Source organism: Aegilops tauschii, chromosome 3, assembly GCF_002575655.3.
Source record: "Aegilops tauschii subsp. strangulata cultivar AL8/78 chromosome 3, Aet v6.0, whole genome shotgun sequence".
In the NCBI taxonomy this organism is placed as follows: domain Eukaryota; kingdom Viridiplantae; phylum Streptophyta; class Magnoliopsida; order Poales; family Poaceae; genus Aegilops; species Aegilops tauschii.
In genome coordinates, this window is record NC_053037.3 from 16,310,714 (window position 1) to 16,377,477 (window position 66,764).

General features: G+C 43.8%; 4 protein-coding genes and 1 pseudogene across 4 annotated transcripts in view; 3 read left to right on the forward strand and 2 right to left on the reverse strand.

Moving 5' to 3' along the window:
• The first annotated feature begins 18,215 nt into the window (after window positions 1-18,215).
• On the forward strand, window positions 18,216-26,863 carry LOC109768062 (UPF0481 protein At3g47200-like; annotated as a pseudogene).
• An 18,760-nt stretch (window positions 26,864-45,623) lies between these two features.
• On the reverse strand, window positions 45,624-48,676 carry LOC141042614 (ATP-dependent DNA helicase PIF1-like). Its single transcript, XM_073511462.1, has 3 exons — window positions 48,440-48,676; window positions 47,708-47,980; window positions 45,624-47,564 (listed from the first exon to the last, which is right to left on the reverse strand). The coding sequence occupies exons 1-3, from the start codon at window positions 48,674-48,676 to the stop codon at window positions 45,624-45,626; spliced, it is 2,451 nt and encodes an 816-aa protein (XP_073367563.1).
• Window positions 48,677-48,799: 123 nt separating this feature from the next.
• On the reverse strand, window positions 48,800-53,404 carry LOC123497524 (uncharacterized). Its single transcript, XM_045234103.2, has 6 exons — window positions 53,274-53,404; window positions 52,468-53,204; window positions 50,268-52,348; window positions 50,078-50,170; window positions 49,058-49,978; window positions 48,800-48,972 (listed from the first exon to the last, which is right to left on the reverse strand). Exons 3-6 carry the CDS (start codon window positions 50,500-50,502, stop codon window positions 48,800-48,802), a joined length of 1,422 nt encoding a protein of 473 aa, XP_045090038.2. The 5' UTR covers window positions 50,503-52,348; window positions 52,468-53,204; window positions 53,274-53,404.
• A 1,114-nt stretch (window positions 53,405-54,518) lies between these two features.
• On the forward strand, window positions 54,519-55,578 carry LOC109768086 (ribonuclease TUDOR 2-like). The gene is made up of 3 exons (XM_020326820.4): window positions 54,519-54,725; window positions 55,154-55,228; window positions 55,351-55,578. The coding sequence occupies exons 1-3, from the start codon at window positions 54,534-54,536 to the stop codon at window positions 55,561-55,563; spliced, it is 480 nt and encodes a 159-aa protein (XP_020182409.4). The 5' UTR covers window positions 54,519-54,533; the 3' UTR covers window positions 55,564-55,578.
• An 8,381-nt stretch (window positions 55,579-63,959) lies between these two features.
• LOC109768104 (receptor like protein 24-like) overlaps window positions 63,960-66,764 on the forward strand; it is a 4,106-nt gene continuing 1,301 nt past the window's right edge. The window contains exons 1-3 of the mRNA XM_073511463.1: window positions 63,960-64,659; window positions 66,201-66,444; window positions 66,643-66,764. The exon at window positions 66,643-66,764 is cut by the window's right edge and continues 1,301 nt beyond it. Coding sequence (XP_073367564.1) covers window positions 63,960-64,659; window positions 66,201-66,444; window positions 66,643-66,764 — 1,066 coding nt within the window. The remainder of the gene's footprint in view (window positions 64,660-66,200; window positions 66,445-66,642) is intronic.

Sequence of the window (66,764 nt, forward strand, 5' to 3'; positions counted from 1 at the left end):
TGGGATGTCAACAAGATTTTGCAAGGATACGTGGGTTAGGAGAGACACCCCTGGCCGTACAATATCCCACCCTTTATAACATTGTGCAACGTAAGGAGGATTATGTAGGCACAGTTTTCCAAACGATTCCCTTGAATATTCAGTTCAGACATGCGTTAGTTGGTGAGCGATGGAATGCCTGGATGCACTTGGTTCGGAGATTGATAGATGTTCAACTCTCCGACCAGCCGGACTCGACGCAATGGAAATTAGCTAAAAATGGGTTTTTTTACAGTGAAATCTTTGTATATAGATTTGATTAATTCTGGCCCAGTCTCAAGATCGTTGCATATTTGGAACATTAAAGTTCCCTAGCGTATAATTTTTTTATGTGGTTTGTCCACAAGCAAGCAATATTCATCAAGAACAACTTAATCAAGAGGCGATGGGTAGGTAGTTCACGTTATTGTTTTTGTGAGCATGATGAAACAATACAACATTTATTCCTTGAATGCCCACTCGCCAAATTGCTTTGGAAAACGATTCATATAGCCTTCAACATTCATCCTCCAGTTGACATTGAGTCGTTGTTTGGAACGTGGTTAGCTAGGATTGAACATACTACTGCGGCTCGTATTCGGATTGGAATATGTGCGCTTATGTGGGCTATATGAAACTGTAGGAATGATTTGATTTTTAACAGACAACACACTTTAACTTTCTTGCCGGTCATCTTCAGAGCTACCGCACGGATCCGTACATGGTCCTTACTCACTCCTATGGACTCCAGGGAGCCTTTGGTTACTGGGTGCAACCAGTGAGGGATGGTAGCACGGGCTATATTCAACCGGTTCGGATGGCGGTCGCATAACAGGATAGGAGTCTAGGAAGCTTATCCTTCATATTGCCATATCGGTGGTGATTGTCAGCATGTATTTCTCTTTATTCATTTGCTTTGCTCCGCTTGCAAGCTGTAATACTTTTATTACTTTGTGATACTAAGATGGCTGCATGCATCATCATAATGCAGAGGCCGGGGGCACGCCTCCGTTCCAAAAAAAATAGTAGTAACATTTTGTTTATACTAATTAGAGGCTATTTCGAATCACGATGCTAACTCGTTAATTTAGAGAAGCCTTGATGATTCGTACGCGGCCATACGCGGCCATTTGGCTCCCTAAACAGTAATTTTTTTAAAAGAATCTGAATCAGATTCTTTTTTAACATGTGTGATGCGCGAATGCGTGATGCATGTGAGTAGCTCTCAGAAAAAAAAACATGCATGTGAGAAAGTTTTAAAAAATGCATTGTTTGGAGCTCATTTTGTTTCTTTTGCCACGAGCTTCTCGAATGTCATTTACCCACGAAATTTGGCATGCGCCTGGCGCACTCAAAATCTTGCATAGAAAAATTCAGAATTTTTTAAATATATTTGCTATTCTTTTACTATTCAGTGAGAGCAGATGAGCCCGGGATGAGAGATGAATTGTCAAAAAAATCCATGAGCACTAGCACCCAAGACATATTTTTATAGAAGGAGCCCATCCGGGTGAGATTGCAGAAATTCGCTCCCGACGAGAGTCGAACCCCGGTCTACAAGGAAGCGCCACTGTGTCCTTGCCACCAGGCTACTGTCTAGTGTCGCGACCATGATTCTTACTACTCATCACGAGACCTCCACCTCCGTACATTTATTTCTATAAACTTCGTCAAACTTTATAGAGTTTGGCATTAAAATCTAAGATGCACTGCAGTTTGAGGAGAAGGGAATACAATTCGTCAATAGAGATTACATATAACTTTTATAGGGAGAGAATAACTTTTTTTTTGAGTAACTAGGGAGAGAACAAGTTGAGCACCTGCACTTACTCTTGACAGCATGACTAACTGCAAACAAATTGGGTTGTTTTTGTTTTCTTTGGAAATCTTTTTTTCAAGAAACTTCCAATCTATTCATCTTCAATCATGGCAGTATAAAGAACAACAGAGATAATAAAAATTACTACCATGTCTGTGGACCACCTAGCGACGACTACAAGCATTGGAGCGAGCCGAAGCCGCGCGCCCGTCATCGCCCCTCTCTCACCGGAGCCAGACAAACCCTATTGTAGTAGTCAGCCGGAAAGTCGCCGTGCTAAGGCCCCATAGGACCAGCGCACTAGAGTAGCAACCATCGTCGATGAAGAAAGTCGTAAATCAGAAGGATCAAACCTGTAAACACCTAAACGAAGACGAACGAAGACCGAATCCAAATAGATCCACCGAAGACCAGCACCGACCGAATCCTGCAAGATCCTACGGAGAAAAATCTCCACGCGCCCTCCGACGATACTAGACGCACCATCTGGACGGGGATAGAACGTGGGAGACATTATTCCTACCAAGGGACATCGCCAACGCCACACAGCCCCAACCAAGACGTTGACTCTAACAAAAACGAGAACGGGGTCCATCCTGTTAGCAGGGGGGCGAGATCCTCCACGCCTCCATGCCCTAGATGCCATCGGAGATCGGACAGACCGACGGCAGCGCCGATGGGAGAAGAAGAGATCTGATCTTTGTGGAGGAGGAAAGAGATCTGATCTTTGTTAATCAACATAATAATCCTATAGTTTATTATGGTAGTTAATGTCGACCCTTTACTCTTATAATGTGCACAACAATGTCGTGATGTCACATTCGGGAAAAGAAAATGCTATGTGTCATAGCTTCAAAAAGTTGTTATTTCTGCAAAACAACCTGTGGTTGGATAATTAGTAGAGGATAGTGGCATCGCCAGTCCTGGTGCTCGCATTTTCCTGGGTTTTTCTTTTTGCATGGTTTTTCGGCGATGCACGTTCAGTGAGAGGAGACATCCCGTCGACTACGAGCGCCTTTCTGTGAATTCATAAATCTCAAGATGATATGTCAACTCGGTCTTTCTGAGATGCTCATAGGTGTAGAGTGTGCCTGGTGCATTCATAGAGATGAGCACTTATGTCTGTACCGTGTTAAAAAAATTGTTATTTCTCCTTCAGATCATCACACAAGTGAAACTAGTTTAATTTTTTCTAGGCAGAAAACTAGGGTAAATCTTGTTTGCCGCTATAAGCGTCAAATAGAGGGCAATTGGTACGAGGGGCACACCCCCAGCGAACAGATTTCGGTAGTGGGCTGGCCCATCATGTAGCAGGGGTATGGTTGAACTCCCCGCCTGATCTTGTGAAGATTCTAGAATGTTCTGCATATGTTTTTTCTTTTTCTTTTCTATGTATGTCTTCCTGTTCTTTCTGTCTTATGTTCTTTTTTCCTTTTTTTTATTTTCTGTTTACTCTTTTATTTTTATTTTAAAATTATTCAATTTTTTATAAAAATTGCAACATTTTTTGAAAGTCGTGAACATTTTTAATCAGCAATTTATTTTAAATCAATGAACACTTTTATGTTCACTAACATTTTTTGAATTCATGAATTTTAAATCATGAGTATTTTTTAAAATCCATGAACATTTTTGACTTCACTAAGGCAACATAGCAGTAGAAGCCAAACCTGGTCGGAAAACAAATGAGCGCCAGATTGACCGATGAGCGAGCAGACTAGACCGACCGACCACATGGGCTTTATTGGTTGGTCCATGCTCCTGGGAAACTTAGCATGCAATTTCAAAAAAATTCATACGCTCACGCAAGATCTATCTAGAAGATGCATAGCAACAAAAGGGGGAGAGTGTGTCCACATACCCTCGTAGATCGAAAGCGGAAGCCACTACTAGAGAAAAGCCTAGCAATAGCGCGGGTTTTTGGCCTACCAGTAGCGTGGGTGGCAGCGCTACCAGTAAGGCGCTACAACTAAATGTTAGCAGTAGCGTGGGTTTACCTGCGCTACTGCTATATCCAATTAGTTGTAGCGCTTCCTGGAAAGGGCGCTACTGGTAATTACTAGTAGCGCTTCTTGCAGCCCGTGCTAGTACTATTATTCCGTATTATATTTCTTTTTTAATTCTTGTTGTATTCATACACCTTTATACAAGTTTTCATACAACAGCAATTTAGAGATTGTTTTTACATCATGATGAGTTATTACATCACTGGGTAAAAGAACCGTGGACTAGTTTCAAGTGTATGTTCATCCACCTCCACGGTTCTTTCACCCAATGATATAATAAATATCATCATCATCATATCATTAACAACTTATCATCATAATACATCATTATCATATAACACCTCCTCATGATCATCATTTTCATCAATGAGACATCATATAGGAAGTTGGTCACTAGTCATAATCACAACTCCTCCTCATCATCATCAACTCTAACACATTGTACCGCATAATAACACATTGTACCTAGGACCTACTTCTCTCTCATAGGACCTACTACCTTCTCTTAGGTAAAATAGCATAAAACAAGATAGGCCCTGACTCTCCATTATGGAGAATGAAGATTATTCCGTCACCAATTCTTGCCTTTCGCACAATGTTGCTTCCAAGTAGCTCCCTAGGGATTGACCATACATTTTTTTCAATCTTTGATTGTCATGTCTTCATCGGTTTTAGAAATCCGATATGGACATGAGTGATTCGTAGGATGACCTGGCCGTACGTTCAAAACATCAAGGCGACCTTTCTGAAACATCAGATGAGGCACACAATCCTTCGGAATTTTCTGTTGAAAAACATAGTAATAACTTCATAGTTAGCAATGTAGTTCAGTTTTAGAAGAATTTATGCAAAAGATGCATGGATGTCGTAATAGTAAAAAATCTTGCCATGGCATCTCCATGGATGTTACCGTAGTTCAACACGTGCACTAGTGGCACGTATTGACCATGATGTGGAGGAGTTTGATAAAAGATATTATAATTCTCAAGATCATTAATAAATGAGATCAGATGATTTTTCTCCTGATAAGTTAATTCTGAGCCATCGGTGTAGTAGGTTCTGTCTACCATCTTCCGCACATTCTTTGAAGAATGAAAATAAGCTGTCAATGGAAATAAGTTGTCAACTATTTGAAATAAACAATATAAATTACTTAATAACTATGTGAGAAACTCACATAGCGGTAGAATTGGAAGCGTATCAACAAGGATCCAAATGTCCATATTGTCTTGGGCGATGTCAGGCTCACCAAGATCCATGGTGACAAGCATACCCTCATGAAAATCATACATCTTGCAAAGTGCTTCTCAATTCGGGCAACCAAAATGGGTTACGCTCTCAGAATTGTACATATTTACTTCAAAATTCATACCATGATGGGTCCTTAGGTGAATTTTCTTTGTTTACATACTTTCATGATTTTCAAAATCCATCCTCTCCAAGACATAGCGTCTTGCATGGCATGGGATAAGCTAGTCGAATTATAAAAGATGAAAATTACACGTTGAAATAGTTGAAGTCATGCTTAATTATGAAAAAAACACTTGTCGTCGTTGCGTACCGTTTCAACATCGAAGGTCTCCTGGAGCTTAATGCCGAAGCGCCAATCTTCGTCCAGGTGAGGCCTGTCGCACAGACCTCGGTCGTCGTTGCACCAGTCGCGCTCCCCCGGGAGACTTTCGTCGTCCGATGACGACATTTCCTATGTTCATAATTCAAAGATTAAACTTATACAATTAAATATGTACTACAAAAACTAAATTAGATCATTATTATTCATCACAGGTTGACTATCGGTCTGCCGAGTCTTTTCTTGAAAACTCTCAGCTCACATGGTGTATATATTCAACCGTCAGTGATGGTCGCTCCTCCCTTCGTCCCCGAGTGCATTACACAAAAATGTCTAGCACACGGGAACGAAGGAGAAGCGACCCCACGACAACAGTCTGGATTCTTCGTCCTCTCATATATGGTGGAAACTCTCCCTCACTGATTCCTCTTTGACATTTGCGACCGTCAGTGATGGTCGTTACTCCTCCTTCCCCTAGTGCATAACAAAGGTATAGCACAAGGAGAAGAAGGAGAAATGACCCCCACGACAACAGTCGCGATTTTCGTCCTCTCTCATATATGGTGGACACACTCCCTCGCTGATTTTTCGACCGTCGATGATGGTCGTTATTCCTCCTTCCCCTAGTGCATAAGAACGGTCTAGCACAAGGAGAAGAAGGAAAAACGACCCCCACAAGAACAGTCGGGATTCTTCTTCTCTCATATATGGTGCAGACTTTCTCCCTCACTCATTTGTTGACTGTCATGTATGGAGCCTCGACAGACTTAAAGTCAACCCGAAATGTCGTTTAATTATCTTTCTAGAAAATCCAGGCCACTCGATATTTCCTATGTATTCTAGCACAAGTCATGCCAAAATTCACGGAAAAATCCGGCATGACCTTTGCTAAAAAAGGACATATCGAGCGCCTGAAATTTGCCGGAATGGAAATTAATCAACACTCCGGCAAAACATAGGCCACTCGGAGGTGTAACCTGCAAACATGACCGGCCACTTGGGCAAGCACATATCCTATCTGAGCAACACAAGATATACATGTTTATATCTACATCATATGAGCATTCAAACTTAATGGTCATTGCATTTCAATGGTTGAAAATATGAACTAGTTCTATTAATTCAACTAAACACTTACTATAAATAAAAATAAACTAGTTCTTACTAAAAATCAACTAGTTCTATTAATTCAACTAGTTCTTACTAAAAATAAACTAGTTCAACTATTTCTATTAATTTTCTTACTAATTCTATTAAACACTTACTAAAAAATAGTAAAAAAACTATATTGAATTTTTTCTCTAAACTAAACACTACTGCCCTAATTAACGTCTAGTTAAACCCTACTGCCCTAGTTCTTAAGCATCTACAAGTACTAAGTAATTAGATGGACCATAGCTAGGTACTTAAGCACCCATTGATGAACCCTAGGAATTTATCCTAAAAACTAATTAAGCATCTACGACTGCTACCTTTTGAGCATGCGTTGGTTTTTCCTTGAAAAGAAAAGGGTGATGTAGCAAAGTAGCGTAAGTATTTCCCTCTGTTTTTGAGAACCAAAGTATCAATCCAGTAGTAGACTACACGCAAATCCCTCGTACCTGCACAAACAATCAAGAACCTTGCAACCAACGCGATAAAGGGGTTGTCAATCCCTTCACGGCCACTTGCAAAAGTGAGATCTGATAAAGATAATAAGATAAATATTTTTGGTATTTTTGTTGTATAGATTGGAAAATAAAGATTGCAAAATAAACGGCGGCAGAAATAGCTAGTTGACGGGAGATTAATATGATGGAAAATAGACCCGGGGGCCATAGGTTTCACTAGTGGCTTCTCTCAAGATAGCATGATTTACAGCGGGTGAACAAATTACTGTCGAGCAATTGATAGAAAAGCGCATAGTTATGAGACTATCTAGGCATGATCATGTATATAGGCATCACGTCCGCGACAAGTACAGCGAAACGATTCTGCATCTACTACTATTACTCCACACATCGACCGCTATCCAGCATGCATCTAGAGTATTAAGTTCATAAGAACAGAGTAACGTATTAGGCAAGATGACATGATGTAGAGGGATAAAATCAAGCAATATGATATAAACCCCATCTTTTTATCCTTCATGGCAACAATACAATACGTGCCTTGCTACCCCTGTTGTCACTGGGAAAGGACACCGTAAGATTGAACCCAAAGCTAAACACTTCTCCCATTGCAAGAAAGATCAATCTAGTAGGCCAAACCAAACTGATAATTCGAAGAGACTTGCAAAGATATTTAAATCATGCATAAAAGAATTCAGAGAAGAATCAAATATTGTTCATAGATAATCTTGATCATAAACCCACAATTCATCGGATCTCGACAAACACACCGCAAAAAGAATTACATCGAATAGATCTCCAAGAGAATCGAGGAGAACATTGTATTGAGATCCAAAGAGAGAGAAGAAGCCATCTAGATAATAATTATGGACCCGAAGGTCTGAGGAAAACTACTCACACATCATCGGAGAGGCTATGGTGTTGATGTAGAAACCCTCCGTGATCGATTCCCCCTCTGGCGGAGCGCCGGAAAAGGCCCCAAGATGGAATCTCACAGGTACAGAAGGTTCCGGCGGTGGAAATAGGGTTTCGTGGTGCTCCTAGATGTTTTCGGGGTATAAGAGTATATATAGGCGAAAGAAGTAGGTCGGTGAAGGCGCGAGGGGCCCACGAGGGTGGGGAGCGCGCCTCCCTGCCTCGTGGCTGCCTCGTTGCTTCCTTGACGTCCACTCCAAGTCTCCTGGATTGCGTTTGTTCCAAAAACGATCCTCCCGAAGGTTTCATTCCGTTTGGATTCCGTTTGATATTCCTTTTCTGTGAAACACTGAAATAGGCAAAAAAACAGCAATTTGCACTGGGCCGTCGGTTAATAGGTTTGTCCCAAAAATAATATAAAAGTGCCTATTAAAGCCCATTAAACATCCAAAACAGATAATATAATAGCATGAAACAATCAAAAATTATAGATACGTTGGAGACGTATCAACGACTACTGCCCTAAAAACTAATTAAGCATCTACAACTACTGTCCTATATAACTACTTAAGCATCTACAAATAGTAACTAATTTGATGAACCCTAACTAATTAGATGAACCCTAAAATTTGATGAACCCTAGGAACCCTAGCTAGGCAGAGGTAGGGGAGGAGGAGGAGGAGGTGTAGGCTTGCTCACCTCGGACGCTGACGGAGTTAGGGAGCGGCCGAGGGAGGGGCACGCGGCGTCGAGGTCGGGATCCGGGTCAGGGCTCGGGCGCGCGACGGAGTGCGGCGATGTAGGGCGACGACGGCGGCGGACACCGAGGGCAGCAGAGGGCGTGCAGAGGGCGACAGGACAGCGCGCGGCGGCCGACGGTGATGTAGGGCGACGACGGCGGCGACAGCAGATCGAGGGGGGATTTGGGGGAAGTGGCCGTGGGGAAGAAGAACCGCGCGGTTAAGTCAAAAATAGCAGTAGCGCTAGCCCGGAAAAGCGCTACTACTACATTAGCTATAGCTAACTTAGCTATAATGCGGTACTGCTAAGTTAGCTATAGCGCTTGTCCTGTAAGCACGCTGTTGCTATGCCTTTCTCTTTTATTTTTATTTTTCATTTACTTTTCTTCAAATTTTCTTTTCCTTTCCCCTTATTCTATTTCTTTCATTTTCATTTACTTTTCTATATGTTTATCATTTTATTTTATTTCATTAGCAGTAGCGCTTTCCGCGTAAAACACGCTGCTACAACCATCTTAGCAGCAGCGCACTTTGCATAATCACGCTACTACTATTCGTAGCCTATCTAGAACAGTATGGGAATTGTAGTAGTAGCGCTTCTTTCCCGAGATGCGCTACTGCTATAAACTTAGCTGCATCGCGTTTGTTTGCCCTGCGCTAGTGGTAAATAGTAATAGCGCTTCTTTTTGACCCGCGCTACTGGTAAGTTTCTGTGTATAAGGTTTTCCTTAGTAGTGAGCATTTGACAACGCGTTTGATGTAGTCAAACTTCTCTCGTTCCGACCAATCAAGCACCGAACGTACATCACCTCCGAGTTCTGCACAAGTTCAGCTTGATGACGTCCCTCGAACTCTTGATCCAGCAAAGTGTCGAGGTAGAGTTCCGTTAGCACGACGGCATGGTGACGGTGATGGTGAAGTGATCCGCACAGAGTTTCGCCTAAGCACTATGTGAATATGACCGGAGGCGTAAACTGTGGAGGGGGCGCTGCACACGGCTAACAGATGTTGTGTGTTCTAGCCGCCTCCCCCCCCTCATATATATAGGTGGGAGGGAGAGGGGGCAGCCAAGGGGCGCCCAAGTAGGAGGAATCCTACTTGGGGCCCTAATCCTATTCGCCGCCCCCCTACCATAATTCCCGGAGGGGAAGGAAGGAGGAAGGAGGAGGGAAGGAAGGGGAGGCCGAATCCCTCCCCCTTCCTTTCTCTCCTCCCCTCTTTTCTTCCCCCCTTATTTCGTCCTACATGGGGCGCACCAGCCCCCTAGGGGCTGGTCTGTCCCCTTCTTGGCCCATTAGGCCCATGTAGTTGCCGGGGGGGATGACCGGAACCCCTTCCGCTGACCCGATATGTACCCGGAACACTTCCGGTGTCCAAATACCATTGTCCTATATATTAATCTTTACCTTTCGACCATTTTGAGACTCCTCGTCATGTCCTTGATCTCATCCGGGACTCCGAACAACATTCAGTCACCAAATCACATAACTCATATAATACAAAATCGTCATCGAACGTTAAGCGTGCGGACCCTACGGGTTCGAGAACTATGTAGACATGACCGAGACACCTCTCCGGTCAATAACCAAAAACGGAACCTGGATGCTCATATTGGTTCCCAGATATTCTACGAAGATCTTTATCGGTCGTACCGTAATGACAACATACGTTATTCCCTTTGTCATTGGTATGTTACTTGTCCGAGATTCGATCGTCGGTATCTTCATACCTAGTTCAATCTCGTTACTGGCAAGTCTCTTTACTCGTTCCGTAATACATCATCTGCAACTAACTCATTAGTCACATTGCTTGCAAGGCTTATCATGATGTGTATTACCGAGAGGGCCCAGAGATACCTCTCCGATATGCGTATTGTCAGATCCTACATTTACTATAGTAGGTAAAAATTGCTTGGTATGTTTATGCATAGTCCGATTGGGTTGTTATGGGAGAGAATTCCACATTACCCCTTTGAACTTGTCCTGGAGTTCAGATTACAGCCGTGAACTTTAGATTGGTTCAAATTACAACCCCAAACTCCGAAAACCGTTCAAAATACAAACTATCCATGAGTTAACTGACTTTGACTCAGTTTTATATGCCATATCATTGGTTTTGTCTGACCATTGTACCAAGTCAGCCTGCTCAGTCAGTCCCTTCAGAAGCCCAACCCACACATCACATGTGCATTGCATGCATATCGCATATGCTCATATCGTACCTGCGACAACGCATAGTACCACTCGTGAGGTCACTATAGGGGAACGTGTTATGCAAACCCAGGATGACTCTGGAGGTACAAGTAAGGATGATCTCATCAAACAATCACATTTGAAGAAGAGTAGATCAATGGTGCATCTTGTCAATTCCCACAACTAGGTTGTACATCCTGGCCGTGAGAACTTTCTCCGAGATGATCTGATGATCTAGTGTTGAAGAAGACGACACCTCCAAAATATTCAATCCACGCGCACCAATCTAGCAGGATCACGGTACTCCATGGAACCAACACGAAAAACTGCGGGTAGAAAACTAGATGAAGAACAACCTAATGAGGGGCATGATCTAGATCAGATCTGGATCAGGAAAAAGGGGCAGCAACACACTGGGAGAGGGGTCTTCTGTGCCCCCGTACCAATCTGAGGTTTTGAGAAAAAAGATTGAATACAAGAGATGAACTAGGGTTTGAGATGAAATGGTGCTGGTGAAGATGTTGATGAAGATTGGTCCTCCCATGATGCCTCCCCTCAGCAGTGGTGCACGTGCCCCCAGGGTGACCTTGCTCTCAAGTAGTGGGAGGCATGCTCCCGTCCGCCCACTGGGTTGCCTTACCCCCCCCCCCCCCCCAAGCAAGGGGGCACATCCCTACAGGGGCCTTCCAGAATGTCCTTGAAGGTTCGGAAGCTTCCATCTCCTTCCTACACATCGGGGCACTCACAGGTATCACCCGGACACTCCTAAGACCTCCCACAACACTTCCAGGAACATCCAAAACACTCCTGGAACCCTTTCTCTCATTCTCCATTCTCTCATGTTTCTCATGTTCTTACTAGTCGTTAAGTTTGTGACATTTTACGTTCGGTAATAAAGCAAACATATCCGAAACACCTTCTGGTCAATAACTACCAGCGGGATCTACACACCCATAATAGTTCCAACATATCATTGATGATCCTTACCGAGCAAACCTTTTGTTGTCGCATACAATTCCCTTTGCCTCGCGATACATTACAAAAACCCAAGGCAAGTCTTTTATGGTATCCTCGTGATCAACACATTGACCACTATGCCTAGTTATCCCCGTTACCAGTTTATACTCTTCTTGTTTTCATATTTTGGTATCCCCGTGACTAACACCTTAGTCACAATACATGGCAGGCGATGCGGAACACCGTAATGCTGAGTGGGCCCATAGTATATCGCTCCATCCAGTCTTAACATCTCTACACTTTGCCATAATTATGAACTTTACATATCAAAGCTAAATACTTAAGGTGATATCAATAGTCAAAGTTTTACATTTTTGCCTCATTGTATACCCAAACTGTCATTTATGACATGGATGGAGTTAGGTCCCTTAGAGAAACATGGACGAAGTCAGGGCATCTCCAACACCGACTCCCAAAACGGACACAAAATCCGTCCATCGACACGTCCAGACGCGTTCGAATACAGTGATACGGGAGCTGGTCATCGAATCATACCCGCATACATTTCAAATGGGAGTTAAACAAATCGGATGTCTGTTAGGAAAAGTCAATACATTTAAATTGGACTAAATTCATTACATTTTTGACATATTTCAACTAAACATAAGCGGACAAGACTTTCTAAACCTAATCTAAATGATCGCTGACTGGGGCGGAGTCAGTGTCCCAAGTTTTATCTTCCCCATGCCCGGCAAGCTCACGGCCGGCCGTGAGGCCTGGAAAGTGAAGCTCCAGTGGGAGCTAAAGACTAGGAGTGGCCTTCCTAGGACCCAAGCCACGGTGGCTTCACATGTGCTACTCTTCCTCGCCCGAGTCCGCCTTGTTGATGGTTTAGCCTCGTGGTCGTTGCGGCCGGGCACGGATGACACGGGGGGGGCACGTCTTAGCGGAGATGGCGTCGTCCGCATTTGCCTTTGCCTCCTCTTCCTCCGCCTCTGCAACGAACTTCTCGAACAGTGCGCGGCACTCCGCCTCGATGATGGGTAGCCGCCATTGCTCGTGGCGGATGTTGCGAGCGCTGGTAGGACAAAGGCAACACTCGTTGCTCATCCAAGAAGCCTGGAATGTTGTCAATCTCCTGTTCGACGGTGATCAATTACCCCGCAAGCCGATGCTCTTCAAGGAGCCGGAGGTTGTACCTTTTATCCTCATGCGCCTATCGAAACACCGCCTTGCGCTCTTCCGCCATCATGTCGGTGAAGTGTGTCTGCACCTCATCCAAGGGGATGTCGGCATGAACGGCCGAGGGTGCTGGCGTCGGCTCATCATCGGTCGCCTTGGTCATCGTCTCATCGGCATCGGTGCCCTCTGGATAGCTCGCTGGCAACCCAACATGTATCCGGCTGGCTCGGCAAGCCTGCCAGTCGTCCACAATGCCGGACAACTCCTTCTTCTGTTTGTGGAGAGGCTAACCGACAGTGCTTTGGAGCTCGACGCCATGGCTGGCGAAGTGCACGGAGGAGATCAGGAGTGGATGGGATGCGGTGTGAATTGTGCCGGGCCTGGCCACGTAAAAATAGCGGGTGCCGGGCAGGCCAAGCAACAGGTTGTGTGTATGCAGGCTGCTAGAGTGGGTTTCTTGGCACCCACACTTGTTTAATGTCGGTAGGCGGACAGATGGGCAGGCGGTTTTAACGTGGATAGAACCGTCCAGTCGCTCGCTCAGGCATTGAACACGCGCGAACACCGGTATGCGGCGAGGTTGGCGCTCTCTGACGGTGCGTCGCTTCAATACCGGCTCCAACGAGAGGTCGTGTCCGCTCCAGGCCGGCATGAATGCGGCGCTGACATTCTCGAGCAGTGCCGACCGGCATGAATACTTGGCAACTGCCTCGTGCGGGAAAGGGTGCAAGCGAGGGAGAGAGTGTTGGATGGGACCGAGGTGTCGGACGCGTGCGTGACAGATCCGGACGCTGACGAAGTCCTCTGGTTTGGTTTTGGTTTGCGGGAAAACGGACGTCTGGACCAGTCCGCGGACGGATGGATATCATGTTGGATGACATATTGTGTCCGGACTGTTTAGTCTGAAGGGATGCGGGCGGTTTAGGCGTCAGCGTTGGAGATGGCCTCAAGGAGTGGAGATAAGCTTTGTACATCGTCCATTGCTGAACAAAACTAATGCAATCCACCTCACTCCATGGGGGTTTCATGCTGTTAAAACTTGGAGGAGCGCCACCTTGCTGGCATTATGCTCCACATGGAGACGTGGAGCCCCGTGAGACACGAGGTCCGAACAACTTGCTGCAGCGCAACAATGTCAACGCGAACAGACAGATGATTGTCCAACCCCTCAACCCTCCCCCCTAAACAATATCAACCGCCAGATGCCCTGATGTGATAAGTTAATCTATAGAGTGACGCAGAGGGATGAGTTTAAGAAAGCCGCTACGGCGTGCCACATGAATCGCGCGACGCTGATGGGTATTTACACATGGCTGTGCGCACGGGTCGCGCGAGAAGATTGGTAGGAACTGGTCTAGTAGAACGTTCCTTCTCTAGAATGCCTTGAGTTTAAATGCACGGTTCCATCACCACATGTTGTTGGCAAAGGGCAAGAGTTTTTTTTTTACGACGATAACTGTCACACGTGTGGGCGTTAAGGGGTCTGCCCACACATTTTGTCTGGTGTCTAAGAGGACCAGCCCACACGCCTACGTGTGGGCAAAACAATTAGCGCCCACACGTCTTTTTTCCCTTGCGGTCCCTCTCACACGCCTATGTGTGGGCAAAATGCATAACGCCCACACGACCTATCTCAGCCACCTACCTCATGGTCCCGCGCGTCCAGCGTGACAGTCACTACGTGTCCCCGCAGTTGCCATGGTCCGGACCCTCTTCAATGTCCGTTTAACTGCAGTTGCCATGTCGCTGAACTACAGTTGCCATGTCGGACAACTACAGTTGCCATGGTTGCTCAACTGCAGTTACCATCTTAGGTCAAGTGTCAGATGCCATTTTAGACAACTGCAGCTGTTGCCATGTATGGTCTGGTTTACTATAGTTGCCATGATTTGAAAACTTTAAAGGTTGCAACCTACTAACACTAAGCAGTTGTCATGTATGGTCTGGTTTACTACAGTTGCCATGATTTGAAACCCTTAGGAGTTGCCACCTACTAACACTAGGCAGTTGCCGTGTAGCGCTACAAAGAGCCATGGCAAAACAACATGTTGAGGTAAAAAGAGAGAGTTGTCATCTGCTTACAAGCACACCAGGGCAGTTGCCGTGTACCCTGCAAAGCATATGGCAACTGACATGTTCGGATAAAAAAAAAGAGTTGCCATCTGCTTACAAGCACACTAGGGCAGTTGCCATGTACACTGCAAAACGCATGGCAACTGGCAGCTTGGGTGTGGGAGAGGAGACGGGCGTGTGGGCGAGATGGCAAATGCCCACACACCAGTCCTTATGCGTGAGTGAAAACTGGTGTGTGGCTGAACTGCTAAACGCCCACACACCGACCCCTCCGTGTGGTGAAACGGACGTGTGGGCGACCTGGTGAATGCCCACATACCAGCCCAGTCCTACGTGGCACCACAAACATGCCAAGATTCATGCACCCGCAAACGAACGCGGATCCACGCGTGTGGGCGAGATGCAAACGACCACACATGTGGGCGTTAGTGTTTCCGTTTTATTCTTCCAAGGTCGTGCCAGTCGGATTGGTCTAAAATAACACTTCATTATGGGTGCACACATGGCAGGAAAACGGGCTGATGTTTCTTGGGAAGGGAATCATCTTGGATAATCCCTTTCATGCAAGGATAAGGCACGGACAGGCTGGCCTACACATGAAAAAGGAAGTTGGATCGAGAAAGTGCGAGGAAGATGGCAACGCGAGTCACTGAATGAACACGTGAAAACCAGTTCCGAGGTCTTAACCTAGCTCCCCCTCCCCCTCCCCGCTCCCATTAGGGTTTCCGGCCCCCCGCCGCCGCCGCCGCCCTCCCCCGCTCCCGCCGCCCCCGGCCGCCGGCGGGCGCGCCCCGGCTCCCCCTCCCCCTCCCCTCCTCCCTCGTACCCCCGTGTCGCCTCCCCGAGCGAGGCGACCGGGGGCTCCCCTTCCCTCCCCCTCCCAGCGGTCCCCCTCCTCTAATCCCCTCCCGCCGCCGCCGGCGTAGGCCTCGGGCCTGGCTCGTGTGATGCCGGCGGCGGCGGCCCCGTTCTTTTCCTCCCCGCACGGCGCTGTGGCTCGGGCGATGGCGTCGGCGGTGGTGCACCCAGGCCGGCGTCGGATCCGGTGGCGGCTTGTCTTCGCAGGCGGCGCAGCTCCGGGTGGCGAGGTGGCGGTGGCGTGGCTGCTTGGCTGCGGGGCGGCGCGATGGCTGGCGGCGGAGCCCCTCCGGCCCAGATCTAGGCCCTTTTGGGCCCCATCTGGGTCTGGGTGGGCCTGGCGTGTGCTATTCGGCGTCATCTCCGGCGGACGGAGGTGTGGCTTGGGCTAGGGGTGGCGGAGACGGTGGCGCATGTACTGCAGCGCAGCGACGGGAGCTTTACGAGCCCACTTCGGGCTCGGCCGGGCAGGGGTGCCTGGTTTGCTCCTGAGCTACGTCCGGTCGGTCACCGCCGAGGGTGGTGGAGGTTGTCCCCTCCCACGTGGCCGCTGACTCTGCTGCTCCTCGTTTCCGGTTGGTTCCTCTCGATCCTGCCGGTCTCGCTTCGCTTGTCACGGTGAGACGGCGTTGGTGACTGCGAGTTCGTGGTGGCGCATATTGGCAGACGGCAAGTATGGTGGAGCGCGATGGATCGTCTGGGGTCGTGGTTGGTTGGGGGTTGGGAGAAATCCTTGTCGGCTTGTTCGGCACCGACGCGGTGACGCCTGTGGGCGCCGCCGTGCCTTCCTGAAGGGCGTCGGATATCCCCCTTCCCTCCCACGGCCCTTCGCGTACCGGGGGAAACCCTAGGCCATGTCCGGTAGCAGCGTCGTTGTCGTCGTGTTCCTTCTTGAAGGTGTTGCTTGGTATGCGGCGTTTCGTGGTGCTAGGAGCGTGGTGGAATTCTCCGGCGGGCGCAGCGGCTGCGAGTCATCTTCGTTTTCGTTGATCCGCCGTTGTCGGCATTTTCTTCCTTTTGTATTTTCTCTTTCTTTTCTTTTGGGCGTGCCTGTGCTGCTTCCGCCCCAGCACCTATCGTTGGTTGTATCGATGTTGTTGCTTTGTAATACAAAGCGGGGGGAAACCCTTTTTCGGTAAAACCAGTTCCGACATTATCAGAAATATCCAATGTGTCCATAGTCCGAGGAGCAGCATCTATTAGTTGTGTTTTCTCTTATGGGCATAATCGAATCAAATACTTTTGGGGTAATTTCAAAAGTTGTTTGCTTGTAATTAAGTGATTACAATTGCGTATATTGTTTGCCCATATGGCTAGTATAGGGCATCTCTAGCTCATCCCCGAAAATTTAGTTTCCTGTCCTTTAGTTCTCCATTTTTTGGGGGGAATTAAACTTTTCACCATCTAGCTCATCCCCAAAACTGAATTCCCAAAATAATTTTTTTGCACATAAATTCATTTCAAACACTAGTTTAAACTAGTTCATTGCATAAGTAAACAACGGTACCGCATTAACATCAAACATATCATCATTAAACAGTACATTACCACTATATCGATTTTAAACGAGGAAAATAAAAAATACACACTTGATAAATGGCTCTACTACTCTTCGGACGAGATGTTGATCACAACCTCATCGGAGGGGCCGTCCTCGTAGTCATTAGTGTGGGGCGAATCCACGGCAGTGAGGTGAACCCACCGGTCTCCTTCTCCTCCTCCTCCTCCTCAGTGGCTTCACCTTCGAGGTCCTCAAACATCTCTGCATGCTCGACGTTGAGGCGCATGATCTCATGGTGCTCACGCTCAATCATGCGTGCATTCTCCAACAAAGCGAAAATCATGTGATTCTCGGCGACAATCTCCAGGGTCGCGACGAGCACGGCCACAACATCGACATCACTGTGCTCGTCCCGACCCCCCCCCCCCCCCCCCCCCCCCCCCCAGTGCTCCTGCTACTCGGCAACGTAGCACTGATCCTCCGCCTCCTCGACGAGCACATGACGGTGCTGCTCCTCCGCCTCGCCAATCGAGAGGAGGCGTATGTCGTCACCCCCCACTGCGGCGTCGGCCAACTTGAACACGCCGGCGGGCCAACTGCCATCCCATCCTCATCCGAGCTCATGGCTTCTCCTCTTAATTGTTGAGCTCGAAGGAAGAGCAGCCAAATGTGCCCATGCGCCGAGCCTCGGCAGTGTGCATGTCCACCGTGATTGGGGCGCGCCGCTTCGATGTGAGTTGCGTGTGCCAAGTCACGCGACGACACGTCATGGAAATGGCCAACAGCAATGGGGCTACAGGGGCTGCAGTGGTGCTCGAGGCGATGACGACAGTGGCGGTGCTCCAGATGAAGTTGTCGTTGTTTCTCGGGGCGGCGGCAGTGGTGGTCAAGGCGACGAGGGGGATGGTGGTGCTCCATGGGAGGTGTCATTGTTTCTCCAGGTGGCGGTAGGCGACGAAGGAAGGGCTCAAGGCAGCGAGTGGCGACGGAGGAGCGACGATGGGGGCGGGACGAATCGGTGCCGGCAGCAGTGGCAGTTCTCCTCGTCACGGCGAAGAGCTCGAGCTTGGCGACAAGCGCGGGGTGAATTAGGCAGGCGGTGGCGCCGCCGGCTGGAATGGAGGCGGCTGGGTGGGCTAGGGTTTGGGGGCGGCCGGACCGGGTTTTATAGCCAGAGACAGGCCCATCAAATTGGTATGGCTAGAGATCAAACTTTTGGGGGATGAAAGAGAGGATGTGCTAGTTAGGCGTCAATTGCCCAAAACTGAAAAGTTTGCCCCATATTTAGTTTTTGGGGATGGGTTAGAGATGCCCTTTGTTTGAGAATGTCTCATATCTAATCTTCTTTTTGAGAGGAAAACCTCTTGGTCCCCGCCTGAAGTTGATAGCATAGACTCTGCTTTTTCTCGAAAAGATTTCGAGCTTTGGTTGTGTAAGAGGGCATCACAGGCGTTTGAGGCTGATTTCAGCCGGATGGACACGAAGATTCATAGGTTCCCAGATGGCATGAAGAATCTTGGTGGGCGGTACATCGTCCCGATGGTCGTGGCCATGGGCCCTTACCACTGCAATTTAAGGCAGCTCCAGGCGATGGAGGAGGTGAAGCGGGTGGCTGCATACCAATTCGTCTCGAGTTCTAGCGGCTCATTCGAGGAGATTTGTGCGGCGATCCTCCCCGTCGCAGTCCTTGCCCGCAGTCTCTACGACTTTGTGGTAGCAGGTGACACTGATGACCTTGTGTGTATGCTGCTACATGATGGTTGCTTCTTGCTGCAGTATATGTTGATGTATACAGCCCGCAACGAGCTGTCCTCGTCATTGCTGTGTTATTTCGACTCCAACCAAGTTTGCATCAGCAATGACATAATGCTTCTCGAGAACCAGATCCCATGGGCGGTGATTGAAACTCTCAGAAGCTTCAAGGAGGTGCCCGTGGAGGAGTTCGTTGCAAAGATGGGACGCACACTCAAGTCCGCAAGGAAAAGGAGAGAGAAGAGTTTGACCTGGGAGATGGATACAAGCCGCCACACCTCCTTGGCCTCCTCCGGTTCTACAAGACGCGACACACACTCCAAGTCCCCCCAAAAAAAGAGCAAAAACTACTTGCGTTGGGAAGCAGCAGCGCGAGTGAAGTGCCAACTTCAGATCAAGATGGACAAATCTCAATGTCGAAAAATATTTCTGCCATTGAGCTTGCAGAAATCGGTATCAAGCTGATGGCCAGCAAAACAACAAAGCTTGTGGACATGGGCATGGAGAAAAGGCCACTCTCCGGTAACATCTTCCTGGCGCCGCTGCTGCTAGATGACATCAGGTCATGCTGGCTCGTCAACATGGCGGCTTTGGAGGTATGTCTAGCCGCAGGTGTTAGGGACGATGAAAAACCAGTCGTCTGCTCTTACCTGGCCCTCCTTGCAATGCTCATGGATCGCGAGGAGGACGTGCCACTAGTGCAGAACCGGGCTTTAGCGCCGGTTCGTAAGGGCTTTTAGTGCCGGTTCTGCAACCGGCACTAAAGAGTGGAGACTAAAGGCCCCCCCTCCCTTTACTACCGGTTCGGCACGAACCGGCGCTAAAGTGCCATCACGTGGCACGAGCCAGGCCCGGGTGCTGGTAGACCATTAGTACCGGTTGGTAGTACAAAATGTTGGGGGGTTGGTTTAATTTTTATTTTTTCATTAATTTTGTGTTTTTTATTTAATTTTTTTATTTGCTGGTATTTTACGATACTACATATTGTACACGTTATGCATATATATATAAATAGATTTTCTCGTAGAATCGATTATATATATATATAATCGAATGTCTCACAACCACCATTAATTATTCACACATACACATGTATATATATACAATTTTTCCTGCATGTTGCCTTGGTGCCTTCGGAGCACGATGACAAGTGGTTCATGGGGCGGTAGCGGGTAATAGTATTCTCCTTTGGGATCTATGACCTGGTCGAGCAAAAATCCCGCTATTTCCTCTTGAAGTGCTCGTATGCGCTCCTCTGCTAGGAGCTGGTCCCGCACCTTTTTGAACTGTTAAGAAGGAGATCAATATGCATGTGTATTAGTTGTGTGACTAGATATCGACAATCATGTAAGATTTGCTCGATCCGGAGGGCTGAAAGAAGAAAGATCGATTCGTTAATATACCTTCAAATAAAAAAACATGTGATGATCACTAGATGCCTGCTTATATAAATATACCTCGCCGGTAGTCTTTGTTATTTCAAGATCAACATTGTATTCATCATCATAATCATTGTCTGCGTCATCATAATCATAATCATAGTTCATGACTTCATCAGCTCGGTCGTCGAGATCGAATATCTTATCATCACCCTCCCCGGTATTGTTCAGATATTGGGAGCCGTCATTTGCTTCATTCAGATCATCTGGCCTGCTAGGGCTGTGTATGATCTCGAACAGGGCCTCTTCTCCCTCTCTGCCGGTATTGTCCGCCATAGCTTTTATTTAACTAATACAGAAGAAATATAAAACAATTTAGTATTCAAATTACAATGCATGGATGCAATCAATAAGGAAAAACTGAATCATATAGTACATAATATGCATCGTCTCGAATAATATATAATCTCGAATACATCGTCTCGAATAATATATAATCTCGAATACATCGTCTCGAATAATATATAATCTCGAATACATCACTGGCTAGGTAGCTAATAAAGATCGAATACTATAGAAGAATCTAGGCCACTCGCGGTTCCTGGGGCGCGGGCGGTGGACACCCAAAGACAAGGAACCATCACAGGATCATATCTCCGGTCATCTGCCTAAAGAACCTGCCAGGTATTGGAGAACTTGACGTCCATAGCAGCCATGTAGCGATGGACGTGCTCGTCCTCCTCCCTGACACGACGACGCACCATCTCCGACGGGGCCGGTTCCCTCTGCACCGAATGTGGCCCACGCGAACGCCACCAAAGGAGATCAGGGTCGACGACGGGACCCGAGGCCGGGTTCCTCACCAAGCGTCGCGCCCCTCCAGGTAGCACCTCCCAGTGCCAGCCCGGCGGAGCCCAATCCCGGACATGGGTCCTCTGAAGCAGGATGTCGTCGCGAACGGGTCGACGGCGAGGATGCGGGCCGGGCATCGTCGACAATAAATACTATATGCCGCAAAAGTAAAGTAACATTTTTTAAATGATTGGATTGTGATTTCTTATATGCAAATTCTAAATTTTATAACTAAAAATATAATAAACTAAAAACATCGACCATATCTAAAACTAACATTTCTATCACTAAAATTGTATAACTAATTTTTCTTTAACATTTCTATATAACAAACATTTCTATAACATTAATACAAAAAAAAACTAACATTTCTATATATAACTAACATTTCTATAACATTAATACTGAAAAAACTAAAAACTAATAACTAATAATAGAAAAACTAAAAACTAAAAACAGAAAACTAAAAATTAAAAACAGAACAAAAATTGTGTATGCGTGTGTATGGTGTGTGTGTATGTGTGTGTATGTGTTGTGTGTGCAAGCGACGGCGACGGCGCCGGCGGCGCACGCGGCGGCTTCGATTGGAGGGAGAGGAGAGGGGGGGACAGAGGCTCACAGCGCGGGCGAGGTCGAGGCGACGGCGACGCGAGCCGGTGCGGGGACGGGGACGCGGGCCGGTGCGGGGATGGGGACGGGCCGGCGACGCGGACGGCGCGACGAGGACGGGGACGGCGCGGAGTCGACGGGGACGGCGCGATGGCGGCGGCGACGGCGCGGGACGGGGCGGCGGCGATGAAGCAGAAAGAAGTGGGAGGAAACTGACGAAATTTTCGTAAGTGTTGTTTATATAGGAGGGGCCTTTAGTACCGGTTGGAGCCACCAACCGATACTAAAGGTCGATTTTGGCCAGGCCAAGCGGCGGGAAGCGCACCCCTTTAGTACCGGGTGGTGGCTGCAACCGGTACTAAAGGCCCCCCCTTTAGTACCGGTTGGAGCCACCACCCGGTACTAAAGGGGGTGCGCTGGCGCAGGTGCGGTGCGGGCAGGTTTAGTCCCACCTCGCTAGCCAAAGGGCGCCCGCACCTGCTTATAAGCCCCGTCGCGGCAGCTGTCTCGAGCTCCTCTCTATTGCAGGCCTTCTGGGCCTACCTGTTCTGTGCTGCCCTGTGGGCCTATTGGGCCTTTGCGGGCCTGCATCCTGGCCCAACAACAGGTTGGGTTTCTAGTTTATTAGGCGGGCTTTTTATTTTCTTATTTTTTTTTTGCTTTATTTATTTTTGTTTTATTTATTTTTGAGTTGTTTTTTGCTGTATTTAGAGTTTCTTTGTGAATATTTTTGCTTTAGGTACAAAAAAGTACAAACTTTCTATTAGTGCCGGTAGTTTACAAATTTAAATAGTTTACATTTTGAATTATTTGAAATTTGTGTGAATCACTAGTTTGTGAATAAATTAACTTTGAAAATATATTTTTCAGTGATTCTTTTATCTTATGTTTAATATTAGTGGGTTTTATCATTATATTCAATTTGGTAATGCTTCGGTTATTTAAAAAATGAAATGCCTTTGTAACGGATGAGTTTTCGTCCGAAACCCTGATACTTCGAAAGAGATTGTCCATTTTGTACACGAAGTGCATCCAGTTTTTGCGGTAACCCTCTCTACTTTTTTGCGCATGCTATGTGGGTGAAATTATGATACTATGCCAACTTTCAACCTTTTCTGAGTTCATTTGAAATGCTTTTCAATTTCAGGGTCATTTAGCTGAAAAAAATCAATAAATGCATGAAAGAATTTGTTTGCACATAAAATTTCTTGCGTTTCAAATGCCAAAACACATAACTACCCTAACTATTACAGAGATTCCCTCCTGGGTGTGAAACACAGAAGAAAGTGATGATAGTGAAGCCGATCACTTCCCAGATCTTTGGGTGTGAAACTTTTTCTTCGCGTGTGTCCCTTGGCGCCGTAGCCATGGAAAATCTTCATCATTTAACTAGATGCTCGGGTCAATATTCACTGTGAATGGAGCAATTTCATCAAACTTTTCAAAATCTTCTGACATGTCTGTCTTGTCATCCACTCCCACAATGTTTCTCTTCCCAGAAAGAACTATGTGGCGCTTTGGCTCATCGTATGATGCATTCGCTTCCTTATCTTTTCTTTTTCTCGGCTTGGTAGACATATCCTTCACATAGAAAACCTGTGCCACATCATTAGCTAGGACGAATGGTTCGTCTACATACGCAAGATTGTTGAGATCCACTGTTGTCATTTCATACTGCGGGTCTTCCGTTACCCCATATCGTGTCATATTGACCCATTGCACCAAAACAAAGGGACCTTCAAACCACGTCCATAGTCAAGTTCCCATATCTCCTTTATGCAACCATAATATGTTTCCTTTCCCGTCTTGGTTGTTGCATCAAAACGGACACCACTGTTTTGGTTGGTGATCTTCTTATCTTGGGCGATCGTGTAAAATGTATTACCATTTATCTCGTACCCTTTGAAAGTCATTATATTCGAAGATGGTAACTGGGACAGCGAGTACAGGTCATCTTCAATAGAGGCGTCATGCATGGCACGTGTCTGCAACCAGCCGGCGAAACTCCTGGTTTGTTCACTTGTAATCCAGTCATCAGACCGCTCCGGGTGTTTGGAGCGTAGAAAATTCTTGTGTTCGTCCATATACGGAGCCACCAAGGCGGAATTCTGTATAACTGTGTAGTGTGCTTCAGTGAGAGAATGTCCGTCCATACATATTTTTCTCCACTATGGTTGCTGCTCTGCTCCCCAAAAGGATTAATGCCATCTGCGCTTAGACCAAACCATACGTTCCTTGCGTCATCTGCAAACTCCTTCCCGTACTTTCTCTCAATTTTTCTCCACTGCGACCCGTCAGCGGGTACTCTCAACTTTCCGTCTTTCTTATGGTCTTCTCTGTGCCATCACATCGCCTTGGCATGCTCTTTGTTTTGGAACAAACGTTTCAACCGTGGTATTATAGGAGCATACCACATCACCTTGGCAGGAATCTTCTTCCTGGGGCGCTCGCCCTCGACATCACCAGGGTCATCGCGCCTGATCTTATAGTGCAATGCACTGCATACCGGGCAAGCGTTCAAATCCGCGTACTCACCGCGGTAGAGGATGCAGTCATTAGGGCATGCATGTATCTTCTGCACCTCTAACCCTAGAGGGCAGACAGCCTTCTTTGCTTCGTACGTACTCTCGGGCAATTCGTTGTCCTTTGGAAGCATATTCTTTATCATTACCAGCAACTTTCCAAATCCCTTGTCAGATACACCATTCTCTGCCTTCCATTGCAGCAATTCCAATGTGGTGCCCAACTTTTTCTTGTCAGCTTCGCAATTCGGGTACAACAATTTCTTGTGATCCTCTAACATGCGCTGCAACTTCTTCTTCTCCAAATCACTTGCGCAGTTTCTCTTTGCATCGGCAATGGCCCGACCTAGATCATCAGCAGGCTCATCTGATGCCTCTTCTTCAGCTTCTTCCTGCATTGCCAGCTCAGCTTCTTCCCCAATTGTTATCATCGTATTCAGGGAACCCATGGCCAGGATAGCTGTCGTCGTCCTCTTCTTCTTCATTGTCTTCCATCATAACCCCTCTTTCTCCGTGCTTGGTCCAAACATTATAGTGGGGCATGAAACCGGACTTAAACAGGTGGACGTGAATGGTTCTTGACGTAGAGTAATTGTGATCATTCTTACAGACTAAACATGGACAAGGCATAAAATCATCCGCCCGCTTGTTTGCCTCAGCCGCAAGCAGAAAAGTTTGCACGCCATTAATGAACTCAGGAGAGCATCGGTCATCGTACATCCATTGTCAGCTCATCTTCATTACACAACACCGAATAGACCAAATTAATACAAGTTCATACATAAAGTTCATACAAGACTTAAATGCAACAAACAAATAACTCTCTAACTAAAGAATTTAAATGCAACAACAAATGCGATCAAGATCGCAACTAAGGTAACAATTGATCCAACAGCATATTGATACCAAGCCTCACTATGAATGGCATATTTTCTAATCTTTTTAATCTTCAAGCGCATTTTCTCCATCTTGATCTTGTGATCATCGACAACATCGGCAACATGCAACTCCAATTCCATCTTCTCCCCCTCATTTCTTTTCAATTTTTCTTTCAAATACTCGTTTTCTCTTTCAACTAAATTTAACCTCTCGACAATAGGGTCGGTTGGAATTTCCGGTTCACAAACCTCCTAGACAAAAATATCTATGTCAACTTGATGGGCATTATTTGTCATAAACACGAAATGCAACAACTAGTTTTAAAAGAGAATATACCACATCCGAATCATAACAAGGACGAGGGCCGACGGGGACGGATATCAAAACCATGGCACTATGTATAACAAACAACGTACGGGTAAGATAATTATACGAGTAACTATATATCCAAATCACACAAACATCAATTTGGTAATGTAAAACATTCATGAACAAGAGGCTCACCACAAGGTGGTGCCGGCGACGGAACAGTGCGGGCGATCGACTGTGGTTACGACAGAGATTTAGAAGGCACTAAGTAAACCACACCTACATATGCAAACTAAGTGTTAGTTTTGACCACAAATTGCATATAAATCAAATATTAGCACATATATTTTCTACCAAATTACTAAACTCATAAATTAATCACTATACAAAGCATTGCAAGAGCTAATCTAGCAACGAGAGATGAAAGGACAAAGTTGCTAACCTTTGTGATCATTTGAATGGATGGGGGCCTTCAAATCTTGATAAATTTTGGGCAAAATGTGTGATGAGCTCGAGAGGAAGAGGGGAAGAACGGAGAGGAGAGGGAAAAGGGGAAGAACAGAGCGAGCTCGGGTGGACGAATGGTTTATGTAGGACGACCTTTAGCACCAGTTCGGGCCATGAACCGGTACTAAAGGTGCTGGAGGGGCCCCGGACTGACAACATCCTGCCACCACTCACTTTAGTACCGGTCCGTGGCACGAACCGGTGCTAAAGGTCGGCCACGAACCGGTACTAATGAAAGCGGCTGGCTAGCCGTTGGAACCGGCACTAATGCACACATTAGTGCCGGCTCAAAAGCAAACCGGTACTAATGTGCTTGACATTTGACCCTTTTTCTACTAGTGTGCATAAGTTGTGATCCAAACATCTTGTGCAAGGGGAACTCACCAACAAGGAGACACTCGACTTCTTTAAGACCCTTATCAAGTACATCAGCGGTGGCTCCCTCTACATTCATATCTTGGAAGAGATCGAGGACTACAAGCTCAAGAGGTGGATCTGGATCAAGATATATGAGTTGGTGTACAAAAACAAGAAAGCCATCGTCACAGTGCTCTCTCTCATTGGTGTCCTTGCGGGTATCTTCAAGGCGCTCCTCTCTGTCAAGCATGGCTAGCAGTAAGCTTAAGATACTGCACATATATATACTAGTAGAGTGCCCGTGCGTTGCCACGGGCTCTTGAAAAAGTTTGCAGGAGTTACATGTTAAATTCCACACGTACAAACAATATAACAGAAACATAATTATTTAATAACTGAAGTCCATTTTTGCAATGTAAATTGATAATATAAGAAAAATTAACGACATGTCCATGTAACAAACTGAGCGATGTTCCAACTAAACATCTATTACAAAACTATTAATATCTAGATGATGCGCTTAAGAAATTCTTTCACAATATCCGGTAAGTTTCCTTTAGCTTCATTCCCACGATGTTTTAGCAAGTATAACAAAAACTGATTCCTCAATTCATACCCATCCTGCATAAACGCATACATGTAGTTAGTATGAAAATTTCACGCTGAAGGTCTTAAAACATGTAACGGACAATACTCACCGCGCAAATCGGCTTGACCAAATCTTCACCGTTCCACCAGAGCATAAAATGAAAAACAAAATAGCCAGACAAATTCCTGTAAAACTTTAAATTAACAATGTAAAGAATATAGTAATAACAAAAGTAAATGTTTTTGTTATGAATTCATTACCCATCTATACTCGTTGGAACACCGGACGGAAATAAACGTTGCCATTTAGATATATCATAATTCCAACCAGGCAGCTTTATTTCGAGTGCTTCTTTGAAATCCCTTGCAAAACTTTTTAATTTCAGTGCATGCCTTAATTTTTTCTCCTCTAACGATTGTGATGTTTGAATAGGATCCATAATATATAGACGACGTGCCTCTTTGTCGATGACGTACAAGATGTATCGGCCGATGGATGCATAGGGAAGATAAATCTACAAGTGGAGGTATTAGAAACAACAATAAACCATGATAACAATGGACAAAATACTTTACTTACCTTGTTGCACGATGAGATGTCGTTGTCCATCTCAGGCCAGCTATCAAATAATGTTGCCAACCTCTGGATAGTTTCCTTCTCGCAAAACTTCTGACCTCGTGTTGACTCTAGCATCATGAACTAAGTAAAAAAACAAATATTTTTTCAACATGTTGATAGTAATGACACATAGAATTAAGAGTTAAGATGATTTACACAAAATCGTAGATCCATGTAGTGCACAGGAGGGTCTGTGAACAATACTCCCTCGTCACATGCCAGCATACGCACGGCTGTGTTGAAGCAGTCATTGTCCATGCTCTGCTCCATGTTAAGTATGCACTGAAGTTTCTTAAGACTTAAGCCCATTGGATCGGGTGTCGAGCTCCGGACCCATACCTTCCTATAAATTGGATGATAAGAAGAATACTATTATAAATCCGCACATTAAATATTGATACATGATACTTACTCCAAACACCCGGCATCATCGATAGACATGATGTAGTTGCAGAGGCCGGCAAGTAATTCACGTTGGTCCGTGGGTATTGTAGTGATTGGGGCAGGACGTTTGTCTTTGACTACGTCAGATGGATTCTCCAGGATCTCGATATCAGAATTAGCTAAAGTTTCTTCATCGTCAGGTTGATGGTATATGGGATCTCCTTTTAGCTTATTCAGCTCTGAATCGAGCAAAATGACAGCTAATTTTTTTCGAAAATGTTTCATATCCTCCTACAAAATATATATATAATCAATTTATATAAAATTTTGAGATAAATTAACGAGATAATGTATAAAAATGGAATACCTGGGTGAACGTGTCTGACAGTCCATGTGATGTCCAGTATTCCATATAATTTAGCATAAACAGTCCACATGATACGCTATAATATTATAAAATAATCCTTTACAATACCACACAGATAAATCAAATAAACAAACCATTGTAACAAGTGCTTACCCATCGGTTTGCATTGCCTCATGAAACTGCTCTACAACCGTCTGTAACATTCAGATCGGGCCACTTATGACCTCTGATAAACTCCGGACTGTGCTCTACAAGTTTTATACGCTTCTCGAGTCCTAGTAACTATTTTATATATGAGAAATATTAGGGAACAAGGCAAACAAAACATATGTTAAGATGAGTAAAAAAATATAGTTACCGTAGTAGCAAGGTCATTGCGTTTGACCCGAGAACCAAGTGAGTCCAATACTTGAATCTCACGTTTTTTGGCATTGGCGACTGCTAATACCAATGGTAGCCCGGCATGTTAATCGGAATGAATAACTGGTGTAAATATCATACAAGTCACGATCGCAATTAGATATAAATATTAATAAATCTTTATAATTATGAATTAAATAAAAACAATCCATAATTATATGCATGGATAACGAGACAAAAAAACTAACCATATCTTGTTGTAGATAAGTATTGACATGATGCACGATGCGGTGATATTTTGATGGGTTTATGTCTCTTTCCCCGTCTTCTTTTATCTGGCCAGATACAAACGTGCTAATAATGTGTACCCTTTCACCCGCCCTGTCTTGTAGATGCTTGTAAGCAAGCATGCAATATATGTAAGCATTTATCACCTGTAAACAACATTAAGAATATATTTATATTTTATGATATTATATATTGTTCATATTATTAATTACAAAGTTTGTGCAATTGGTCTTACACTGTCATGTAAGAACATATCATTTTTTATAAGGCATCTCAAATCGTCGGTTGCTAACAAGGCATCTCCAATGTCCACGAACTGGGTATTCTTGGGGGCAGACTTGATTGATTTGATGACTGTAATATCTCTAGGGGTACAAACATAGTCTGTCAAATTCATAAAAAAGTGAGCCAACTTAGTAAACAAAATGAGGAAAATAAGTTGAATACAAAAGGCAATATCACAAAAATAATATTGATAATAATATTAAAAATTACCTTGTGGGATAACATGTAAATTAGCATCCTTTTTTGGTTTGTTATGAGATATAACCTCTTCGACGTTATTATGTTGTGAATTTCCGGCCCCTTCCAGCGACAATGCATCTGAACCCTCAATGGATTCTTTCTGTGCATCTCCAAAGTCCATATCCATGTCTCATATATTCTGAAAAAACAAAAATATAAATAGACCTTTCATATTATCATATATAATATACATACAGAGTAAGGTTAGCTATATGCACATCTTCTCGTGGTGTTTCAGTGCGGTCTGTCATCGTTACATCAGTGCGTATGTCGGAACCCATCACTTTATATATATGCTGAAATATAAATAGTATTTTTTGCTGCATCATATAATGTGAAACTAACACAACTATTTTATCTATGATAAAAAATGCTTTTGATTATATTAGAAAAATATGCAGCTTAAATCATTTTAGTAACACAACAATTCGGGGAAACAACAAACTATAATGTTCATATATAAGTAAGTAGTCATCTAAAATTGCTTAAATGATTTTAAATTAATTATATATGCTATTGAAATTTGACAAACAAAAATTAACATGCTAACTAACCAACATTAACCAAGTATATGTGTTTTTATTTTTATTTTTTGTGATACCCTTAGTATATGTAATAAGCATAACCGCAGCCCGGCCAGGTTAACATGCGCTAAGCAAAACACGGGAGCCTTCGCTGAAGGCAGGGGGCGACTGGGCCGGCCCATTTGGATGTAACGAACTCCAGCCGTGTAGAAAAATGGCCAAAAACTAACAACATGTCTTAAAGAAACCTAGTGATAGTCTTGCGGAGCGACCTATTAAGAATCGAACTTATTTTGAAAAAACTCAAAAAATACATAGTGATATAAGTTATGTAATATAACTTGAGCAATTTTTTAATACAGATTTTAAATTTGTGTAATATACACTTAACAAATTTAAAAAACACAGTTTTGTAATGGATGATGAACTTTTGTAAAAAGCCATGAACATTTCCTTAATATACCGTTGAACACTTTTGTAACATGCATTGAACTTTGTATACTATAATAAAAACGAAATAATATAAATAAAGAATAAAAAATTATAGGAAAAGAAATGTAAACAAAAACAAAAAAAGAAAAGAAAGAGAAAAAGGAAAAGAAACAGAAAACAAAAGAAACAGCGAGGTAGCAGCGAAACATGTCTGGGCCGGCCCAAACGGGGCTGTTGCGCGGCCCGCCACGACGGCCCACCTGGCACGCAGGCCTCTCGGGCGGCAGGAGCACTGAAGCGACGCGGCGTCGCCCTTTCCCCTCCCCCCGCCGCATTCTACCTACCTTATCCTCTCATCTCACTCGCTCTCTCCTCTCCTCTCATCTCACTCACTCAAACCCTCTCGCCCTTTCCCCTCCCCCTGCCGCATCGCCGCCCGCGTCGACGAGCAGGCAGCCTCACTCTTATGCCCGCCTGCCACCGCATCGGTCTCCTGCATCCACTGACCTTGGGGCTGCCTGATGTGTGCTGCGCGACCGAGCTGGACGGACGGGGCGCGCTTCCTGGAGCACATGCGGGTGATCGATCCGGTCCCGTTCCGGTCGGATCCGTGGCGGCGCTCCTCTCCGGCAATGTCGCAGGTGGATCCGCAGTGACGCGTCCCGATCTGCAACGCCACAGCTCCGGTACGCCACTCCCCATGCCTCACAAATCCATTCAACGCGGGCTGCTCAGATCCGCCCCCTCCTCGTCTTCTTCGAATCTTTGCGTCACTGAACTCCTTCTCTGTTCTTTCTGTGCCGCGGCGCCATGACCAAACCTCACATGCACGGCGAGGACGACGACTTCTTCCCGACGCCGCCGCCCTCGGCAAGGAGGAATGACATGTACAAGCACTCGGCACTGCGTGCGCCGACCGACGCGACGCGGGGACACGGCCACCTCAACCAACGGCGCGTCTGACCACCCGTCCACATCCCCACCGGTCCAGCCAGACGGCCACAGGACATCGCTCCGTGCCCGCCTCATGATGCTGCACCAGGCCAAGATACAGGAACACCCCGCGCCGGTGACCTCGGCATCAACTCCCTCTCAGCAACCGCTAGCTTGCACGGATCCCGCTTATCTGATGGTAAGCAACTGAATCCTTAAGCTGTGGCAGCATCTTTGCATCCTTAGCTCTCTTTTTTAGGGTTTTTGCAGTAGGAGTAGTTGCTAGAACTTTGAGCAATTTTGTTTCCAGATGTTGCACTGAATATCAAACTTTTGGATCTTCTTTACAGTAGATGCACGGCTAATTTCTGAATTTTGTTTGCAGTAGGGGTAGTTCTATCTAAAAACCGATAGTTTGTAAACCTCGATGATAATTGGATAGACCTAAACCTCGATGATTATTTGATGATACCCGTGCCTAGGTTTGGAATGTTTGTAAATTAGCTAGTCATGTTTTATTATCCCGATGAATCAGTCTCGCATAAATTCTAGTTAAGTGAATGCTGCCATTCTTTTATGTGTGCAATTTAGCTGTTTCCTAGCAGCAAGTATTAATGTCAAAGTTACATTCTTTCTGTCAAATTGGCAACTTTAGATAGCAAATGTTATAAAATTTTATAGTTGATGCGTTCTATTCTTAGTTTAAGCTATCTTTTTAATGCCATCTCTTAATTTTTATGTGATTTATTTTACCCTAAAGTTTATAACATCTGACCCCGTCGTGGCCCGCCTCCCGCTGTAGTAGCTGGCAACATCGACCGTCTCAGCATCTGCTACCTCTTCAGGTGATGGTAAGCCACTCCAAACCTTTTTTTTGTTGCGTGAATAAAGGTCTGTTTTGTTGACTACCAAAGCCAGCCTTACCAATATATTGGTCACGCCCATGAGTTTTGGCACTTGTTTGGATTGAAACCAATTTTGGACCATGAGTAAGATGAACCCACCAACGACGTTTTTTTTGTGGTCATACATGAGTAAGATGACTTCCTCTCCAAAAGCTTCTGTTTAATCTCTTGGACCAAGAAAACAAAACTTGATCTATCTTGCTTTTCACTTGTCAACATACAAATGGCCTCCTCACAATCAGTTTCAACTTGAAGAGGCAGATTGCTCAATTGCATAGATAGTGTGATTCCTTCCGACAGTGCACAAAGTTCAGTTTCTAATGCATCCGTGCATGTTAGTAGGTGACGGCATGCAGCGAGCACTATATATCATTTGTTTTATTACCCTGCTTGCTTGATTGATTTCCCCTCCTATTATTTAAATACATAATTTGTTTTATTTGTTCAGGCAAGCCAACAAACAGGGAGTGCTGGCAACAGAACTCTAAATCCATCGATCAACTGAAAAACATCAATGTGAAACAAGCAGTGGCAGGTCTATCTGCTTTCTTTACTCACTCAATTATTCGTGCAGCAGGAGTAGTAGTTAGGAATTTTCTGAATTAGTACATGGACTGAATTTCAAAGAAATGGTACTTTAGGAGTACATGGAGTTGATGCACTGTTGTATTGTTTACAGTAGATATGGTAAAGTTTATTGAATTTTGTATGCGGTTTAAATGGTTGCAGTTATGAACTGCTATGAGGTGTGCTCAGTTTGATATTCTTAGCACAGTGTTTGGCACTGGATGTTTGGTTGTTTATCTGTAGATGGAACTATTGTGGGAACTGGATCATGTTTTTAGTTTGTGACCTAAGTGACTACTACTTTAATTAAGGTAGTTATGGATAATTAGTTCACACAGAGTAAATTGGGTTGATCCAGTGTTTACCAGGGATATTTGTATATATGTTGGCATATGATCCAGTGCATAAATTGATTGATCGATTGCTTAGCACAATGCTGGTTGGACTAAATAATTACTTGATGGAATTATTTGCATCTGACGTGTTGCACACATACATAAGGCAGAACAAGCATACTTGTAAACTACTATTAAGAACAAATTTAATGGGTTAATTATTTCTTGTGGTGGAAGTTGGATGAGGGGCCCATTGTGAATAATTTGAGACCATTCCATCGAAGCATTTTCTCATTATGCAGTTTTTATTACATGAAAGGACTTAATATTATGACTGTCATGATATATTTTTTCAGAAGTGTTTGTTTATTTGTTTATTTTCTGGCATGTTCAGAATTGCATGCTTGCTTTTATTGCTATAAAATGTGCTGCTGTAAATCATGTGTTCAGAGTTGCATGCATACTTTTGTACTTTCTGACATGTTGTATGGAACAGATAAATAAGCTAGGGACACTGTACATTTTTTATATATATTTGTAATTTGGGAATAAGTTCAAAATCTTACTAAAATTATTTCCTAATTTTACAACTTATGCAGAGAGCAAGTGATTAATTGTTATTTATCCCGTCTTTCGTAATCGCTAATTCACTGGATTCTTAATGTGCAGACTGATGCAGAAGCAAAGCATTTCAAGAAAAATTTCCTCCAATTGAGGGAAAGAAGGGGCCTACACCACTGACAGCCATTGCCATGCACAAACGGTGAGCTCAGTGCATGGTTTTCACTTTCCTAGGAGTGCTTGTAGCATCTGCAAATAGTGCCAGCTCAAAATAAGCACGTGCATCGTATTACTTGCTCTATCTTGCTCAAAATAAGCACGTTCATATATTTGCTCATAGTTGGTATTGGAGTATTACATATCCATTGTGAATAGTTTTAGACTATTCCATCAAAGCATTCTGTCCTCATGCAATTTTAATTACATGAAATGACATAATATTATGACTTAGACGATATATATCTTCAGATTTTTTTTTTGATAAAATAGAGCTTGCCTCTCCGATTTCATATAAAGAAATCATCCGTTCACAGACATTTCTTCAGAAGATGATTATATTTGTTTGTTTTCTGGCATGTTGAAACACTTAAAAAGTTATTAGTTTGTTCTTCTGGCTCAAATATATTTGTGAGATTTCATTAAAAAAAATATTGCTTGGCTATGCAAATTTAGGCAGTGAACTATGGTCATAACTTAAAAAGTTAGGTGTATGCCACACTTGCGATGCCCAGAATAGACTGTTAGCCTATAATATTTGAAAGAACTGTTTGTATTCAGTTGCAGCCCACCTAATAGGACTGCTTGATTAGATCTACAATCAATTGTATTGGCTCTGAGCTTTTTATAAGCTGGCACTATCTCCACTGGTGTTCTTCATTTGGAATTTGATGGTATGCCTGACCAAACATGATCCTAATCTAATTATTTTACAAAAGAGAAAGATCCAGAAATTTGATGGTATGCTTTTTTTTAAACTACTATTAAGGACAAATTTAATGTATTAATTGTATCTAGTGGTGGAAGTTGGATGAGGGGCCCATTCTGAATAATTTTAGAGTATTCCATCGAAGCATTTTCACCTTATGCAGTTTTTATTACATAGAAGGACTTAATATTATGACTGTCATGATATTAAGTTTTTCAGAAGTGTTTGTTTATTTGTTTGTTTTCTGACATGTTCATAATTGCATGCATGCTTTTATTGCTATAAAATGTGCTTTAGAAAATCATGTGTTCATAATTGCATGCATAATTTTGTAGGTGAATATACAGAAAATGCAAGATAAAACATACTTTTGATTGTATACCTCAACCAAACATGATCCTAATATAACAACTATTACACTTTTAGAGAAGATAAAGATCCAGAATTGTTCGTACCTAGAGGAATCGCCTTCTTGATGCTGTTGTGATTTTCCTCCAGGTATGCTGTTGTGATGGCCGAAGGAAGAGCAAGGAGGGGGAGGAGGGATGGCAGAGGAGGTTAACATCTATAGGTAGGCCATGCGGAGAATAACTGGGTAGCAGATCATGGCTGAATATAGTTGTACCATATATACCATTGTTTTCTACCATATATACCATTGTTGATGCTGCAGATATATTTCCTTTTTCCATCAAATGCACACCTGTTAATAAATTAGAAAAGATGTAAAAAATCAGAACTTACTAAAGAATTAAATTATTGTATCTGTTCTTTATCCCAGTATCAGATAATATATTTCCAATTCCATTATTTCAGCCCACTTATTTTGTGAATACAACAGAAAAGGAAATAAAAGAAACTTCCTTTTCCTACTCCCCGTGGTCGTCTGTATGTACAAGCATTATCTCTTTATTAGGAAAATCGTATCTCTAGATTTAATACAATCTTATTTCTCTATCCCAGACAAATGAAATATTTAATTTACTAACTCATATTAATGTATACACCGAAGGATTGCAACGCAGTACGTCTGCTAATAAATCAGAGAAGATGTAAAAGATCCAAACTTGCTTAAAACAATTTTGTTTCTTTACTATTTTTTAAATTACTGAATAGTTTTTATGAGGTATAAAATTTTCGCATATAAAAATACAATAGTTACAATATGCGGTTTGTCTATTAAAATATTAAAGTGGTAACGGTGAAATTATAATGAATTTTTTGTTCACTTATTTTCTCACTGAAAAATAATGCTTTGGCCTTTTATGTCACTTGTTTGGTTGACTGTATATTAACTCATTGTATTTATATTTTGATGTGTTGATTTGGCAGTTTTTATTATGAAGCTAAGCTTCTAGACACACATCTGATCTGGTAGTTATTTGTATGAGTTGACAAGACATTCGATATGAAGCTATTAGAATACACCCCGTTCGACTGGTATGACATATTTTCTTCTGTCTTGAACTCGTCGTGCTCCTGGTAACATGGGATTTCCTTGCTACTAATGTATCGTATTGCATATGTCTGTTTTCAGTGTAAATGTGTTCTTTGATCAACCAAACCTTGGTGAATGTACAATCAGGGGGAGCCTTGATGCCTTCTCATGTAAGAGTAATATCCACAAAATTTTGATAACTTGAGTCCATTACATCATGACAATAGGGTCAAGCTCCACTTTAATTTGCAGGCAAAGCATGCAGGAAATGACTGTTGGGTTTCAATAAGCTTTGAATATGAGGTACATACTTTCCATCAGCCTATGATTTACGACAACTGCTTTTCTTTTAGCGCTGATGTTGATAAGTAGGCATTGACGTGTTAGTTATATATAGTTCGTATTACCAAATATGTAGTTCATGACTTGTTCTCATTGACGTGATATTTCGAGTTCTTGCTTTTCATGTGTAATACCTATTGAGATGCATATGCCTATTTTTTGGTCCTCTGAATCAGTCATTAGTGCCTCCTTTATTTTATTGTTATTTAACGTCATAGGTAGGTATATATGGCTATTTTTTTTGAGAGAGGTATATATGGCTATTCTGTTTAGAGAAAGTTCATACATACAACACATTTTTTTCAATTATATTATATTTGAACAAGATGTGACTCCATTAGAGTAGCTTTATAGTATTTTTCTTCCTAACCCCCCCCCCCCCCTCAAATCAGAAAATGTTGGTAACGTATACTGTTTGTCGGAAAAAGCTGGCACCGTCTAGTACTTTATGTAGTCAATAAGAAAACACTTTGGCGGGGACTTATTTTGGTTACTCTATTCAGGAACACATACAATATAATCAGCTGGTTATCAGAAACATCATGAGCATGACAGAGAAATGTGGATCATGTGCGAACTTGAAGATCAAAGGCAATTGAAGGTACGTGCCTTATATCCACATGTTTTTAATTTGGCTATTCCATAGCTGGCATGTGACGATTGCCGTCAAAGTAAACCTCGTATCATATAGCAGTGCGTGTATGGATGGAGTTACATGATACGAGTTAGTATATGATGTGAGGCATGACTGAAAACCTCACTTGCCGGCTGAACCTGCCATGGTCCATTACAAAATGCCTCCGGTTCACCTGGAGCAACAAACCTGCTCCTGACCGCACGGGTATTATAGTAAAAAATATACATAGAAGCCAAAATATATAGAACCAACATAGCTAGTGGATATCAACAGCAATCACTCTTTAAACTTTAAAAATATAAGAGAAAATGTCATCTGATCATCTGATCAGCACGGGCATTCAAACAGAATAATTCCTAGCAAGCAACTAAACATCACTTTATTTTTAGGTATTTATCGATGCAGCAGTCCTCCTTAGCCACCAATAAATCTCAACGCTGCTCTAACTTGCTCTGGAATGTTATCCTTTGCTTCATTCTCCCTGACCATCAGCATCTGGACCATTAGTCGCTTCCTGAGACTTTGTGGATCCTTCAAATTATGCATAAACAAAGTCAGAAGATATATTTAGCAAATATATGCAAGCTGTAACCTCATTACAAAATCACTTACGTCAGTCCTAGGCATGTTATGAACCATGTCATTCCCGATGGTTTCATACAAATGGGCCATCTCCTGTAAAACTTTGAATCCGGAGTCCATGCTGTCACAAAAGCAAACATATTGTAATAGCTATATTGGAGCACGCACTAATATGCAAGCCAAATTTAGAATAGTACCGCCGAGGTGAAACATGAATGTTCTGTTGTTCAGGCCATTCCACAAGTTGGCTGTTCCTATCAGGGGCCTCCTGTTGCAAGACAAAGCTGAATTCTTGCTTCACTAAAAGGGCTTCCCTCTGAAGTTCAGTGCCATGGGGGTCCTCCTCAAAATGAAATATAGTCTGGTTCGAATAATCAATAACGATAGTCCTCTCCATTTCCATGTTCACTGCTAAAAGACCGTAGGACGAATCCACGAGTGACAGTGGTAGAAGATACTGCATTTGGTAGACAAAGGTAAATGGCAAACAAAGTAACCAACTAATTTATAAGAATGAGATTACTTACAATTGTAGGGGTGTGAAACACGTCGTATCTTGGAAAAGGCTCAAGCACGACATTGTTAATCAGTGCACTGGTGCGATGTTCTTGGCTTAACCAAGTCTGCCTTAGCGCCCGTGCTTGCACATGGAATCCCAAATTGAAAAAATGTGTCTTTCCAACAGAGCTGGTGCCTGTGCTCCTCTCTGCTGCGTCGGTAGTAATCTTACGCACAGCTAGATTGAAGCATAACGGATGGACAAGTCCATCTCCTAGGATGGTGTCTCGGATGATCCGTAGGCTAATCTCGATAGGGAATGGGCGCGAGCTCCTAATCCAGATTGTGCTGTAAAAAAGGAAGATCAAGGTTCATAACAATTATATGACTTCAAGTAATCGTAAACTCAAACGATAAAACTGTGTTGCTGTCTATAAGATATTAATAATTAAACAATAGTATATCTCACATCAAATGACCTAAAAGAGATTGTAATATCTACCAAGTTAAGTATTTATATATTATGTACGGGCAATAAATTAACAGATTGCAGTGTTTTCGTAGTAGTACATGGACCTACATTAAAAATGTTGTAGATTTTGGATGGATGGGGCAGCATAGTAGTTTATAGCTTGTTCAACATTGTTGTAGAAGGTGTTAGACCCCATAGTTTTGGACCACAGTTTCTTACGTATTTTGTTTGAATAGACAGGAAAGTAACCCATGTTTTATGAAAAACAAGTCCTTATCAGCTATTTATGTTAGACGCCGCAAAACACTGGTTTTAGACACAATTTACCAGTACAATATAATATCTGGTAACAACCATTGAATATGTATTTATATACTGGTTTAAGAAAAATAACTACACAATCAGCCTTTGTAACAGACGTCTGAACTTAGACAAAGACCACGCGATCCTGACCAGTGTATATCTTCTAAACGTAAAGTATATATGTACAGGGCAGAAAGAGTTTTTACGGGGGTATATCTTCTAAACGCTAAGTATACATGTACATGGCAGTGGACTTAGACGATGAAGTGCAAAAAAATATTAGATCTATCGGGCCGTGAGAACTTACTCTAGTAGTTCTTCGTCTGAGGAAAGTGCTATGAAATCGTACACGTAGTCGACTGCGTGTCGCACTCCCCCAAAATTCGCCATTGCTTCCATTAACAGGGCAAAAAGTCAGTCGTACAACTGGTAAAGCGAGAGAGGAAGGAGCCCGTAGGATTTTATTGAGTAGAGATGAGGCCGTAGGGAATTGTGCGACAACAGTTAGGAAGGTGCACCCTATCGTTCCTTATTTGCATGTTTCCGTATAAATATACTATCAACAATTAAGGCACGATATTTGTTTTGATTTGTTTTGATTACACTATGCAAATAAATCAGTGAAAGATTAAATGTTTCCTAATATATGTCTCCCTTTCCCCATAACTTTCCCAAACGAAAAAAAGAAAGAAACCGGGTTTACTCTGTCGTGAGGGGGTGCAATGCTCAATGCCCACCCGGAAAGCGTTGTTGGTTGCGTGTGTTGTGGGGCCCAGTGTTTTACCTATAATACATCTGTCCCCCTCTAAATAAATCTGCGCCCCCCTGATTTAAATGGTGGGGCCCTGATTTATTTCCCTACCAAATCTGCCACCCCCTGATTTCAACTGTGGGGGGCGGTGCCTTTCCTCTAATAAATCTTTCCCCCACGTTTTTTTTGTGACGGGAATCAAGCTTTCCATTAAATAAATCAAGCTTTCCACATTTTTTGAATATTATGAGGACGGTACCGTGGAAAATTTATATCATATTGCATCGTGAGCCGTAACCAAAATCAATCCATAATACAACAATATGGTAGTGCACGAAACCTTAATAAATCAAAAAGACAATAAAGTTATCAAATGAACATACATAGAAGATAAAATATTATATAATTTGAATAAAATCATAGACAATTATTGTTTCCAACACTAAATAGTTGTTGCGTAGGAATTTTTTATTGTCCTTTCTGCATGCACCGATCCAACTTCAGTTGCTTATAACCCTCAAGGCCGCCCCGATTTCTTCTGGGATGTTTCCATATGCTTTATTGTCTTTCACCATCAATATCTGGACAGTGAGTTGGCTCCTAAGCAGTACTGGATCCTAGAAAATATGCAACACATCAACCATTATATTAAGTGTTTTTTAAATAAACTTCACACAAAAACTCATCGTATATGCACTTACGGTAGTGTTCATCCATGTCATGCTACGCAAACAACCAAGCTGGTGTGCCATCTCCTGTAGGACAAAGAAACCAGAGTCTTTGCTGTGACACAAAAAAGTGTTAAATATTACAAGACATGCTAAATTTAATACATCACCGGCGAGCATTATAACGGTGTGCATCTTCTGGATAAGATCAGTTTAGCACATTACCGGCGAGCATTAGAAGACATGCTATCTTGTCGCCAATCCATGAGTGGGGTATCCCAACCCGGGATCCTAGCCTGCAACACATCGTTGAACTCTTGCTTTGACAATGTGATATCCTTCATCATCTCTTTGTTATGAGTGCTCTCTCCAACTTGCCCGACGTCTCGTGATGGATCCAGTACGATAACACTCCTTCTCATACGGTTTACTACAAGTAGCCCGTATGATGAATCCGGGATAGTCAACGGTAGTAGATACTACAGCAGGTCGACACATGTTAATTGCTATTATGATATTAAAATAAACATTAAGTAAGTTGGTCTCTTACAACTATAGAGCTGAAAACATCGTATTTAGGGAAGGGCTGGACAACAGCATTGTTAATTAGCATCATGGTGCGCTCTCCTTGAGGCATCCAGGAATACCTAAAAGCATGTGACTGAGCATGAAATTGCAAGTCAAAAAAATGTTTGCTTCCAACCATGTTGGTGCCTGCATGCCTCTCTACTTCCGCATTCGCAAGCTTACGAACAACAAGATTGAAGCATGCGGGATGAAGACTTATGTTAGTTAAAAATAGGGTGTCATGTAGCATCCGGAGGCTGACTTCTATCCGGTATGGTGTATCGCTTCTTATCCAGATTGTGCTGCAACACAAAAAATGCAAAACAACCTTTAGCAAAAAAGTGTGCAGCATTGGAACAAGAGTATGTTAAAAATGGTGACTTATTTCATATAGTTTGATTGCTGTTGCCAAACAATAATATTTACAGCAAATTAAGAGCAGCAAAAAGTTGGTACCTACCTTTAACATCTGGTAACTCGCTTCTATTAGGATTGAAATAATAAGTTGTTTCATTCTAATAATCTGTTAGCTGTGTACACGAATATGGCCATATGTACAACATAGTGGGGGAATAAATTTACAGTACTATATTTCTAGAGCAGAGACTATGAGAAAAAAATATTCAAAAATTAGAGTTGCTGTGCGCTGGAAATATTGATAATCCATTATAAATAATTAAATCCTTCGTCATGGCTGCAACGTCTTATGGTCTCTACAAACAAAAGGAGATATAGCAATATACTAATCTTATTATAAGTAGTGTATGAGAGGGTTCTAATAAGTTTTCTATACAGAAAATAAACGTACAATAAGATAACTTACTCCAACATATGCTCCTCATGAACGCCATTCATAAAGCGAAAGATGTATTCGAGTGCATCTTCCACGACATGCATCCGTGGGGGCAGAAGATGCATGGGAGCGGGCACAGCATCATGAGGCTCAGGCACAACCTCTTGGGTCTCGGGGACCGCACCCTCCAGGGACGTGGGCACAGCAACCTCTAGGGCCGCAGTGTTTCCAATGATTTCCTCCATCGGTGACCGAAAACTCGTGAGTGTTTGGTTATTCCTGATGGAATATATGCAAACTGGGGTGGGTAGGGAATTAGGAGGTCCAGGACGTGTATATATATACATATATATATGTGCCATATTTATGGAGACTTAATATTGCCTTCCAAAAATCGAAATCCATTTAATTTATGCCAAACGTTTCTAATTAGGGAAAAATGTGGATGTACCAGATCTTAGGGACGCATCAGATCATTCTCAGATTTTTTTTGAGTGAATAATATCTTCCGATTGGATTTTTTTATCATTCCCAGCGAAAAGAAGCAATTCACCATTGTACAAAACCAAATATTTGAGTAGGACTAAGTGTATCATACATTGAAGCATAATGCCAAAAGGGCTTCACTATAACTTGACAAGCAAATATGCTGACACTTGATCATACTATTTTATTGATTATAATGCACCATTAAACCAAAAAGAGATATAACGACATTTGGCAACGACATGTTGCATGCACCATGTTGATACACAAGTTACTCTAGCGTCCATTCTTCCTGGCTTGAACGCGGTCATTGACGTAAGAAAGTGTTTCGTCATAAGTCATCAGGCTGACTTCGTGGATATCTTTGACAAAAAAAGTGTTAGAAAAAATTACAGCTTTTTTACATAATTACATAAGAAAGCACAATGACAAAAAATTAAGAATACTTTATAAACCCTACCATGTAGATAATGATCATCATCATTAATGTCAGGAGAGAAGAAGAATGTGCTCTCCCTCATAGTTTGCAGGCATTGATCCCTCCAATTTAACTGTACGTAAGTAACAGCAATCTTCTCGAACAGATTTTCTGTGCGTTGCAAATGGTACAAGTGACGACCAGCATGCTGTTGACTTAGGCGTAGAAAAATTATCTCCCGTCTACATACAAAAACAAATGTAGGCGTAGGAAATAATAATAAAATTAAAATAGCCATATGAAAATCTCATATACTGAATGGAGCTTACCGGAAATTCATTAGGGCAATCTCAACGAAAGGGACATGCCGTCTATATACTGAATCCCAGTGATGTTGTATCTTACCAGCATAGACAAGAATAGCAACAACATCTAAAAAATGTAATCATAATGAGACAATGCTATGTATGGACTAATGTGCAATAGCAAAGCTGAAGGTGTTGCACCAGTGATGGTTTTGTCACGTAGCGACAATATGGCCCCGAATTGTGGGAAGCACGGTGGACAAATTAACGATGATATCCTGTGGGCCGACATGCTAACCTCGGTCCTAGAATGTAGTGCGATGACATAATCCATGCATATATACCAAAAATGTCCATCTAGCATATCCGTGGGGTTGAACCCGACGGAAGTGAAGTCATAAGTCATCCCGGTATGCAGCATGTCGTTGAAACGAAATGCTTGGTTGCTGTAGGCAATTGCTTCCATCTTTGTTCCCTAATAATATTATATAAACAAATAAAACATCAGGTGGAGAAACTCTTTAACACATCTGCATACCAAAAAAAGTGCTATATGTGGTGATGAGTAATGACTTACGTGTTGATCGAGTAGTATACAACGAAGGTATTGGTTTCCCATAGCATTAACCCTGATCTGGGCCTTCCACAAAACCTTAGCACGAATTATCCAACAATTATGATATATATGTTCCATGTCAACGTTCTGGAAAGTCAAATTCCTGCATAGCATATATTGTATATATGAGGTAAATAAACGAGCGCGATGACAAGTCAACGTACATGATGATATATCTTGCCTGTTCATCGGAGGGATTTCTACACGAGGGATGTTGGGAGCCGGCGGATTTGCCATCACCCTCCTAGTTCTTGTCAAGTTGTAAGAGATCACCATAGTCGTAGAGGATGTAGAGGATATTGCTGAACATGTGTAGATATATGGAGGCTAAAGTATGGTGATGCGTGGCATTTATATATTACCATAGTGGGAGGCGGGAAAAGCATTAACTTTCAAAAATTAGTTTTGGAGCTCTAGGTGTACAATAGAAAGTTTGATCATCCTTTGGTAACCAGATAAAGATTGATCAATCTTTGCCATCTTAATGAACACAATTTATTATTTATAGTAATCAAACAAACCAGGATCTGATTGCAATCGAGGAGAGTATCAAAATAATTACTGTTTACTTACTTTAGTAACACAATAAATGTGGGATCTCAGTATAATGAAGGAGATACCCTGTTACAGTAAGGGTAGTCACGTAATATATCTATTTCCATTAATGCACCAACGTTACGTCTCATGCTTGAATAAGATAACTATAATTTCATTATGTGTGTAACAAAGTATTATTGCCTTGGTTGCGCGCAATATTATGTCTCATGCTTTGTGCTTTTGCAAATAAGTTGTGCTGAACAAAGCATTGAGTTATTATGCAATGCAGAGTTTTTTTAATGAATAACTAAAACTTCAAATGAACTAAAATGAAGCATAAACATAAGTCATGTGTCAACTTTATGCCAATCACGGCTTCATGTCGAGAAATTTAATTTAAAACGTTTACTTAGTCAGCCTTTAGTAATTGCTGTGTTTGGCAGTAAACTTTTTAAAAAACCACAGTTTTTAGACATTGGAGTACATTATTTTGAAGCATAAACAACACGCACTAAATATTTTGATAGAACCGTGAGCAGTTCATTCAATATTGCTTCCTAGTTGTACTGCTGTAGGTGTCTCAGCAACGTAATTACTTAAGTTTTCATAGAACCCATTGATCATTCATATACTTGTGTTCGGGCATACACCTCAAATTTTAGACACTCATACAGCTCAAGGCAGTAAAAGAACTAAAAATACATTACTATATATAATAACAGCAAGCCATGTTAGCTATATATGTTCACGAAAACTGTACAGCAATTAAAACTGGGTGGAACAAATCAAACATTACACACTCATACACTCATAAAGCTCAAGTCAGTAAAACAACTTCAGATACATGTATGATTCCAGCCTTTTCATGAGCATTTATGCTTTAATCATCTCGAGCATACATAACATATGTAACCCAATACACGCACTGAAATTCAATGTATCAAATGTAACCTTCATGCTAAAATGGTGACAAGACATACATGCTCCATGTTGTAATCAAAATTTACAAAATAAATTTAACATGATCCAGGTATTCATGAAGCCAATCATTATTTCTGATTCTCATATTACACATAACACAATACGCTGTGTGACATGTACATTGTCAGATTACACATAACACAGTATAAATTTATTGAAATGCAGTTATTACTTGAACTGATTGGTGTATACCTCCAACAACCAAGATACCAAATGAAAAGATATGTCATAGAACCGATTACAGCAATTCTTGACCATCGGAAGAGTAAATTGCATCTATAAATCCAGCAGGTCTATTAAGACCATACTTCAGCCTGTAAGTACTTCCTTGTAGACGATGTTCTTCATTGAGGTCAGCAAGGACACGGTCGGTCTTTTACGCTTCTTCGGATTGTTATGTTGCTTGTTGGACTTCTCCTTTGGCTTCTCCTTCTGAATGAGTATTTTTATGTTTCTCTTCGCGGTGGCTCTAGACAAAGCAACATAGAGTTGACCATGAGAGAACACCGGATTAGGTAGATACACACCAACAATTGGGATGGTCTGCCCTTGAGCCTTGTTAATCGTCATAGCAAAGCTAAGCCTAATAGGAAATTGCTTCCTCTTAAACTTGAATGGAAACATGTCGTTGTCAGATGGGCACAGAGGTATTCGAGGAAGGAAGACCCTCCTACCAGCGTGTTGTCCAATCACGATTTCTGCATCAATGGTGTTCCTCTCAAAACCTCTAACAACAAGCCTAGTCCCGTTACACAGCCCATTAGCTGGATCAATGTTTCTTAGAAGTATCACCGGGCAATTCAGCTTTAGTTTGAGTGCATGCGGAGGAAGACCATTGGGAGTCAATCCGTTCAGAAACTCAAGAGCGTAGTAGCCATATGGGTCATCCTCCGCACTGTCAAAGCTATGGTAGATTACTTCATCTCTGTGGAAACGCTCTATCATGCAGATGTTTATCTTGTCGACGTTGTCATTTGTCGTGGAAAGGATTGCGCGAGATGTCATGTAACTCGAATCTGCCATGTTGTCATCTAGACTCGGAAACACGTGGTCAATCAGCTTCTCCAGGTCGTCAACCTCGCCTGTAGATGGCAGACAGATATCATCAGGGAGTAGTATGTTGCCTTGATCATCGGCTTCCTCTATGCCATTACCGACCCTGAGCAAGTAATCTGCAAACCACTTGTCATTATGAGCCCTCATGTTGGTGATGAGCTGAAGCTGCCGCATACTCTTCCATAGATGAGAACTTCGGAGGCTTGCATCAATTATCTGGCCCCGTGACCCCCTTCGGACGACCGGAAGCACCTGCCTAAAGTCCCCGCCAAAAACAACAGTCTTTCCTCCAAAGGGTCGGTCGCGTATTCCCATGATGTCGCGCATGCTATTGTCTAATGCCTCAACCGCATGTCGCTTAGTCATGCTGGCCTCGTCCCATAGTATCAATGAGGCCATCCTTAGCAGCTTGGCGGTCCCACTCTGCTTGGTGAAGCTGCACGAGGCTCCATCATCACAACTCAGTGGGATTTTGAATTTCGAGTGGGCAGTCCTGCCGCCAGGCATGATAGAAGCAGCGACGCCCGACGTCGCGGTAGCGATAGCAATCTTGCCCTCGCGCCTCACCTTGGCGAGCATCGCCCTGTAAAGGAAGGTCTTCCCCGTACCTCCAGGGCCATCAACAAAGAATATACCCCCATCACCGCGTTCAACAGCCGCTAGTATCTCGTCGTATGCAGCCCTTTGCTCAAAATTCAGGGAAGATGACAATTTAGTGTCACTTTCGTCAAACTCAATGGTTGATTCCTCGATGATCTCTCTGGCCTCGCCCTCGGTTGGGTCAAATGCATCATCGATCGTTGGAAGAGCAAAATCAATAATGTCTTTACCCATAGACTGCAACATACCCCTAATGTCAAGCAACACCATCTGCTCCACCTCGTTCGGGGACGTGCGTGTCCGACGGTAGTCATCGGACGTAGGCTCGAGGTGTCTATCCCATAACCCGTGCACGTCGCCTGGCTCGCAGTGCACCAAGATTGTTGCAAAGAGCCTCCTAAGAGAACATGCCATAGCCCACTGCTCCGCCTCAGTAAGACAGTCGTCGAGCATGTTGTCTGCCTCGATGAGTCCCAACCTTTCACCGGACTCTCTAAAGCTCCCACATACCACGCCGTTGACGGTGAGCAAGTCCTCAAATGATGTTTTCCCCGGAACATGGTTCAACAACACACGAAGGTAGTATCGCTCCCCCTCGGCAGGATTGGCAGACACGATACGACCTATTTGAAAACGCTCCACCCGCCTCTTCCAGAATTCTTTTTCTTCTCCCACGTGAAGCTTCCGGGGAAATCCTTGTACAATATATGCCTTGCCCAAGGGTGTAGTTCGTTTGCCTTGAAATACTCCGTTAACATGGATTTTGAAGCATTCTCGGAGGATACAACATTCTTCAAGTCAGCCTGTGCATTGAATGCAACCCTGTGCATATTCGGGAGATGAAGAGGCAACTGCAAGACAGGCGGGTAATTGGCACACAGTGGGAAGCCAAATATCCTCCACATAGCCTCCGGAGGGGTGACCCATCTTGCGTCAACGTATCTCTTGATCTCATCAATGTTACCATCAGCGTCTGGCTGGTCGATGCTGAAAGAAGCCTTATCATGGCCCTTATAAATGTACTTATAAATGTATTTTACAGCCTTTATGCTAGAGCAGACCTCGACGTTGATGTGGCAATTAAACATCCGCAGAAGGTAAGGGTTATATGGCACAACCCATCGGTTGTCCAACATTTTCCCTCAAACCTTAGCGCGTCTACCATCGTCTCTACGCCGATAAACTGGGTATGAGTCCTTGCCTTGTATCGTGTTCTCATTGAACGGCCGCGGGTATCTGCACTTGCATTCATTATCTTGCATGCAAACATTCTTCGGGTTGAGAGCACCGCATGGTCCGTGCATCATATGTTTTACCACCATTGCATACAATTCCGGATACTTTTGCTTGTCTGGGAGCTCTGCGGAAATGAGTCGGTCATACTGCTCTGGGACAAGATGCTTATACGTTGAATCCATGATCAACAAAAAATGTGCGTGGGGGAGGCCTCTCTTCTGGAACTCAACTACGTAAACATAAGCAACAACAACACCCAGGACCATCTTCTTGAGCAACATATCTTTCATAGCCTCTAGTTTGCCATAGAACACGCGAGCCACAATATCAGGTCGGTCTTGCGCCGTCTGTCCAGGAAGCAACTCATTTGTTATCTCTTCCCATTTAGGGTTGCAAGTCATGGTCAAGAAGATGTCAGGCTTCCCGTATGTATGGACAATTGCCATGGCATCCATATGTCTCTTCTTCATGTCGCGGTCGCCACCAGGGTAAGTTCCAGGGAGCACTATTCTTACCCCAACAGCGCTTGCTCGCGTCTCACCCGATGTGATCGCATCAACAACTCCTTTATACAAATCGGCACGGATCTGCGTCTAGTTCTTCCTGTACCACCTCAACCGACAGCTCTCAATCTTGATGTACATGTCAACCGCCCATTGCTGCAGTAGGCGTGCTCCACAAAGTATTGGATTGAAGATCGCAGGCCGTGTTTGCAGCATGTAACAGTAGTAGTCTCTAACGGAGACGCATAACCTGCTATTCCCCTCTACACATGTTTGAGTACCATCGCGTGAGCATTATTTTTAAAAACAAGAAATTATTTGTAACAAAGTGGGACAAAAACAACATACCTGCATCATCTTCGTCATCATGACACAAACGAGGATTTTGTACAACCTCCCAAGAAACATTACGTTTGGGTAGCTTCGGATGCCAACCTAGCTCCCCCATTGGATAGAATAATGGATAAGACAACGGGTCATATGCCCCTGAGGTCACACGTATACTATGCCTTTCGTTGTTGTTACCACAAAGTGTTATCCTGCGGTCAAACCTTTTTGCTAGGTCAGTGCCCTCAACCCAAATTGCAGCGACTTCAGATGACACCGGTTTATTATATCTTCTTTGGTCAAGCCTCTTATCGGTGTTTAGGTCTATCCTATAATCATCGAGGTTGTCCTTGTGTGCACCCAAACTCCTAAATTGCTGGGAGTATGGGTTTTCTTTGAGTATGTCTACTAACCTCTTCACGACATCCTGGTCTAATTGCTTGGTGGCCGCCTTACGATGATTTAGGTTAGGGTCGTCGTCATAGAAGTACAACTGCAGATGTTCTGGACGGGAGCTAGGCCCGAACGAATGGACATTGTGGTAGATGGTGCCGTGTGCTCGGAATGTGTACACCCCAGACTTCATGTTAGTGTAGTTTTCATCAAGGCTGACCCCAAGGGTTGTGAAGGCGAAATGCCCGTTGAAGAAACGTATGTTCTCCCGAAAATGTCTAGAATCTGCATCCATGCTGGACCATAGCCTCATAAGCTCTGGGATTGGTTCCGGTTGCTTAAGCTGGATCTGGCCATTGCGACAGCAGAAGCCGTCAGTCTCAGACTCAAACTTTCTGGCCTTGCAGTGTTTGCAATTTTCGTCGACTTTCAGGATGTGAGTGTTGTCTGGAATGTTTGAGTAGACAGTGTCAAATGGATCAATCTCGCTAGGTTTAGCGCTAGACATGCTCGCTTCCTCGTCATCATCCAATATGTCGTTATCGGATCCTGCGGGCATTTGTTGAAAAATCACGTACAAAACAGTAATAAAAAATAAACGACACAACAATAAAGCTCCACAGTGTCATAGTGTAGAGTTGGCAATACCTTCGTTGCAAAACATGTAGTACTCCTCATCAATCAAGTCGTGTGCTTCCTGCTCATCGCCCATGGTGCCGCTTTGGAATACATCGATGTCTTCTGCATTGTCATCGTACAGAATGCGACAACAGACAAGATCATGTTAGAACGACATGCTAAGAATGAGCATAAGAAACTGACAATCGCAATTTCATACCATCAGCACCGGCAGAGTATCTCGGCATGTTCGTCCCTGGATCGCCATCAGATGAATCATCTTTTGCGGCCCTAGAGACGGGTGATGCGCGGCTTGGGGAAGTGGGCCATTCAGAGGTTGAGTTTGCAAGGTTTGTAAGGGGGATTGCGATGCATTCTTTGCACGGTGTTTTTTTCCTTCTTTCATAATTGGCCTTCCTCTGTGCACTTGACTCCCCCTTCTCAATCACCGACATGCTTTTGCGGCGCTGCACGCGAGTCACGCGCTCCACCGTTAATTCGTCACTTTTCTTCTGATGTCATGCTCTGCTACTTGCGTTTTTCGCCTCCCTTTGCTCGTTTGTTAAATTACGTTTACGCTCATTGTCACTTTGCCTCCTAGCTAGAATAGTGTCTTGAATGACAGACACGTGTAAAGTTGAAAGGGGACATGTTGCTCCCTCTTTCATTAATTCTGTAACGCTAGGGCTATTCAGGTCGTCTGGATCAATAATATTTTCAAAACATAGTTAGAACAGTTTGATTTATCGGCACTGGAGGAGTGCCATCTAGAATAGTAGGGCCCGGCTTCCGAAAAGGATATTGAACGTAAGCGTATACCTGAAGTACCAGATGGACGTTTGTTTTGATCTTTTATATGCTTATCCTTGTTCCTCCAATAAGCAGCTCACCGCAGGGCGTTTCTATGGTCTCTATTGCGTTCTTCTTCTGTTTTTTCCTCTGTTTCTTGTGTGTCATTCAAAATCACATCTGGATCCATTACACACATTCCCGAAAATTAGAGATCATACCACTAAGATGCAAGCAATTGCTGTTTTAGTAGGAAAAAATTTGATTACCTTTTAGCTCGTTGTCATTAACGATCCCACATGAGACCGTAGTTGTATCAGGAAATGTCCGCGCATCACGCGAGAATGATGTATAGTTAGAGCTAGTGGGGTTGCCTGGTGAACCAAAGTTGTCCACACATATTAATGCTTAATTATTAAGACGGTTCTGACCATAATGGTTAAATCATTATAAGCTTACCTGATAAATGAAGGGTCTGTGCATGTTCAACTTGAACATTATATTGTTTCTTTGCCGATAGGAAGCCCTCCTCAGGGCATTTCTATGGTCTCTCTTGCGTTCTTCTTCCGTTTTATGCTCTATTTCTTGGGTGTCATAGATGATTACATTTGCATCAGGTGTCATTCAGGGCAAACCCTAAAATTAGAGAATATAATAGAAACATGCCAGCCATTGTTGAATGAGTAGGCAAAATATGATTACCTTGTATTTCATTTTCATTAATGAGACCAGATGTGACCGTACTTGTAGCAGGAAATGTTGACGCATCATGCGAGAATGCTGTATAGTTAGAGCTAGTTGGGTTGTCTGTTGAACCAAAGTTGTCCAAACATATGTCAGCTTAATGGTTTTGACGGTACCGACTATCATGGTTAAAACAATAAAACAATTTAAGCTTGCCTGATGAATGAAGGGCATGTGCATTTTCATCTTGGACACTAGGTTGTTTTTTCCGCCGACAGGAAGCCCTTTCCAGGGCGTTTCTTTGGTCTACTTTGGGAAAATAATCTATCAATCGTATTTTCCTTGGTGTCATTAACGTCAAATAATCATGACATTCATGTCATTATCTCTAAAGCCAAATGAGAAAACACAACTTGACATCTAACGGTCATGTGGATGGTGAGATAATATTACCTTCTTTATCTCCCACACAAAGGACACCCGATGTGACCGTAGCTTCATGAGGGTATGTTACATCATTAGGCGAGACTGATGTATAGTCCGAGCTAGCTGAATTATATGATTCAACAAGATTGGTCAGTACTTATTTAAATTGCGTAATAAGTGACTACCTTCGTGCAAACACAGTGCATACGGGACGTGGATCAATTTACCAACCATGATAATCTCGTGTGGGTTTATTTATCTCCCTATCTTCGAGAACATTTGTGATATCACATAGAGACTGGCGACGGGATGACTTCCCATTGACTTGTTGGTTAGCCGAACCATCTGACTTGTTATTGCGATAAGCCACCCGCCTACGAGCCTTGATAAGATCCCTATGATCTAATAAGCAACATAGTATGAGCATCATATCATCTATAATCAGGGATATAGATTAATACAACGAATCATGTGCATACTATACGTATGCACATCAAACTAAGAGCAGCCATCAACCTCACCAGATTTTGCAAGTACCGGCTGATTCTCATCTTGTAAGCTGACAATATCCTCATTATTTTTCTTCCGATAAGCTGCACGCCTCCTTGCATTGTACTGCTCCCTTGCTTCCTCAGCGTATTTTTTGCATTCATTATTTAGAGAAACAGTTTCATGCAGTTCGGAAGTTGTGTCGTCTGCATCATGTTATAAGTACAAATCAAAAAACAAATAAAACACACTGAACCACTGCCGAATACGCCGGTTGGGAAGGTGGATATCATGCCTATGGATACCTTCAGTATCATCTCGCAGCTGCATCTTATTAATAGCATGATCTAGTGATAGATTAGCCGTAGCCGCAAATGTTTGACCATCAGCATGGTATCCAGGCCTTACCCATTCTGATCCATCTGTAGGGTTCTAGTCAGCATGAATACAAAACCAATGTTTGCCTGGTAGGCAGGCAACCAACAAATACATCTTCAATCAATCATGTACCTATTTCCGTCGTGTAAATTGGGTCAAGATTTGCAGCTACGGTTAAGATGCTTGGATTATATTCTTTCAGATTTGTCTCGCTCGTAGGGGCTGCAACACATTAAGCATGGTCCATGTCATTGTCAGATATGCACGTCAGGCAATACCTCACAGTAATTTTCACACAGTTATATACCGGGTTCTGTTGCGCAAATAGCTTCATCTTTTTCAGTATCAAACGTTGCACTGTATTCTTCAACATTTTTACCACTCGCCTGACCTGCAACACATTATGCAAAAAGATTGTTACTGTCAGAAATGCAAGTATTCCTGGTGCAGTGCCTAATACCTGTAGCTACGTCCTCTTCTTGTTGATGTTCACCGGCTTTGCTTTTTGCATTACCCATACGCAAATGGAATGACCGTTACCTCCGACTTGTGTCTGGCTATGGTGTTCTTGAGGCCTGAATGAAACATAGTTGATGGCCACAATTGTTGTTCATTGAAAGCAATATAATTCAGGTAATCAATAGCTCCTTTGTAATTAATCATAAACTTTAAGCATAATTGCTTATGGACCAACTCATCTGTAGGGTCCATTCTCATATGCTGGGGCTTGTTGAGAGGCCCTATAGCTCAAGAGTTGCAGTTCAAGTCCATCATTGTTCCTGATTAGAGGTGGTGACATGTTCCTGATTATATTATTTCAATTCCTTACATGATGCTGATAAATCCTTGTTTAAGCATGCTTGCATTCTCAGTTTTGCAAATATTTGTAGATCTAGAAATAGGCCTCAGCCCTAACATGAGGCCCTAACGAAGTAATATATATTTGTAGATCAATATGCCTCAGCCCTGTCCCATTTTCCAGATGGGTTTTGAAAATGAAACAAAGTAACCGAAGTTATTTTCTCATTAAGATATTACTTTCTCATCTTATTTCTAGTTATTAAAACTGGTGCTGTTTTCTTTAATTTTGAAACATGCAGATTATCGTGTCTTCATCCATGCGAAGTGACATTCTTTCCCAGTAATCTGTGCATGTGAAAATTATTTCCAAATGCGATTCTACTTGGTAGTTTTCATATTTCCAACCTCCCGTCAAGTGTGCATTTTCACGAGCTTCAGCAAACCCTTTTTCAGTCATCTGGTCCATGTACATACCAAGTGCTTGTTGAAATAAAAATGCAATTGGCTGCCAATTTTATCTTGCATGTATCACTGGATAATTTTGTATAGTTAGTTTTAATTTTGTATACCACGATCTTCAGGACTGCTAAGCCTGAAAGGCAGTGACCAGATCACCTAACCAATAGCATTGCTCCGCGTTCTGCAGTGCTACGAGCTGTGACTGAAATATTCCGCGGTGTTAGGATTGGAGTGCATTGATTTTGCAACATTTAAAAAGCAGCAGTGATTTATGTGAAAATTTTAACATTGTGGTGATTAATTATCTTTAGTCCACATGTGACCGGTCATGTTTTTCTTTCCTTCTAGCCACCTATGGCCTGTGAAATCCAAATGCAATGAAAATTATGGAAAATGCATGTATTAACAGAAGAATTGTCGATTTATATGGAGGACTGAACTAAATTTGACTTCACAGCTAATGCCGTTCTGTTTCCTTTTGATTGCAAATATAGGTGCTATCATGGCAGCAAGCACAGGGGCTTCAGGATGGCTAAGGGGCAAGGTGAAGGCTGTGACATCTGGAGACTGCCTTCTCATCATGGGGAGCACAAAGGCAGAGATTCCACCAGAGAAGTCCATCACTCTGTCATACCTTATGGCCCCAAGGCTGGTAAGAGTCAGTCTTTTTAGACAAGGGGAATATGGTTTACATTTTTACTTGTTGCATGTGTTCATTTCCTCCATTAATTTAGAGTAAGTCACTGGTTTAGTGTGTTGTCAGGGGCAGAGCTAGATATAGGCCTGGTCATCTAGGGATGTAATATATTAGTCATTTTGGATCTACAGCCTGAGTTGAAGCCTTGATTGCGCAGGGTCTGTTTACATGCTACACTTGTGAGCAAATGGAAGTTAGTATTTGGCACAAGATTTTCTCTCCATCATTGCATTTTCATTCCCACAGTTTGACTGTGTTCTGTTTGTATAATTTGAGACTTATGAATGCATCTATAATAAATTGTTGATATTATTTGTGCAGTACATTTGTTCTTTTCTCCATCTTTTCTTGTCTGTTGAATCCGTATATTTGTGGTGTTCTAGGCTCGTCGTGGTGGAGTGGATGAGCCATTTGCTTGGGAAAGCAGGGAGTATCTGAGGAAACTCTGCGTAGGAAAGGTACATGATGTGTCTTTTTTTATCTATTCCAAATCCTCCTATGCATGTATTAATACTGAATGTAATCACAGAAAAACCACTTATATTTTCTCTTGGAAATGAAAAACTAAAATCTATTGCAGGAGGTCACATTTAGAGTGGATTACACTGCTCCTAACATCGGACGAGTATTTGGCACTGTCTACCTTGGCGACAAGAACGTTGCCTACTTGGTGGTTGCTGCAGGATGGGAAAGGGTGATTACCATTTACTTTTTCCTCAATTGTTTTGTTGTGCCAAATGTCCAAAAGGGGGGTGAACCACTCCCAAATGTCTCTGAGCTTCTGAGGTTCTAGGAAGTTGCAGGCCGTTGGAGCAAGGTTTGCTTTCTTTTGGGGTACCTGCTGTCCTGCAACCATCTTTTGAATTGCATGACACAAATGTTCAATCGATAAAAATTCTTATTTTCTGTGTTCTTATTTTGTGTTCTTATTTTCTGCCAACTTAGGAACCCGGTGCTGCCGAAGATTCGATAAAAGATCTTCCACCTTCAGCAATTGGCGAACTAAGTGGTTTTGATGCAAAGGGTTTTGCAGTTGCAAATAAAGGCAAGAGTCTGGAAGCCACTCGTGTTTACTTGCTTCCAAGTTTTCATGGCCCTTTATTCTGTTAGAAAGTGTTCAATCGATAAAAGATATTATTTTCTATGTTCTTATTTTGTGTTCTTATTTTCTGCCAACTTAGGAACCTGGTGCTGCCGAAGATTCGATAAAAGATCTTCCACCTTCAGCAATTGGCGAACTAAGTGGTTTTGATGCAAAGGGTTTTGCAGTTGCAACTAAAGGCAAGAGTCTGGAAGCCAAGTTTTCATGGCCCTGTATTCTGTTAGAAAGTAAATATTTATTCTGTTAGAAAGTAAATATTGAGAATGAAGAAATGCAGGCTCCGTCCATGGGGAGACGTCCTGTGATGCCTGTAATGTATGTGATGGCTGTACATTATTATACGTGGTGCCTGTGATGGATGTAGATCTCATGGGGTGGGTGTATGAAATGCAATGGATGTAAATTTCAGATTCGACCTAAATCTCTATTCATATGATGGCTGGCGGCGGATCTGTGATACCTGGAGTGAGTGTATCTGGCGGCGGATCCTGGACGACTTCGGCGGTGGCTCGTCATGTCCTGGACGTCTCCGGCGACGGGTCCTGAAAGGGATCGGTGCCGGATCCTGGAAGCGATCAATGGAGGGTCCTGCACGGGACCCGGGCCGGATCTAATGGATGTGCGAGTTACGCGCCGGCGGTTTTGATGTGCCAGGGCGGCAGTGCATGGATGGATGGGTGGCGGTGAAGGACCGAAGGGCGGCGGCGGGGCGAAGGAGGGCAGTGTCGGGGCGACTGTTCCTCGCAAGAGGACACGAGACCTCGCTCGAGGGCACGAGACCTCGCTCGAGGACGCACTGTCGGGCGTTTTTTTCGCTGGTTAATTTTCGCCGGTTTGTGCTCGGTGGTTTATTTTCTATTGTCTCAGTTAATTACGACGGGAGGTTGGGTGTCTGCAGGACTCGATCGCGGGGTTTTCATCGGTTTTTTGCGGCTGAGCGGGAGGTGGGAGCAAGTACCAAAGAAGTACCAAAAAAGACCGTATTAGGTGGGACGAAAATAAAACCCGGAACGCGGACTACCAACTGAGACATTAGGAGTAGAGATATACGCATGCTCGCATCTTATTTTTTATATGCTCGCACTTTTTTTTTAATTACTGGAAGGGGTACTCAAGCAGGAACCTTTGTAATTGTGTGATTTTATTTTATTTAACTTTTGTATATGTACGCATGCTCTCATGTCTTATCTTCTTTAGTGTGTTGCTTGGCCTAGTTGGCCATATAGCTTGTAACGTATCTCCCGTCGTCTCCATGTTCAAATGTCCTGTGTAGGTTTAAGATAAGACGGATATAAATCTTGTAACCAGTTTGTAATCTTATTCGACTATAAATAAACTCCATGCGGCCTGAGAATGGTCATACTCTTCACCAACACGTCTGATTCCCTTTATATACTAGTAGAACGCCCGACTCCCCTTCCCTCTCCCGACTCCGCCTCATGCCGCCTCCCCTGCGTCCTCTCCTCGCCCCCACCCCTCCGTCCTCCCTCCCCCGCCATCGCCAGACGGCGCCCCCGGGTTGGGCCAGGTGGTCTCGGTGACGGCGGGCCTTCCTTTCCCCCACGCACGGCGCCCTTCCCGGGGCAGGGCTCGGCGGCGGGAGCAGCTCGGTTGGCGGCAGTCCGGCGTCCTGGCGGCGGGGGCCGGCTGCTGGTGCGGTGGTGGCGCAGCCTCTTGGCGGCGGGGCGGCCTGGTGGCACTGGGTGGCCGGCGGCGCGACCCCAGCCCAGATCTGGGCCCTTAGGGGCCCATCTGGGTCCTAGCGGGCCGGCGCCGGCGTGGATTCGCTGCCTCCGGCATGGTGAAGTGGAGGAACGGCTTGGACAGGGAGCAGCAACGCCGACGGCATGCCTTCTGCAGCGCGACGGTGGAGCTTTACGGGCATTTGAGGGCCTGGCCGGGCCTGTGGGTCCACGGGCCTGGTATGCTCCTGCTGTTGCATCCGGTCGGATCCCGTTGGTAACGGTGGAGGTTGGGCCCTCCTGCGTGCTGACGGTGCTGCTGCTCCGAGTCCCGGCTTCTCTCCTTCGCTGTGCAGGTCCCACTTCGCGGTGCTGTGGTGAGACAGCGTGGGAGACTCAAGACCGTATTGGCGCAGGGTGATGCCGCCGGACCTTGCTGGAGGGCGTTGGGTGTCACCCTTCCTTTCTCCTTGTCGTGTATCGGGGGAAACCCTTGCAACAGCGTCGTCATCGTCGCGTTCCTTCTTGGAGGTGTTGTGTGGTACCGGCGCTTCGGAGTCGGAGTTTGGTGAAAGATCCCCGGTGGGCGCAGCGGTCGCGATGATTCTTCGTTTTTGTTGATTCGTCGTTGTCGGCATTTGTTTCTTTTATATTTTCTCTTTCGTTTCTTTTGGGCGTGCCTGTGCTGCTTCCGCCCCAGCACCTATTGTGGGTTGTATCGGTGATTGTTGCTAGCTTCTTGTGGCAACATGTTCTGTCTGAAAACATACCCCCTTCGTTCCTAAATATTTGTTTTTTTAGAGATTTCAACACGTGATTACATACGGAGCAAAATGAGTGAATCTACACTCTGAAATATGTCTATATACATCCGTATGTGGTAGTTCAGTTGAAATCTCTAAAAAGACAAATATTTAGGAACGGAAGGAATAATACTTTCCTAGTAATCCTTCAATGAACATGTGAAAGTGGCCATCATTTTGCACAACTGTTTCTGCCTATCCTTGTATAGTGTTTATGATTTATTTTGCTTGCAGCTGCAAACCGCAGCTCTTCCCTAGCTCCCTGGTAGTTTTATGTGCGTTTCAAACTTCTTGATTCCACATTTTTAACATTCATGCATATTTTTAAATCCATGAGCATTCTCAAATTTATGTACATTTCTAATAAATTAGTCGATATTTTTTAAAATTCATATATATTTTTTAAGTTCGGTGAATATCTTTTAGAATTCCTGTACATGTTTTAAATTATTTATCATACATTCGTCCCGAAATATTTTTCAAAAATTCACAAATATTTTTATTTCGGAAAATTGTAAAAAATCTTGCAGTAGTCGGTTTTTGGGGAAAAAGCGGTCGGCCCAAGGTACAATATGTGCAACAGCATCTCTAAGTGGGATGTACCAAGAGCCGCTGGGTGTGCGTTTGCTGCCTATCCAGTGCGGAACAGTTTCTCAAAAAAAAAAAAACAGCGCGGAACAGGCACTCTACTTCACTCACCCCGCAAAAAAAGGCGCTCTGCTTCACCATCGTCGCGGTCGCGTGGCGAATTCCGCCTTCTCTTCCAGCTTTGCAACGCTGCCGTTGCTTCGCTGTCTGTGCTGCGGTCATGGTGGTGCCGTCACGCCGCCCGGCACGCGGGGGAGGAAACGTCCCGCGTCGGGCCAATCGATCAGCCTCCGCTAGGCAGCTGAGCCATGGCATGGATCGATTGGCCGCCCCCACATCAGGTCGCCGATGGGACTGATTCACCCGAGGTACGCGTCGCCATAGCTTTCCTTTCTTGTTGTATGTATCAATCAATAAACCATATCAATGGCGGTCCACTGGTTAAATCTCTAATTAGTAATTAGTTGACAAGTGGTACAGTGAACCAAGCACCACCCTCCTTGGCAAAATTGATACTCCTAATAACTAGTGGGAGCTCAAAAGAAAGTTGGCTAATATGGTTTTCCCATGGCACATATGTTCTCTATCCAGAGGGAAAATCAACCAGTCTCACACGTATGACCTTTCCGTCCTGGCCCGTTGCATTCATGCAGTATTAAACTTGACTCACCATGACTGCTGAATAATCCGTCTCGGCACTATTTCTGAATCTCTTGCTCTCTCTCGAGCCTTGCATCACTGCTTCCATGTAAGAAACGCAACAAGCACACTAATGTATTAAGATTTCAGAGTTCAGACCAATGGCATTGACTTACGACTTGGTGTCCACTACTTCTCTTTCTCGCATTGCTCCTCCCAATCACCACCACGTGCAATGCCCACGTTGATGCTAGCCTCGCTCTCGGCTCCATCCAGACCAAGCTGCAAGCCTCCTCCAACTAAAGAAATCATTCTCGTTCTTCCACTACCCTAGCACCCTTTGAGTCATGGTCATTGTGCTCAATGAGTTGCTGTGTGTTGTTTGGTGGTTGGGCTACGATGCAGCCATCGGCCTATAGTAAAAACGAAAATTCCATATTCATGGAAACAGTATATGTTCCTTGGAAAACCTCGTTACAATTTTATTTCCATTTCCGCATAGAAAAAACCCGTTTCCGTTTTGCAAAGGTCCATTCCCGCTTTAATCTTTCCTCTTTGTTTCTATTTTTCCTCCGGGAAATTGTAAAGTTTCCGTTCCGTTTTTATCCCTATTCCAAAGTGTCGATGCGTGATTTTGTTACATTATTGTTAGGTACAATATTAAGTACAACAAACTCTTAAATGGTTAGGTTCCTTGTGGTACAATTTGTCGACCAGGTCCAAGTCTTAAACTTAGCATGTGTGCTCGCATTTTCGATTTATTTCAGACTTTTCGGCAATATTCGTTTATTGGGTGACAATTTTCCTGTCGATTGATCTAGATTTTTCGGTGAAGTTCGTTAGTGAGAAATGACGTTTCGTCGACTAAGAATCGCAGTTTTGATTTCGTCAATCTAAAGTTTATATTTGTGGTCGTCTACGTCTGTATGTGTTTCTAAAGAAAATTAGGAGTATATATATTATTTAAAAGAAATTCGAGGAGATAAAAATCAAAGGAGTTACGAACTAGTGAGCTACTTGCAGCCCAGTGGCCACTATTGTGCGTGGCGTAGAGGGCCCAGTGTTGCTGGGCCTCCTCGACCTCCCTGTGCTGTTCTGAGCTCCAACGCCGCTCTGCCTCGCCGCGTCTCAGCCTTTCTGCAGCGCGCCGCTTTCTCGAGCCACCGGTTGCTTGGCCACAGGCAGCTCACCGCACTTCCTATCTGAGCTTCCGTTCTATGGGAGGCCGCTGCTTCCGCGACGGCCGGTGGCGTTGCGCGTCAGGTGGTGCTGGGAGGTAGCGTGCGGCGTCCCGTGGCTGACGGAGGTGCCTCCGCCGCCGGGGAGTCGAGCCATGGACAGATTCGCCGCCCCCGTCGCCATTTGGTTTGTTTCTGTTACTTATTTGCCCCCGCGGTTTCGCAATTCCTTGGCTTCCTGTGCTCAGGTCAGTACTGTTCACCCTATAAATGTGTGCTCCCTCCTTCCGTTTATAATCCCCGATTATATGTTTCGTAATCACTCTGTCGCTTATCTGTTCTGTTTGGTGCATCCTTTGACTGGTAGACGAATTGAAGGACAAGTAGCACTTTTGCAGATCTGATTTTATCTGAATGACTGAATGTGTCTGCATAGCGTCTCAAGACAAGTCTACAATTATGTACTGTAGAACCCATCCAAAGCACACACACAATTTTGATCGAAACCCAAGGGTGACTATTCGGCATAATCTAACGCCCGTGGCACACGTCGTAAATAGGACATGACAAGTAGCATGTGTACTTATCAATCAACGATATTTATAGCTACAGCAACATGCTGCTGCTGCTGCAATTAACTGCAACACTCGATGGTGGCCGACTGGTCACTACTCACAAATCACAATCCAGTGCCTCTTGGACAGTGAACTGAGTTCCTTCCTCCTTCGCACACTTTCGCTACAATAAATTTTGCAATAACTACTACTCCCTCCGTCTCATAATATAAGAACGTTTTTGATACTAATATAGCTCCAAAAAAAATTCACTAGCTGGTGTGTCTGTCTGGTGGCACGTATGGCAGCTGTCCAAGCGAAAAATCTACAAGGGTAACCATTACGCGCAACCCGTCTCACACGTCATTACAACCTTTGCCATGCTGGAGCTTTCCTCCCTATCCCATTCCATCCATTGGACGACTTCAGGGAAGACCAGCGTTAGAGCATCTTCAACAGCCGCCCAACGCGCCGCGCGTTAAAAACTATTTTGCCGCACGCCCTTCGCTTGGTTTTGCGCGGCCGGCAACGCTGGCTCCAACAGCCGCGCTAAAATGTAGCGCGCAAAAAAATGCAGCGCGCGTGACTCGCTGGGCATTGCATATATTGCATTTTGGACACAAAATGAATTTCAAACATTCAAAATGCAATGAACATAACATATAAATTTCACACAAACAATTTGATGAATAAAAGTTCATGCCCACAAGTTCAAAATTGACATACTCCTTTTGCGCCTCATTGAGGATAGATGTGTCCAAGAAGAACAAGTGCTTCTCCCATTCCAACAATCTAGTTCGCTCCTCATTGCTCATCTTCCTCTCATCCAAAGCCACCTTCCTCTCCTCGGCCGCGGCATCTTGGTTCCTTGCCATTTTTCTCACCTCGTTGGCTTCTTTTCTTGCCTTCACAATAGCTTCCATAGCATTTTTGAGCTCATTATCTCCTTTCCTCTTCTTCTTTTCTTTTGCGTCTTTCTTGCACCCATCCGGTCGTTTTGGCTTCGAGTATGAAACCGAGTTGGGTGTGGGGCTTCTCTTGCCGTCATCACTTGATGCATCATCCTCCTCATCATCATCATCATCCAACTCAATTGTTCGTTTGCGTTTGTTGCTCAAATCCAAATCATCCAAATCATCACGCTTCTTCCATTTCTCATCATCCTTCAACACTTCATAGCAATGAGGCAAGGTAAATATCCTTCCTTTCTTGATCTTCCCCTTCTTGGTTCTCTTCTCCTCTCCTTTGAACAAGTTTTGTGCAATGTTGTACTACATGAAAACAAAGCAAGTTAGCACTTCAAACACCAACAAGTATGATGAACATGGATGAAATGCCACTTACTCTATCGTCCTCATTGGTGCCACTTGGGTTTAACTTGTCAACCGCCTTTTGTGCGGCCGCCCACTTTTGACAATCCTTGTTGATTGTCGACCACCGGGACCGAAGTGATCTCTCGAAGCGGTCAATTCCACTCACGTTGCGAACATCAAAGTGTTCTTTCATCCGCCCCCAATAAGCATCTCTACTTTGATCACCTCCAACGGATGGATCCCTCGACACTTGCAACCAAGTATTGCATAGTAAGATGTCTTCGGCGTTGGTGTAATTGCCCGCTCTTCCTTTCGGCGCGTCGACAATGCCCTCACCATCCTCGTCCACCTCGAACTCATGGTCCTCGAAATGCATGTCATTGGTTTGAGACCAATGCGAATTGTTGGAGCCAACACCCATAGTTGACATGTATGCATCATCGTTGACACTACCAAATATATAGAACAATGCAAATAAGCTATCTATATGAATGCATTCAAAAAATAACAAGAAAAGAAAAGCTGGAAAAAATTTCTACCTTTGGGGCATATCGTCGAACACATTGTGCGCGTCGGCCGCCGGCGCTTCGGTAGCCGCCGCGCCCGTCACATGCCCTGCAAGCTTCTTTCTCCTTGCCTTCGAGGTGCCGGAGCTGTCCGCCGCCTTGTTCTTCTTCGCGGATGTCTTGCCCTTCTTCGGCCGCGCCGCATTGGGGAGCTTCGAGGGGGAGGGGGCGGCGCTGGCGCGACGCCACCCGCCGCCGAGGTCATCCGCAGCGGCATGAAGAGGCCGCGCACGAGGCCGATGCTCGGAGGAGCTCCGGCGGTGGCGAGGCCAACGCTCCCCGCGCTAGGGTTTCCGGTGACGGCGGCGGTGGAGGGGTCGCGGCTGTAGGATGGGGTGAGCGGGGTGCCGGCGCGTGCGTCCATCGGGTCAAAGGTGGCAGGGAGGAGAGAGTGCGGCGCGAGCACTCGTGTGTGCTGCGCGCGGAAGCGGGCGCCCCAAATACGCAGCGCGAGTTGGCGATTCGGACCGCTCGCCCAACCCCATATGCCGCGCGCGCGGTTATTGCGCGCCCGCTGGAGCTTGTCGACAGGTTGCGCGCGCGCTAAAATGGCAAAATTTGCGGTGCGGCGCTTGTTTAGCGCGGTTGTTGGAGATGCTCTTAAGTTTGAAATAATATACCTCCTGATAAATCCGTCGCCACCTTATTTCTGAACCTCTTGCTTTTTTTTTGGCACTGAACAATCCCTCTATAAAAGGCCTTGCAGCGATCCTGCCTTTCTCTAAGAAAGAAAACAAACAAGTGATGTGCTTTGTTTAGGACCAATGGCTTCGATTTGCCGGGTAGTACCTGTCTTTCTTGTGGTGCTCGCAGCACTTGCCACCACCTCCAACTCCCACGGTGACGGTAAACTCACTCTCCGATGCCACCCAGACCAGGCTGCAACCCTCCTCCAACTAAAGAAATCCTTCTTTTCCTTCCGTTACCGCAACCCCCTTGAGTCATGGCAGGATGGTACCGACTGTTGTCTTTGGGAAGGCGTCGGCTGCAGCAATTCCTCGGGCCATGTCACTGCTTTGGAACTCGGTGGGTGCAGTCATGGCCTTGACCCTGCAATCTTCAACCTCACCTTGCTCCAAGTACTTGACCTTAGCATGAATAATTTTGGCCCGTACAGTCTCCCGGCAAAAGGGTTTGAGAGGCTCTCCTCGCTCACCCACCTCAACCTCTCCTATTCAAGCTTCGTTGGCCAGATACCTACTGGCATCGGCAAACTTGCCAACCTTATCTCCTTGGATCTTTCTGCTAACTATGGTCCCAGTTCTGAGGATTCTTTTTGTGGCCATGTTACCAAAACCCATGATCTTTTTCAGACCGAGCTGGAGGTACTGAACTTTGAGATCTTAGTGGCTAACCTCAGCAGTCTGAGAGAGCTCTACCTTGATGAAGTGGATATGTCTAGCAGTAGAGACTGGTGCCATGCTCTTTCTAAATCTCTTCCCCATCTCCGAGTTCTTAGCTTGAGTAATTGTCACCTCAACGGTCCTATCTGTCCGTCCCTCTCAACCCTTCACTCTCTATCTGTGATCAACCTAGAAATGAACTTTGATATACCATCTTCTTTTCCAGAGTTGTTCATGGATTTTCTCAATTTAACCGTGCTCCAACTTGGTTGGACAAATCTCCAAGGGCGGTTCCCTTGTAGAACCTTTGAATCAAAAACTCTACGAGCTCTTGATTTATCCTTTAATGAGAATCTCTCACGGCACATGCCCAACTTCTCCAACACAAGTTCTTTAGAGACAATAATGCTAGACGGGACCAATTTCTCCTTTGGAAAACCAGGCTCTTTTAGCAATTTCAAGTCTTTGCAAACGTTAAGCCTTGATGTGGATTTTGCTTTTATTACCTAGAGGAGACACTCCCTTCACACATCTGATAAGATAATTTCTATTTCCTTTGTGAGATAGGAATTCGATGCGGAAACACCACTCTTTAAAAAACTAAGTCATATAGGAGTATATAGTGTTGTAGTCTTGTTTCAAAATATAAGACTTGAAATTTAATTAGATAATGTTTCCTGTTGGTTTCCCTTAGCTTCATTGTTTTGTAAGAAACTTGTTCCCCTCGTGTTTCCAGGCTATTTAGAAGAAGGATTGTATAGTCATTTACTTGCGTTTTTTCTCTTGGCTATTTACACCATCTCATCCAGTCTTCTATTAGACGTCCCTTGGTCAACATTTGTATCCTCTATTCATTACATTTTTAATAGACCTAAGAGGCATTGATCCCAATAGACATCGAAGAGCAATGAGAGGTGGAGCGGTGGCTATATGGTTCTTCCAAACATTATTCTCTACATTCTTTACCTTTGTACATTTCCTTGGGAGACAAAGAAAAGACAACTAGCGGTGAGACACAAAGAAAAGAAAAGACTCAATGAGAGGTGGAGTGGTGGCTATATGGCCCTGCTGTCCTTGTACTGGTAACAAAGAGATTAGTAGATTTTGAAGAAAATAAGATGAGTTTTAATTCACTTGACATGCTCACGTCCATGTCTCTGACAGTTGTCTAATAAATATTGGGTTTGACTTGCCAATAAACGTTTACCAGTTTCTTAACTGGTAAACACCCTCTAAGAGTAGACGCTCCCGCATGGGCTTAAGGGAAGCTTCCTTCTACTGCATTTTCTGTTGCACTTAACTTCTTTCTACTCCACCTTTTTCCATATGTTCATGCTAGATTCTACTGCATAACTCCCAACTTTCTACTGCAATTACCTCTTTTTTACATCACAAAAGATGCAATGGAGTAGAAAGATGCAATGCTTTAGAAAAATCATTCATCAAAATCTTGAAAAGTAACTGTTACTAATAAGGAGGGATATATGGTTCTGCCATTTGTCTGTATTATTCTCATGAACTAAAGATTTTTTTTAATCATGTATGCATGCATAGTCGTACACTTCATAGTAACAAAGTTCTAGAACTATTTATTGTAAGTATATCATACATGATAGTCTAACTGGTATGCCAGAGTACGTAACGTCTTTACTCTTTCTGCAGGGAAAATTCCAGCATCTGTTTTCACTATTCCAACATTGCGACGCTTAGATATTAGCTTCAACCAGCTCTCTGGCTCTGTACAAGAATTCGATGCAACATCTTCACACTTGGTGTCAGTGGACCTAAGAGTAAATAAATTGACAGGAAATATTCCCAAGTCATTCTTTCAACTTACAAGTTTGTCATATCTTGATATTGGCTGGAATAACTTAGTGGGTTTGGTAGGTCTTTCTTCATTTTGGAGGTTACAAAATCTTGTTCACTTGGGCCTTTCCAATAACTATCTATCAGTCATGGACATGGATGGAGAAGGTAACAACTCCCCATCTATCTATATCCCTCGAGTTACCTGGTTAGAATTAGCAAGTTGCGGTTTAACGGGATTCCCAAGTTCATTGGCACACCTTAACCAAATGTCTTACTTGGACCTGTCATGCAATAGAATCAGTGGGGCTATTCCAAAGTGGATATGGGCGACATGGAGTAGTAGCCTTACATATTTGAATCTTTCACACAACATGCTCAGCAGTATGCAACTTAATTCATATGTTCTCCCTTTTGATC

Excerpts from the sequence above, each read along its gene's own strand:
- LOC141042614 (XM_073511462.1), bottom strand. The coding sequence starts at position 48,676 with ATGAAGAAGAGACATATGGATGCCATGGCAATTGTCCATACATACGGG. Across the intron at positions 47,981-48,439 it reads TTGTTGTTGCTTATGTTTAC|GGCCATGATAAGGCTTCTTT; the intron begins GTAGTTGAGTTC and ends TACATTTATAAG. Across the intron at positions 47,565-47,707 it reads TGTTAACGGAGTATTTCAAG|GGGGAGCGATACTACCTTCG; the intron begins GCAAACGAACTA and ends AATCCTGCCGAG.
- LOC109768086 (XM_020326820.4), top strand. The coding sequence starts at position 54,534 with ATGCCGTTCTGTTTCCTTTTGATTGCAAATATAGGTGCTATCATGGCA. Across the intron at positions 54,726-55,153 it reads ACCTTATGGCCCCAAGGCTG|GCTCGTCGTGGTGGAGTGGA; the intron begins GTAAGAGTCAGT and ends GTGGTGTTCTAG. Across the intron at positions 55,229-55,350 it reads GGAAACTCTGCGTAGGAAAG|GAGGTCACATTTAGAGTGGA; the intron begins GTACATGATGTG and ends AATCTATTGCAG.
- LOC123497524 (XM_045234103.2), bottom strand. The coding sequence starts at position 50,502 with ATGTCGGTGATTGAGAAGGGGGAGTCAAGTGCACAGAGGAAGGCCAAT. Across the intron at positions 50,171-50,267 it reads ATACTCTGCCGGTGCTGATG|AAGACATCGATGTATTCCAA; the intron begins GTATGAAATTGC and ends ATGACAATGCAG. Across the intron at positions 48,973-49,057 it reads TGATGACGAAGATGATGCAG|AGGGGAATAGCAGGTTATGC; the intron begins GTATGTTGTTTT and ends AAACATGTGTAG.